This window comes from Diadema antillarum, unplaced genomic scaffold (assembly GCF_040938485.1).
Source record: "Diadema antillarum isolate AM-2024a unplaced genomic scaffold, OU_Dant_1.0 seq00000570_RagTag, whole genome shotgun sequence".
Classification (NCBI taxonomy): Eukaryota; Metazoa; Echinodermata; class Echinoidea; order Diadematoida; family Diadematidae; genus Diadema; species Diadema antillarum.
Window position 1 is genome coordinate 1,262,581 of NW_027271508.1, and position 60,971 is coordinate 1,323,551.

General features: G+C 38.9%; 2 protein-coding genes across 2 annotated transcripts; one reads left to right on the forward strand and one right to left on the reverse strand.

Annotated features, from left to right (window-relative positions):
• Positions 1-21,908: 21,908 nt before the first annotated feature.
• LOC139735359 (uncharacterized) lies at positions 21,909-30,447 on the reverse strand. The gene is made up of 6 exons (XM_071646104.1): positions 30,289-30,447; positions 28,673-28,937; positions 26,424-26,637; positions 25,377-25,586; positions 24,303-24,510; positions 21,909-22,214 (listed from the first exon to the last, which is right to left on the reverse strand). Exons 2-6 carry the CDS (start codon positions 28,903-28,905, stop codon positions 21,982-21,984), a joined length of 1,098 nt encoding a protein of 365 aa, XP_071502205.1. The 5' UTR covers positions 28,906-28,937; positions 30,289-30,447; the 3' UTR covers positions 21,909-21,981.
• Positions 30,448-38,042: 7,595 nt separating this feature from the next.
• Positions 38,043-55,465, forward strand: LOC139735345 (transmembrane protein 19-like). The gene is made up of 6 exons (XM_071646092.1): positions 38,043-38,185; positions 46,069-46,182; positions 48,318-48,455; positions 52,339-52,593; positions 52,960-53,175; positions 54,283-55,465. The coding sequence occupies exons 1-6, from the start codon at positions 38,089-38,091 to the stop codon at positions 54,447-54,449; spliced, it is 987 nt and encodes a 328-aa protein (XP_071502193.1). The 5' UTR covers positions 38,043-38,088; the 3' UTR covers positions 54,450-55,465.
• The last annotated feature ends 5,506 nt before the right edge of the window (positions 55,466-60,971 follow it).

Consider the following 60,971-nt stretch of genomic DNA (forward strand, 5'->3'; position numbering starts at 1 on the left):
CATTCAGGGAATCAGCTGAATCGATATGATCCAACGCATGGTTACATCGTGCTTGGTCTCCACTTGTGTCGCTGTATAGTCCTAACAAACGAGAACTCTCCTCTTCACAAGAACCACCAGATGTTGTTGTTTCTGTTGTTAGGTGATCCGAGTATCCTCTCGGATCACCTATTGTATCTGTACGGATTCTTTCTTCTTCTTCTTCTTCTTCTTCTTTATTTCTTTCTCCTCAAATCTTGTGCAGCGGTTAACTCAAAAAGTCCCCCACCTATCACTTTCAAACTTATACCATGTATGTATCATGTCCTAAGGACGACAGATCTAGTGTATCAATGTGATCAGTTGACCGTGACGTCATTATGACGTCATTATCTGAAATCACGTTTACATCAATATCTCATTAATGGAACGGAATTTTTGAATGAAATTAAGATATCATATAGTTCAAGTCAAGGTCTATTGATATATTTCATAAAATTTGGTCACGTTCATACTAAACGAGCGCGTACGCGCGCGTTGAAATTTAAACATGCTCTAATCAACCTCAAAATTGTTTTGCACACGTTTCAGGTCATTTACAGCATTTCAAAAAAAATCGACGGACGCGTACGCGCGCGCGCATATACGCACGCACAGCTCATATGCAATAGAAATTTCCCGTTTTATCGCACGGATCGAATGTCTGAAATGTCAAGGAATATTTCTACCAAGTTTCAAGTCGATCCGACTCAATATGACGTCATACGGGCCAATCAAAGTTTAAATTCCGCGCGCGCGTCAATGGCGATATACAGTGCAACTATGCCAAAAAACCGCCAATTTTAAATCCGATTTTACTCGTCAGGATGGACGGTGACCCCCCATTTTCTTTACATATTTTGAAAGCTGATGAGTTGTACATGTCATTTCATGGGGTGGTAATGCTGACAAAATGATCAAAAGATATCAAATTTCTTAATAAAGTAAAAAAAGTGAATTTTCAAAATGACGTCATCAAATTTCAAGTTCATTCGAGCATATCTCACTAGTCCTTTGTCAATTTTCACCCAGATTTCAGTATGTTGTAGCTTATTTAATGTTCTTTCAAACATAAATTTACAAAATTTTGATTGAATAATGGTATCACCTCGTAAAAATGGATTGAAAGTAACCTTGTCAAATTTGACCAGTTTACGTGTTATCTCTATGGGAGTGCAGTTTTTCTGGAAATGAAAATTGACATGACTATCTTTATCGAGCACTAGCTCACTTACTCTTCGGTAAATTTCTCCCAGATTTTGATATGTTGTAGCTGAGACTTTACGCTACCGTAAGTGTGCCCTTCGTTTTTTCATACGATGTCGGGATCACGTCAAAAATTTTGGTTGAAATTCAGGCTTATCTTCGATGTATTGAGATATTTCTTTCTTTCTGCAACTTTCTTTGCAATAGCTCAAGAAAAACACGCCCTATCATTTCTATATTTTGCACATGTTTAGTTCATGTCACGTACATTATTTCATAAAATAACAACTACTTGATCGGACACCTTCTTTGGTATGTAAATTAGGGTCAAAGGTCATAAGTGTTTCATCCTGTATCTTAGTGAATACATGTCTTATCTTTCCCATATTTTGCAAACGCAAAGACCATGTTACAAGGACCATTTCACAAAATAACCACTTTTTACTCAGATGCCATCTTGTCTGTGCAAATTGAGGTCAAAGGTCATATGTACTTCTTTTTGTTTCTTCGTTATGACGTGTTATCTCTATGGGAGGGAATTTTTTTAAATGTGAAAATTGACATGATTGTCTTTATCGAGCACTAGCTCACATACCCTTCGGTGAATTTCTCCCAGATTTTAATATGTTGTAGCTGAGACTTTGCGCTATCGTTAAATTTCATTTTGTTATTTCATACGATGTCGGGATCACGATAAAAAACTTGGTTGAAATTAAAGCTTATCTTCTATGTATTGAGATATTTCTTTCTTTCTGCAACTTTCTTTGCAATAACTCAAGAAAAACACGCCCTATCACCCCCATATTCTGCACATGTTTAGTTCATGTCACGTACATTGTTTCATAAAATAACAACTACTTGATCGGACAACATCTTGGGTATGTAAATTAGGGTCAAAGGTCATAAATGTTTCATCTTGTATCTTGGCGAATACCTGTCCTATCTTTCCCATATTTTGCACACGTATAGACGATGTCGCAAGAATCATTTCACAAAATAACCACTTTTTCCTCAGATGCCATCTTGGGAGTGTAAAGGTGGGTCAAAGGTCGTATGTATTTGTTGTTGTATCTTCGTTATCTAGTGTATACGGAATTTGGTACCAAAGATGGCAGATATGACTCCCTTTTCTAAACGAGAATTCAAACATCACACGGCCAACGTTTTTAACAACAGACGAAACCTGTATGGTCATGCCTATTGCGATCAGGACTCGAATCATTGATGAAAAAAAAATCGGATCACCTTAATTTGTCAGTAATGACAAATTACAATCTCTAGTTGTTATTGTTGTTGTTGTTGTTGTTGTTGTTGTAACACTGTATTTACGGCCTTTCTTAAAAACAGCTTTACGTGGCTTATCAAGGGCATTTTATCCCGTTATTAAATACTAGTATCATAAAACAAACAAAAACATGCTTGCTGACAGGTCAACAGCCATTGAGCTGGACTATTTGCTTGCTTGTCCCAAGGAGGTACTCCTTGCTTGTCCCTATTATACCTGCTGACCTGTGTGCTCGACACTTACCACTTACTTGGTTAATAGCAAGGAGGTATAGCTACCTCATCCTTGGTAGAATAATAATTGTAGAAGTATACATGGGGAGCGTATTGGTGGAAATAAATGACAGCCACGTGCAAGAGGAGGAGGAGGAGGAGGAGAAGGAGGAGGAGGAGGAGAAGAAGAAGAAGAAGAAGAAGAAGAAGAAGAAGAAGAAGATGACGAAACAGCATGGTTATAGCTCCATTTATGCGTAGAACATTCAAAGGCGCCTAGCTCCCACGATGTGTCTCACATCATTCACAAAGTTGCTATAATTAAAAAAAAAAGGTCTTCAGTTCAGATTTGAGGTTGTTTCAATTCCGAAGGAGGATTGGTAGAGAGTTTCACAGACGTGGCGCACGAGAAGAGACGGCTCTATCTCCATAATGTTTTAGGCGGGTGTTGGGCACAAAGAAGAGTTTCTTTCGTCTAACCATGTTATCCTCAGTTATCCAGATAATCACATCCCCGAAACTCGTAGGAGGTGCTCTACAAGTGTTCCCTATCTAGTCCCTTAATAAGTAGTCACGAAGATGGCTTCGTACATAGGGATAAGATGACGAATCACTCTGTCATGTTTATAACTTTATGAACATCAAAGTCAAAGGATTTTTGAACATCAATTTGTTGCGTTCATAACGTGATCGCCGTTAAAAACAGACTGTACCCCCGGAAACTGGGCTAGGTACCAATAAGAACAGCGCGCTTTAACCCATTAGCAACTGAACCGCCCGCTTATTACTCCCTATAAAAGCGCCCGAAACCGCCTGTCCGCTTTTTAATAGCTTTATGCTTTATCATTTTTACTGTTTTCATATAGCATGTACAATTGCGTAATTTGAAAGATGTCGAAGGTCGACAAAAGCATGTCAGAATCACTTCTGTGACACGCCAGTCTCTTGGCAAAGTCTTAATAGGCTTTCAGATAAACATAACTTATGTTAGACAAAAATTAACATGTATTATGGTGAGCTTTTTTACATAATTTAGAAAGTTGTCGATATGAGAGTAATACTGACGTACCTTCCGATGAACAATGGGCCATTGTGTACGAAATCTACAGGTGCTAAAGGGTTAAAAAGATGATTATGATGAAAATTTGATGCGTTCATAATTATTGTGGCAAGAGGGCGTTTGGCCACCGTATTTACGTTTCCCCCTCTTTTCATTCATGTCAGTGGGAAAATTAAGTTGACAAAAGGTATCTTTTACGGACGTATACATTCACTTGTAAAGCCGGTACTGCTGTGCCGTCCAAATATTTACTTACCACTTTTTCAAGAGTTTACTTCTGTGAAAAAACAACAGCAAATGTTACAAACCCGTACTCGCAAGATGAGAGCCGCCTTCTGTCAACTTCTGACGTCACCAGACAAAATAGATAAGCAACTATCATTCTTTTGCGGATAACTGAAGTGAAAAATGTATACCGGTAGTGTGATACTCTTTCACCAACAATCTCTTATTTGCTTAATTTGTTCGTTTATAGCATATAATTTTTCTCCCTACCGAAGGGAGGAACGTAGATATTCTCTGCTCGGGGGAAAAAAAAAACTCCATGAAAATCTATTTCATTTTTGTTTCCCTTTGCAATTACCTTTGGGAGAAAGCAAGTTTTCTCGTTGGCTTCTTAACGTTGCACAGACTTGACGTGAATAAAAATTGATCATAAAGACCTCAAAACACACTATACTAATTATCTTCGTTTCCATCTCTCCCTCTTTTCTCCCTTCTCTCCCTCTCTCTCCCTATTTATCTCCTCTCCTCTCCCTCCTTCTATCTACTTCTATCTACCTGTCTCTCCCCCTCTCCCTCCCTCCCTCTCTTTATCTCTCTCTATCTATCTCCATGTTTCTCTTTCTATCTATCTCCCTGTCTTTCTTTTTATATCTCTATCTCTCCCCCCCCCCTCTCTCTCTCTCTCTGCAACTATCTCTCTTGATAGCGGTCTTTGACTCGAGTGTTAAGATTCCTTCTCTCAAATGTAAGGCTCATTTTCCTTGCAAATGAGTAAACACATAGTGGTTTCTGTCACTTCGATTCTATGGTTTGCTTTATCTTGGTCTCTGCTTTGTCCCCCCTTTGTTTTTAATCTCCAAAGTCTTTGGGCCATGAAAGTAAACGAGCCTCTCTTTTTTCTAATTCATGAATTATATATTAGAAAAAGTTCAAACACCTTACAAGGTACGTGCAGACATCTGAACGGCTCCAACACGAGAGTTTGAATTTCCATAGCATTCATGTGAAGAAATAAAAGAACAACAACACGCATTTGAAAATATAGGCATGGTGTTTTCCGCAGTACAGGGAACTAAGTCAAACTGCAGTTTTCACATGACTCTAATGGTTGCTGTTCATTTATTACCCAATAACGCAGTTCTCAGAATGGAAACTTGCGCATCATGCGTCTTCTGTCCTAGCCATGGCTATCGTGTGACAAGAGATTTTGGGGGTATAATGAGATGAGTATTTACTTCTTGTGCCTGTATTTCAGGGTAACGTGGTTGGATTGGGACGTAGTTGCATGCTCTCAAGATAGCCCTCCTCAACTTCCTTCCACATCTGTCATGTGATGTTTCTGTGTGAATTGTTAAACGTCGTCGTGTCATTCTACTGAAAAACAAAAACCCGGAACAAAACTATAACATCAAATGATTGTATCAAGCATTGCGATACTTCGTGCTCTTGTGCTCTTGTGAGGTTCGAACCCGTACGTGTGCAACCTCACGTTTCTGAGACGACGCCTCTAACCACTCGGCCATACGTCTCGACTTCCATTAACGCCGACTTCCATTAACGCCGAGGAAGGTCTACACCTTAGCGGCAAAAATTAGGCAAACAATACTTTCATTTGAGATAGGAATGTGACACAAAATCACTCTCGCGAGGTTGCATGCAAGGGTGGTTGTGCTGAGTCGAGTATGTTAATCCGTGTGGCTGGCTTTACTTGGTTGACTTGCCAATGGTGTTCGATTTTTTTCCCCACTGAAATTCGTTTGTCACATGTCAACAACGAGTGTTTGTGAAGACCTTCTTTCAATGTTATCTTGTTATTGTTTGCAAGCATGAAGGAGGATTTCACAAAAGCATGTTACAGTAGCTTACGAGCCCTTGATGCTTTATCTTTTCACGTCCTCTTTTCACTTTCTATAAGAGAGCGATTAGAGGAAAATTGGCGAGGAGAACGCGATGGATAAGGACGGGTCTCGCGTGTACCACCTAATGGGCGTGGTCCTTCAGGAATCACTCCGATCTGAGACAACCCGCCAAACCACCAATCATTGTACACACTGCTGGGGACCAGCGTGCTAACACACGTGCATATACTGATGCTTATGGCAATCCCATGTGCCCTCGCCCATGTCTGAATAAGATGGATGTGAGGTAGAATCCTTTTTCTTTTGGCATGAATCCATGTTAGAATTTGTCGCCACTTTTTTTTTTTTAAAACAAAGCATAAAGAAAGCACCAAAGTGCTACGGAATGAAAACTCGAGAGGCATAATTGCGTGACATCAGCATCGAACATTTTCAATGTGATTTGAAAAGTGCAAGAATAATTGGTGTCCGATTTATATAAATCTATTGCAAGTTCTATTGGCAATAAAATTACTTTACTTCTTGCGTTGCTAAATCTAGTATACTGAACACAAACTAATAAGTGTACTGAAATTAATAGTTGTGACAGCAAACTACCCTATATAAACATTCATACGTAGACTTTTAGTGCTATAGGTTTTCCCATTCATTTTCAAACTTTTTTCATTCAATTTCACAAATTTTTACTTCAATTTCGTCGCAGAATGTCGGGAATAGGCCAATCTTACTTTCAAATTCGTCTTTCGTCGTTCATTTTGAAATAAAGTCCATTCAATTTAGTCATTTGGCATACATTTTCGTCATTTACAGTTCAAATTCGTCAGTCTCACTCGCAGCACTCAAAACAGCAGGATCGATTTCGTCTTTTGTCAATCATTTTCGTTAAATTTTCATTCATATTCGTCTCATATCTCTATCCGGTGTGATTTCCCAGTCATTCGTGCATTTTTTTTTTCTGTAAACGTCCACACTTTACATTCAGGAGTTAACATGTACACACAAGTGTCCCCCCCCCCCCCCCCCACACACACACAGAACCACAGATACAGACACACACACAAGCAATCCGAGTACATACTGATACAAACAGACGTACCGTCTCGCAAACGAAAACACTGACAAACGACTTCTAGGCAAACATGATTAAAGACAAAATTTAAGGGTAGAATATTGTAGCCTGATTAATGTCAAAGAATGGATAACATAAGTATATTTGCTGCCTTCCAGGGTACAAAATTTAAAGTTTGATTCATGCATTATGATGCGAAAACCTGAAAATTACGAATTAAAGTTCAAAATGTGACACTGACATACTGTCCTGGATTATGACTTTTGACTGTCGTTTATCCTCCAATCAATTTTGGTAGGCAGTCATGTTTTTCGTGTGTATTGTTTAAGCAAATGGTTAGGGAATAATGTGTAACGATACAATTTACGAGAGAAAGTAAAAATATGGCGGCTCAAAGTTGGTTCACCATCAAAATAAACAATCGACAACATCTGACTAATTTGAATGAAAAATTCATGAAATTGTGTGAACAAAAACGAATTTGATCTTCACATTCTGCGATCCGTCAGTTGGAGGGATGAATTTGAATGACAATTGACGATTCTGAATGCTATGTCTTCAAAACTGTTTGACGAAAAACGAATTACAATGACAATTAACGAAATTGAAGTTAGGATTTGCGTTCCACGTGCTTCTCGGGACGAAATTGAACAATAAATCTTTGAAATTGAATGACAAAAGTGCGAAAATGGATGGGAAAACCTATATATCAAACCCTCGAGTACACAGTGTCTTCATATGGCATCACTAGATCAGGGAGGTGAGTTTCGTCTCATCTCCCTGACTAGACCAAAGGCGTAATCAGAGTGTTCAAAACGGCGCCACAATCACGAAACCCAAGACACCTCCTCTGGGATGAACGTGGGGTGCTATGACGGGCAACAATATTCTCAGACGTGTACACAATAATCGCCAAATCACAATGCTTTATTCTCCTCACAACACAGTTTGAAGGTCTGATAACGATGGTAGCGACTGGGGGGGGGGGGGGGGAGACTAGCAATTGCGAAATTAGGATTATCACTACGTCTGTCAGTCGGTATTTCTCTACATCAAAATATTATATTACAATCATTACATAATACGTGTACAGTAGTATGTATATCTGTTGGTCGTTTCACATCGCCCAATGAAGTGCGCATAATAACACGCACATAATTATTATTAGTGAGCCTATTGGCATTTACAGCATTGTGGGTTTACGGCAACAATGTAGGAATCTGGTCATCATGATATCCACTGACATGATATAACTATCGCACCTTGTATTACCGTATCGTTTACATGTGACGCATACATTAGCATAAAAACAAAACAGCATCAATAACATAAGATAGAAACTTTATCAGATCATTGGTCTAGGCAATTTTCTTTTTATGATTAATTTGGCATTAATGATAATACGGAAGACCATCATTCGGAGTCCATTAATGACACAAAATACATAAAATGACGTAAAATAAGGGAGCACTTTATGCCGAGATAGACTAATCTCTAGGAGAAGGGGGAGAGAGGTAGAGGGGGAGAGAGGGACGAAGAAAGAGAAAAGAGTGATGGGAAGGGAGTGGATATGTGTTTCCGTATGTGTGTTTGTGTGTATGTTGATTAGAAAGATGTGATTATGAAGAGGAAAGGAGGGTCGGGGAGGCAAACTATGATGATGAAAGACTAACTTTGTCGCAACACCTTACTTATCATACAACATATTGTTGTTGCTCTGTCACAGTAGTTCCCTCAAGACCGTCACCATCACAGTCACCTCAAGATGTCAACGACATTGTGCGCAAACAGCTTACTATGTCAATGGCATGACAATGTCATAGCTATTTCTCAATAACCGACACCCAATAATGTGCAACTCGCATCCACTGTATTAATGTATCAGATTTTTTTTTTCATATTTTTTTCTTTCTCACAAGCATGCGGATCGGGGCATTATGTGGCAGTTGCATCAACATCGGTTCGTGAGAGTCAGTGACACAAGGGCCTGCTCCAAGGGGGCGGCTATTATTACCCATAAACGACCTGTTGACAGTGTCGACGGTCGCTTCAAACTTCAAGCCCCCTACCAAGGCAAGTGAGGTCGGGATGGGAGTATTTCGTTATTTATCAAGTCATCTATTTTGATTTGATATTTTTTGGGGGGCGAATGAAAGACGTAACTGACAATCTCCAGAAGGATGCAGAGAGGAGAAAGGAGAGAGCGAGATGGGACGAAAGGAGAATTGAAGACGCCCTGTTATGGGTGACAGATGAAAAACGTGTAGATGGAGTGGAAATTTGGAAACCGCAAGAACAAAAACATAATAAAGTACTTATCGGAAGGAAAGATAGGTGGACTGGACGCGAAAATATATTGATGTCTCTACCAAGGACCTCTTTTAGATATCAGGACTTTTATCTGTCCAATGTGTAGCGCCATGAAGACATAGTGTTATCACAAAGTTAGTTCAGAAATATCATGTTTGTGATATCTTTTTGTCATTATAAATTACATGTCATTACAACTGAAACTACATTGTACCAAAAGAGAAAATTTTGAGTAAAGTTAAGCTTTGAAAACTTACGTTGTAATCTAAAAAATCACAAAGAAAAGAAGATACCTATGGGTTTTCAATACATCTCTATGTCACATAGACATGACTCGAAGCCACTTGCTACAGAATGCAACCAAGAATGCAAGATTTATATACTTGCAAGCAATTATTCAATCCTCCTTTGAAAGGGGACTGGAATTTGATTAGCATTAAGTCTGTTCACCAAAAGAAAAAAAAATCGTGTACTATTCATCTTTACATTGGATTACGCGTTTACCCTGTCCAGATGAGAAACCACGTATGCCTTCTTTCCAGAGCTTTTAAACGGATTTATAGAAAGTTCGTGCAAAGTAATCGCTTAAGTCGTTATCCTCAGACTTTGTACTCTAAGGTGATTGCAAAGTTTTCAGTGTTGTACCACCTCAGGGAATAGACAGACAAGGGTGCCTACCTTGCTCATCAGGGTCAGGAATGCCAGAATACCGGTATACCAAGGAGGTGTGTCTCCATACCCCTTACAGGTCTGAAAACACTCTCAATCTCCGATATATCTAGCAAGTCGGCCTGTATTTTCTACAATTTTATGTTTCATATCATTGAACTATGTAAATACAGAACATGTTACAGCTCAAAAGCTTTCTTTCAAATTTGTCTCTGTTGTGCGTTGAGGTGAAATTAGGGGGTGGGGTAGTTGAGTAAAATAGACTTGTGCCTATAAAGTATTGAACATTAATGACCGAACCCAAACAACAGAGAAAACGTTAAAATCGCTGGTGACAGATGTCCAAACTTTTCGTGTTCACAGATTTCATACGTTAGTCACAGGTGGTGTTCAATCTTAAACGTACAATTAGCAAAACACAGAATGCCAAGAAGGTGTTTCTTGCATTGGATTGTATTCCCCACGAGCGAAATCTATATTTGTATGTACAAAGAGCGACTAATTGGTTTTCTAGTGTATATAGTGAGAGCAGCAAGGTGGCGCCAATAAAAAGTACTCCTTTGCTGATCTTTGTTGACGAAGACGTCTAAGTTGTAACTTCGAGAGTACAAGGATTGCCCATGATTTCTTTTTATTTGCTTATTTAAAGCGAACAAGCGAGCAAGCATACGTCATAATGCCTCTTTAGTGGGCGACGATCAATAATCTTCTTTGCGTTTACAATCAAACCACCCAACACCTGAGAGAGACTCAGTGTAAAGCTTCATTTCAAAGTGCAAATCCGCATCATGCCTGAGTTGACTTTAGTAGTAAAGTAAAGTAGCATCATCAAAATGGTACAAGTTTCATCAACAGTTTCGATAATTCAGCCATTGGAACCTCTTTCCTTAAAAAAGTCGTTGCTAGGTTACTATAAAACTACATTGATTTGATGTGAAAGATACACCCTGATATCTAATCAAGTTCATGTAGAAACGTGTGAAGATGCAAAATGTGAGAACTTCTTCTTCATCATACGGGTCTGTTACTGAGTTGCCGCTGCATCTTAGGACAAAAAAAGAATGCGCGATAAAAACAGTAACGAGTATATCGAGACAAGGAGAGAATAACACAGTGAAACGTTACCTCCTCTTACACACGGGAATAAAACCTGATATATACACACAGACTTGTACCAAAATACATATTTAAATGTGCATACATGTATCTATAAACTCTCGAACACACGCAGGCGCCAAATGTCTTCAATACAAAGAACCATCAATTACATATCACACGGCATATCATTTCTAAATTATTGGTTCTGTGGTGCATTTTAATCATGAAAACACAAAGAGAAAGAGAGAGAGAGAGAGAGAGAGAGAGAGAGAGAGAGAGAGAGAGAGAGAGAGAGAGAGAGGGGGGGAGGGGGTGGTAGGAAAGGGAGAAGAAAGGGGTGCCGAGCATTGATTTTGTTTGGTTTCGCTGTTTTTATTTTCTCGTTTGAGTCATTGAAGTCGTGGATGGATGTATCCTGGTATACAATTTTATTTTGCACTGGTTATTCCAAGACTTCGTTTATCAACCAGGTTTAGAATGGTTAATTTTTAGAAGTGGCCCCACACGGGAAATATCAACCTCGTGACGAGAAAAAACACAACATCAAAGTGAGCTCCGCAAAGTGCGGCGCGAAGGTTGCATAATACACTGTACCTAATTTACTTTGATCATAACTTTCAAACTTGTCATTTGTATTGAGGTTCACTTATGTCTTTTTGGCATTGTTTGTCACTGGCACGCATTAGACACCCTACGCCGTGATGGTTGCACGCGAAATAAAATCTCCATGGTTACCTGAAGCTCAACTTTTCTATAATCTTATTAATGGCTGCATGTTTACGATGATGTGTGACTTCCTTCTGCTGTTGGGAAATACTGATTAATCTGGCTCAAACACATGTGTATGATCTATTTACGCTGCATACCTTGATGATAAAAGCCAATGGCGGTGATCTTACTATATACCAATGACAGGTGAGGGACGTGATATTCAAGAACAATCTTTTACTCGATATCACCATGTATCATTATGATTCTCACTTAAAATCATTTGTACGTTTTATTTCTAGGTTTACTAAGGGTATACTAGTCTAATGGAACACATTGTATTTTCTTCACAAGTTTGTAGAACATATTCTTTGAATAGGTAAATGTATGGTCATACTTACCTTGAAAAAACGACTGGGTGGGGCCTTTAGCCCCTCCCTCCTCACACATTAACTGCGATCACGTTACAAAGCCAAAAAAAAAAAAACAACAACAAAACAAAACAAAACAAAACAAACGTTGCTGTTTCATGACTCTTTTCTCTCAATTTTGCGCATTTTTTAAATATATATATATATATCAAACTTATGTACTCCGGTAACACAGAGATACGTCACATTGGCACATGGCATGTCACAAAAAAAAAGTTTGCACTAATATGTGTGTAAAGTGTATGAGTAGAAGAAGGAATATTACAGATATTATTTTAAAACTTCTCTTACAGCCGATTCTTCTTGATGTCAGGTTATGTCAGTTGTGAGTAAAAGTAACAGTGCTACATCATTAACAAAGGAAATACATTGAATTGAACACAAAGAAATACATAACAAATTCAAAACAAGGAAAAAAGAAATTGAAATGAAGAAATACATAACAAGAAATGATGAAAATAATCAAACCATAAAGTTCTTTCTCCTCCTAGCAGCATGACACTTTAGATATACTAGTAATTTATATTATGATTTCACAAGCAATATCAAACAAAGTTACAACTTTACGATAAAACAATTTCTATCAAAATTTGCATGTTTGCATGATTAATTACAGATGTATAAGAGACTAAACTAATATCATTTACTTGGCGATGCAATCTTGTAGAGAAGTACTCATACTGACGAACACAGACGCCAAATTTAATTGTGATCGGAGGATCAACATCCGAGATCTTAGGAGGAGACCCTTTAGGCCTCCACCCAGTGTTTTAGCCTCCAAAATAGCCCAGTTTTTTTAAGAAGCAGGAGGGAAGGTTATGTCATGAGTTTCCTAAACATAATCACTGAAAGAGACGAAACGATACATACAACGACCTCTTACGAGAGATAAAACGAGGAAGGTCCCAGAATGCCTAGAACTCAAGTACAAGTACATGTATTGGAGAGCGAGTGAAAAACAGACAAACAACCCAAACAAACCAATGAAGCAGACCAGTAAATCTCACCAGTTTCACTCAACAAACCCTACGCACCACTGGTCGGTGAGTGGGGGCGAGTGGTTGTTAGACCTCTTGCAAGGATTCTGTCTCGAGTTTCATCTCATGGCACCTTGATTTGAAGAGGGTCTGTAAAGATACACCACCTATCACAGGCTTGTAGCCAATCACATCTCGAAAAACAGATTTGAATAGGATATGAACTGAGCACCAGGGGCGAAATCCAGGAATTCCGTCAAGGAAGGGGGGGGGGGGAGGGAGGGCACCTTCTTCACAAAATAAAGGGGGCGCACGCGCCTCCATTTTTGTTATTTCTTTTGTTTTAACAAAAAATAAAGGGGGGGCGGTGCGCCCCCGCCTGGATCCGCCACTGGAGCGCTGTCCGAGTTTAATACTGCCAGATCAAGCTGTAGTGTTTTTCCCATAGTTCATTTCCTCTCATATCTTCTCTCATGTTTCACAATCATCACAATATCTGCATATAGGTAGGCCCTATAAAGTATATGTGTATTGTTCTGAAATAATGCTCTCATAAGGCAAAATCATTAAAGGTTCTCATGCCATTCTGTTTCTTTAAAAGCGCAGTATTTCACGTAGAGATTGAGAAGTGCGCGTTGTTCCAATAAATGAGAATGTTTTCACCTCGCGCACTGCTTTTCTTTTCCGATATCCGGTGCATTGCACTTTTATGTGCCCCTGTTTTTTTACGGGCTTCTATCGTTTCACAAAAATGCGCTTGCTCTATACAGAGGGCAGATCGTTGTGCGGAAACGTCTTCTTAAGCTATTGTGAAGCATCGGTTGCGATGAATCGACAGAAACGGGTTTCTCAAGGTCTGTATGTTGGCTGTATGAGACGAGAGGTGTTTACCTCCAACATGTAAGTCTGGCCTCGTTGTGGAATTTACGTTTTTAAATTCATTCAAATGTGAACATTGGCGATATCGACAAGGCAACGTGGAAGCAATGTACAGTAGCAGAAAGAGAATGGGGGGGGGGGGCACGAAATATTTTTAGTTCTGATTGAGTTTTACTACTTTTTCATATTACCAGATTCACCACCATGTTACTCCGGATGGTTAAATAATGTCTTTTAATTGAATTCCTGGGATTTCTTTACACATATCGTGTCTGAGCCTTTCACTGAATCAGACGAATCTGCAGTTGAATTTAAGTAGCCTAACTACGTGTTCCCTGTTGCCAAGCCCAGCCTCAAAATAACAAAATGCAATGTAGAATAAAACAATGAAAGTAAATTAGATAAAAGAAATGACTCAAAAGAAACAAAAATAAACTAGATTAATAAATAAAAGCAGGTGGTAGTTAAAACGTGCTATTACGAGGGCACTGTTTTCACCGAAAACGCACGTACTTTTTTTTTTATTGGATGTCCTCCCGCTGATAAACCTTCACAAGGAGTGACAACAAGCCACTCAATTAAGAAGTGATCTTGATCTGACTGAGCTTATAGATTCAAGGAAAACAAAACATTGATGACATTTTACACATAACACGGGACTTACAGGATTAGGATTACCGTACGGTTGTCAAACTGGAAAGTTTCTGGTTATAGACACATTTCAGAAAAGTGAAAACTTATATAGAATATACCAAGTTGTTAATCAAATTTCAACGTCAGCTGGCACATTGAAAAATATAATTAGGGCCCAATATGGAAATTTATATACACGTGTATTCAAGTTATCAGATGATGCACGGAGTAATCTAATTGTACCTTTAAAATATTACATGTGTTTGGAGTTGACGTTTAGAAATCATATACAGCATTTGAGAATTAAAACTGCGAACGTATGCTTGGAAATCGTGCTTCATTGTTGCTTTCACGACAGTGAAGATGTACGAAAACGTGTCAAAAGATGACGCTGTTTACTTTTATTAAAAGGGAAGGAAGGAGAGAACATACTCTTTCTCTAAAAAATGAACAATAGAAACATGTTTCAGTTTCGACAAAAGAAAAGTACATGTATTTGAAATATAAATGGAAAGTACACAAGGCATATAATAAGTTAATTGTGATAAAGATACAGCATTGAACGAAATGATATCAAAAGTAACTGCAGGCCTGCAATTAGAATTGCTTGAGGGAACATAACTATGAAGTGGAACCTACACCAATATTATACATGTATGTATTTACATGTATACACTGTATATATACATATATCTATATATCCAGGGCTCGACACTAACGGTGGCCCGGTGGCCCGGGGCCACCAAAAATGAAAGTCGGGCCACCAAATTTCAAAAAAAGGCAAATTTGGTGGCCCGCCTCGGGCCACCAAAATTTTTTGAAAAGTATGTCAATAAATTTGTAACTTTTTGCGCCGGAAATTAGCAGTTAAATTTGTTTAAAGGATGGATGAAAAGGACTTAATGAGTGCCTGAGAGTGAGTGTTGCAAGTTTGTTGAAGTTTATTTATGAGTAGATATGTCAAACTTCTAATTCTTACTGTCATAAAACTTAAATATTTGACTCATTAAAAAAAAAAAGGACTTTTAATGTTTTTTATTGTTTTTTTGGGGCCACGAAATTTTTCTCTCGGGCCACCAAAAATTTGAAATTTAGGATTTTGGTGGCCCCATCGGGCCACCAAACAAAAAAGTTAGTGTCGAGCCATGATATATCTATCTATCTATCTATCTATCTATCTATATATATATATATATATATATATATATATATATATACATATATGTACATACATCATTAAGGTGTCTGAGATGTACCTAAGAATCTATTAGCAAAAATGATCAAGCAACACAAACTGGTTAAAGATACATTCCATGTCTCCACTTTTTAAATTTTATTTCACTATATTTTGTGTGATTTATCAAGATTCAGAAAGTAAAACCACAACAGCACAATGGGAGAGCAGACATACCGTAGGACGTTCCGACATGTAACAGCACAATCAATAACAAACACAATAACACACAACCTTATCACAGCCAGATCAGGTCACATGAGGTATGAAGCACATAGTCTTCAGTAACATTATGCCAATGTCCTCATCTGGGCACATCTTCAAGCAAGATAACCGTGTAAGTGTCACGGTGTCCTCTGGAAAAGACACACAATGTACATCATTCAATTCCCTCTCTACCGAAGGCACATTTGCTACATGATCATTGCACAATTCCAGACTGATATATGCATATGCTTATGTTAGGGCAAATAATTTCATTCACTTCACAAAAACAGATTACAATCAAATTCATAAAGCTATTTTTCACTGAGAAAAAAAAGCAAAAAAAAGGGGAATAAAAGGGATAATCTAAGAAAATATGCAATTTCTGCAATAGGTGGTTATCACTTGCTCTATCACCCCTGAAAATCAAGAATCATTTGGCAGAATGACCTGGGAAGGTGTAGGACTCTACACAAGGATTCCACAAATGTTGTTGACTTCACCTACAACACAAGAAAATATCAGTAAAAAAACCAACAACGAATAAAAGTCAAAACAAATATACAACTCCAGTCCTCTGTTGTTTCTGATTTTGTAGCAGTTCCATGTAAGAAAAATTCTATTCCTATCTTCTATGATAATAACTTAATGCAGAGTATACGTGGAGTATATGTATGCATAATCATAATTGGAATGTTATAATACAGAAAGCTTTTAAAGGCTTATCTGGTTAATGTCTCTGTCAGCCATTGTCCACATGGGTGAGATTAGATATTAAGGATAGTCTTTTTAAAAAAATCAAATGGTGAAATTATAAGAATTTGACCTTGACATTTGACCCCATGATCTAAAAAATCCCAGGAGAACCACTGTCAGGCAGTACATGCATACGTACAATGTGTACCAAGTTTCATGAGAATACCTCGAGCCATATCTGAGATATGGAGAAACTAGAAATGTCGCTATGGCGACTGATGCCTCCGCCATAATGCATGATTCTCCCAATAGGCGTATAGTACAATGTCTTCACAATGTGTGATCCATGACAGTTTCACATAACTGGCAAAATATTGAAATGACTGGTTTGTCAGAAATGTCTTGAACTGGGTTTGCTATAATTTTCTAAGAGTGCAGGTATTTCCAAGGTATGAAGAAAGAGTGTGATGACAGTACAAAATAGATTTTTTTTTTTTTTTTTTTTTTTTTTTGGGGGGGGGGGCATTGAAACCTGGCCTTTGACCCTTAACCTTTGACCTTTGACCTTCTGGCTGGAAATTTCCAGGAGAATCTCCATTAGGTAATGCATGTATTAAGTTTTGAAACTAATAATGCAAGCATTGCATATACAAGAATATGAGGGAAATAGTAAAATTTTGAGGAGTTGACTTTGACCTTTGACCCTGACTATTGACCCATGACCCCTAAATTCCCTAGATAATCCCTGCCAGACAGTACATGCGTATGTACCAAGTTCCACAAAGATACATTGAACTATTTGCCAGAAAAGTGATATTGCAACATTTTCACCTAACCTTTGACCTTTTACCTTATGACATGAAACTCTCTCTGGAGAATCTTTACGCAGTAGTACATGTCCACACCACGTTTCAAGAAAATTCCTTTGGGCATTGCATAGATATGGGGGAAATTGCAACATTTGTAGCATTTGACCTTGACCTTTTGACCTTTGACCTCTTGCCAATGTCACTAAAATCTACTCAACTAATTGTCCCATCATACATCATCCTTGGACCAAGTTTGGTGAAAGCTGCTTCATCCAGTTTTGAGTTATCACGTAAACAGATGAATTTTAGGATTTGACCTTGATCTTTGACCTTGACCTCTGTCCGATTTCACTGAAAAACTAATCAAGTAATTGTCCCATCATACGTCATCCTCCAACAAAGTTTAGTGAAATTTGCTCCATCCAGTCTTGAGTTATCGCGTAAACGGATACAATTTCATGATTTGACCTTGAACTTTGACCTTTGAACTTTAGCCGATTTCACCCAAAATCTGATCAAATAATTGCCCCATCATACTTCATACTTGGACCAAGTTTGGTAAAATTCCAGTAAATATTACTCAAGTTATTGCGTAAACGAAAGTGGACGGACGTACGTACGGACGTACGTACGGATGGACAGACGGACGTACGGACGGACGGACGGACAACCCAAAAACATAATGCCTCCGGCACCACTTTGTGGCGGAGGCATAAAAAAGTGAAATTTTAGCATTAACACTTCACCTCTGACCTCATGGCCCAAGACTTTCCCTAAAAATTCTTTATCTGGTAATACATGCATACACTTAATATTTGAGAAAATACCTTCAGGAATTGCATAGATATGTAGGAAATAGTGAAATTTTGATAATTTGACCTTGACCTTGATCTTGAGAAGGTGCACCCAGAAGTTGATAGGCACAACTTCATCCACTCATACATACATATGTCAAGTTCCATTAGGATACCTCATAGTTTATAATTTTAACTTGTTGAGGACAAGTCCCGAGTATACTTGGGCAAGTGCCTATGGGAAATGCATGTTGTAGCAAAATCAGCCTGTCCTCAGTTAATGGGTTTAAAGGGAATGCAAACCCAAAGAGCAATGTGGATTGAGTAAAAGCATTAACATTAGTAGAACACATCAGTGAAAGTTTGAGGAAATTCGGACGATCGATGCAAAAGTTAGGAATTTTTAAAATTTTGGTGTTGGAACCGCTGGATGAAATATAAAAATATAAAAGGAATTCCACAAAAATTTACTTTTCTAGCTAAATGAAAGAGTACTTGACAAACCGCTTCCAGAGAGCAGGGAAAATAATTGCTACCCCTAACATATGTCAGTATCAAGTTGATGGAATGTGTAATTTTCATGAAAAATGAATTTTTATTAAATTCCCTTTATATCTTCTTTATATTGTAGTCCACTCATACGTCATAACCTCTAGTAGTCTCCTTACCCAGCAGTTCCAACACCAAAACTTTACAAATTCATAACTTTTGCATTGATTGCGCGACTTTCCTCAAACTTTCACTGATGTGTTTTACTAGTGTTACTGCTTTCACTCAACCCACATTGCTCTTTGGGTTTACGTTCCCTTTAAAGTCATGTTGTCCACAAAATTGATTATGGACAGAAGGACAGAAGGACTGAAAGGCGGATAGACAACCTGAAAACATAATGCCTCTGGTGACACTTCCTGGCAGAAGCATAAAAACAAACACAACCCTTAAACAAAACAAGGAACTGTGCCTGTTGTATTCATGCCAATATACATACAGTTACGCCATATGACAAATGGCAAACTTGTGCACGTGTATTTGCATGAACTACAGCTATCAAATAGATCAATACCGGGTAAATGGTTTTGCAAGTCAATCAGACTTTGCTAGACAGTAATCAAGGTCTTTAAGTGGAAGGAATGTAGTAACACACAGAGATAAGAAGGCAAGAGGTGTTAATGGACATAACTTTAGCAGTGTAAAAGCATTAACTTTGGATGGTGCACTGGCCAAGAATGCTTGGAGGTAGTGTGATGGCAGGGCATCAACTTCTGGGTTACATTGCAATACACATGATAATTTCTGACCAACTATGGCACAATGGCATTTAATGCTTCAGGTAGCCCACAAATATTCAGCAGAAATTATGATTGAGTTCACTTGCACCAATCAAACAATATAATTTCTAAAAATCAGTCACAGTTTACCCTTTCATGCTGTCTGTAAACTTGCCTTTGATGAAATTGATAGTACTTTAGTACAACATGTACACTGTATAATCTTAGAAATTGAAGTGGATCTTAAACACTGACATAAATCATATTAAAGGTACAACATAGTTCTCATACGCCTGCAGTTACTGTCAATTTTTGCTTTATACTGTATATGTCGAATATTTCTCGAGGTTTTTATTTTCGCGAATTTCGCGAGTCAGGCGCTCTTCGTGAAATTAAAGACACACAAAATATTGACACTGATCACATATGAATGTGACGCACGCGTATACATTTCTCCGTTCGGTACAGGACCCCACGATCGCGAATTTAACCACTCACGAAATCGTCAGGAAGTTCTGATTCGCTAAAATTTAGACTTGCTAAATATATGGCGTATACAGTAATGGACACACACGCACAAGAATGTGTGAAAAAATGCTGTGACAATACAATTTCAGTTGGGTAATAACGAAAATGTAAAACATTAACCACAAAAGGTGACCATATTGTAATCTGAGAATGTATCTGACCACGGTTGCTATGTAATGTTTTAGAATTGATCATCAATAATCAAGGAATTGGGCCATAGCAGTATTCATTGATCTTTTGTGAGAGAGTGCACTGCATGCAGCTCGCTGGGAAATTTAAGATTCAAAGGGCACAATCGATCATCATGTAATGATCTACCTACCCACTAATGAACAGAGAGGGCTCTAAAGAAATAAAAGTCGGGTACACCGACTTTTATTGTTTCACACTTTTGATCTCAAAATGCTCCAAAACAACTCATTATCCTGGCAAATCGGGTAAGCCTTACAATTTTTTGGTAAATCATTTCAATATTTCGTAAGCAAATCAAAAGTGGTGGAAGATAGATTTTGAGCCTGTCTGAGAACTATGTTTTACCTTCAAGCTCCAGATTATATCAAGAAACACTATCATAGTTATACCCCTACAAAGTCTGAATGAATTGTCAGATATTCTTGTCCATTGATATTTGATCTTGACTGTAAACTTTGAATCAAAACTACTTATACAAGGAATGAGTGAATTTCCCTATCACAGCTAAGAACTGTTCCATTCTCAAACATCTTCAGCAGTATTGAAAACATTTTGAAATGTGAAATGTTTGACTTGGACCTTCACATTCTGATCTATTATAAGCACTGATCCCAGGATCTAATAAGTTCATCTTTGAATGGGTCACCCGTAAATAGACCTCAAAGTGCAATTGCACACCATGTTCAAGTTGACTCGAGCTACAAGAGTAAAACTGGGCAAACAGACTGATAGAAGGTTTATCAAACTCAGATATAAATTAAGGGTGTTATGGAATCTTAGTGTTTCACATTTTCACTGAATGCACTCAAATTGTAAGAAGTGATGATGTCATCATCTCGCAACTCCTCCGTTGAATTGTGCACTAAAATGTTATCAAAATCACATTTCTGGTTGATGATTTATGGACCTATCTGACTGGAGAAGACGTTGCTGTGACTCTTGCAGCTCAAATGACAAAAAAGTGCTTGCATTCTCACCAAGAAAGGGACTCCATGGCCACGTACGAGACGTCTCTAAACAAGATGACAACTTATTCACCCAGCAGTCGTGGGGACTTCTCCAAAATGTCCTTGCAACATCTTCAAATCGTTGAAGGTTGGTTCCCATGGGTCTCTGCAAGCTTGCAGAGATGTCTCGGAAATGTCACAGACAAAATCAGTTTCTGCAAAGTGATGCAACTGATGGAGACATCGCAAAAAAGTTGCAGAGGGTTCTCTTACACCAGCTGGAGACTGAAAAAAGTCTCTAAAAAATAAATAATAACTATGTACGATTCTCCTGTGATTCCCTGGAGACCTGACTAGTCTCCAGGAGACATCGTAAAGACATCTCCACAACCAGTTGAGACTTAAGTTGCCACCAGGTCACCTAGTCTCCAAGCCAATGAAATGCTCACTTTAGCGGCTGCAACTCCTTTCCCAAATAAAAGTCAGTGTTGCCAGGTTATAACAATACCATAAGAATTTGATGGAATGATGCCCATCATATTTACTGATTTTATGTCAAATAAAAAATAATAATTAATAATGTTCTTGAAGTTCCTGTTGAAATGGCTTTTACAACCTCTGTAGATGTGAACTATTTGTCACGCTTTGCTCATGTGAGAACACCTTCCTGTCATCTCGGCCACGCCCAAGCACTCTTCCCATCCCTGGCAGCCCTCTCTTTGAAGAGCAGAGGGGGCGAGGCTGGTTGCTGGATTTGCCTGACCAAAGATGAGCATGAGCTTTTCTTTTTCCTCCCTCTCTGGCTCCTTGGCTCAGGTTTGGAGTGCTCCTGTGGAGTGTGGATGGGCATCCAGGGGATGGGGTTGCAGTAGCCCGGCTGTGGGTAGCTGGCTCTGTCATAACCTAATGCAATGAAAGCAAGATAAGCATTACAGCATATGCTTCACAGAGAAGCTTGATGACCATTTCATAAAATTCTTTTCTTGGGAGGGGTGTGTGAGGGAGGAGGTTGACATGGTAGGAATTGGGGTTCAACAGGTAATCATGATCGCAACCTTGCACAAGGTGAAAGATATTGTAAAAAATTGTCTTTGAAGAACTGCAAACAGAAGGCAACAATAAGCCCTTAACAACTGCTATTGGGCCAAATTTCAAGACCATCGTTTTTCAACTCCTGCGCACTGATAAAGCTCAACCTAGGTCACTTGAATCCATGTTCTAGTAAGTATTTCTTGCCTACCCTGGTACAAAACGCTTGAGTTATTAAGCACAGATATCTAACATTGAGAGGTTTTAGAAATACAACTGAGCTGAAAATCCTATTTCTTACTCTGGAAAAAAAAAAAAGTAGGTAAGTCATGTTTGTCTGAATAAAAAGTTAGAGTTTTTCAAGACGATCCTGATGTCTAAACTTACACCTGTGGATAATGGCTGAAAGAGACATTAACCAGATAAGCCTTTAAAGGACAAGTCCACCTTCATATACATGTGGATTGAGTGAATGCAGCAATATTTGTAGAACACATCAGTGAAAGTTTGGGGAAAATCGGACAATCCGTTCAAAAATTATAAATTCTTAAAGTATCTGCACAGTCACTGCTGGATGAGAAGACTACTAGAGTGTGTGATGTCACATGCGTACAACATTATAAGGAAAATATAAAGAGAATTTCACAAAATGTTACTTTTTGAAAAAAGTGCACATTTTCTTGGCTCATCACTGACGTATGTTAAGGGTAATATCATTCCCCTTGCCTTCTGAAAGAGGGAAGTCAAGTGTTCTTTTATTATGCGAGAAAGGTGAAAATATCTTGAATTTTCCTTATACTTTCTTTATATAGTTGTACACATGTGACATCACAAGCTGTAGTAGTCTTCTCATCCAGCAGTGACTAAGCAGAAACTTCAAAAATTCATAACTTTTAAACGGATTGTCCAATTTTCCCCAAACTCTTGCCGATGTGTTCTATCATAAATATAGCTGCATTCACTTGATCCACATGTCTATGAAGGTGAACTTGTCCTTTAAAAGCTTTCTGTATCATAACATTCTGATTATATGTATACATTTATACTCTGCATTATCGTATGATTTCTTTTCATGCCTCTGCCACAAAGTGGTGCCAGAGGCATTATGCTTTCGGGTTGTCCATCCGTCTGTCCACATTCGTTTATGCGATAACTTGAATAATATTGACTGGAATTTTACCAAACTTGGTCCAAGTATAAAGTATGATGGGGCAATTACTTGATAAGATTTTGGGTGAAATCGGCTGAAGGCCAAAGGTCAAAGGTCAAGGTCAAATCATGAAATTGTATCCGTTTACGCGATAACTCAAGACTCGATCAAGCAAATTTCACCAAACTTTGTCCAAGGATGATGTATGATGGGACAATTACTTTATTAGTTTTTGAGTGAAATCAGACAGAGGTCTAAGATCAAAGATCAAGGTCAAATCCTAAAATTTATCATATTATATACATGTATTATCTAACGGAGCTCCTCTGGGAAATTTCCTGCCAGAAGGTCAAGGCCAAACATTAAGGGGCAAAGGCCAGGCTAAAATGTTTTTAAAAAAAATCTATTGTATACTGTAATTACACTTTTTCTTCATACCTTGAAAATTACTCAATGCATACACTTAATAAAGGGTCAGTCAAAAGTCAATTACAATCCTCAATTCTCCAAATACATACAAACCTGCACTCTTAGACAATCACAGCAAACCTAATTCAAGACATTTCTGACAAATCTGTCATTTCAGTATTTTGCCAGTTATGTGAAACTGTCATCACACCTTGTGAAGACGTTGTACTATACACCTACTGGGAGAATCATGCATAATGGCGGAGGCATACCAGTCGCCATAGTGACATTTCTAGTTTCTTCCTGTGATTTGAGAAAACTTCTACATTTTACAAAAAAGGTCTGTTTATGATATATTCTGGTCTGTGCATCTGGAAACAGAGGTTGGGAGGTGGTAGACTTACCTCTCTGTGCCCCTCCTGCCTGCCATGCACTGCCTGCCGAGGGCTGGGCTCGCTTACCGGCCTGGTCATACCACTTCTGGTAGGCTGCCTCTGCCTCCTGCCTCCTGGCCCTCCTCTCCTCCTCCTTCCTCTTCTCTTCCTCCATATGATTCTGCTTCTGCCTCTTGTCCTCAGCTCTCTTCTTCTCTGCCCACTCAGAGTAGCTGGCCTGCAAGAACATTTTTACAGACGAGAAACCTGAATGTGAGCTTTCATTGCAAACTGACAACCAGGGGGTGTCATCACACACTGATACTCATGTGATGTAAAGCCATGCTTCTCAGTCTTTTTCAACCCGAGGCCCACTTTGGCTCCTACAAATGTTTTTGAAGCCCAGTTAGATCAACTATTAATCTTTTTTTATTTCACTCTTGGCCAACAATGATAATTATCAGAGAACATGAAATGACCTCACTACAGGCAGCATAAACAATTCCTTGTTTGTTCTTTTGCATACAGTATTTGTTCAGGTTCATGTGAAGTCTGTTGCACAAGATTGTATTTAGTATGTTTAAAGCATAGAGCATGTTAATGAATGGATTTTTCCCCCAAACTGATTATTTGTCTTTTACATTTACCATGCCCTCATAATCACGACATACATTTATACATGCATGGAAGGTCAATGTGCACCAATCAAGCTGATGCTAGCTCTCTTTTTTGGCTTGAATTGACACATACATATATCATATTGCATAGATAAATATATAAATCATTTTGCTTTATTCAGAGTATTCAAGGACTCAAATCCAATATATTAGCACGATTGTGCAACATTAACACTTAGTGTAAAACCAGAAGCATTTTCAGCATGAAACTTTCATGAACTGGAACTGATGGTCTTTTTCACAGCACAAAACTTTTGCGAATTGTCACTGGCATTCAATTAATTATGTGGACAAAGCCTTTCGAGTGCATTTCATTTTTGCAAATCTTGGCTCCTTGTGAAATTGAAAAAAGTTTCATACACCTGAAAACTTATAGTTTTACAGTACATGTCATGTTAACACTGCTTTCTACAAATCAGTGACGTACCTTTGCTTTATCTGTTATCCTTCGTTTTTCCTCCTCCTCCACCTTTCTCTGCATTCTCTGCAATCTCATGTTGGCTTTCTGGGCTTCTATTTCCTTGGCAGTCTTTTCTTCAATCCATACATTGACTTTAGCAGCTATGATTTTCGCCTGGGCTTCTTTCATTTTCTTGTTTTCCTTTTCTTTCATCAGCTTCTCTCGTTCCTGTTTCAGCTGTTGTGGAGCACGATACAAACATAGAGAATATAGAACTAGGTTTAAGTTGCTGCATTAATGATCTACCAATATTCAGTAGTTTTTAAAGGCATTATGCCTGACTAGAGTTCATAAACCCCCCCCCCCCCAAAAAAAACAAAAAAAACAAAAAAAAACAAAAAAAAAAAAACAAAACACAAAACTTTATCCTGCTTAATCTCATCAAAATTGATATGTCTTTTCAATGTTGGTAGTAAGAGACACCTCACACTTACAACCCTTGCTACATAGAATACATTACTATCATCTTTACACTGCTGGAAAGTGACTCATCCTTATTTCAGATTGTTTTCTCATAAAATAACCTGTAGGATACCCACTGATTCATCCATAAGGAATCTGAATGTAAGCATCCAGGGATATCTGTGTCTGATGACCAGAGACATTTGTAAGAAGTGGCCGTCAAGACTGCCAGCTTTTTTTCTTTTTGTATAAAAAACATGTTGATGATTTGAGGATGGACAGAAATAAGCAAAACTAGTGTGCAGATGGCAAATCTAATGTTTTCACTTGAGTCTCTATGTATGAATGTGTTTACGATACAGAAGTCAGTACTCTTGGGAAACTTGTACAAACTTACATAAATGTTGTACTTATGCCCTAAGCATGACAAAACACAAAGAAATTATTTGAGCTTCTCTAAAAGGAAATCAAGGCAAATTAGATAGTCTCTAGTCGTTCCAACTAGTCTTTAATATGAATCAATAATCTCCAGTGATGATCCTTTTGATCACCCTTTGCCAATTATAGCAAAAGAGATTATTTTTTCCCTGTGCATCAGTAGCAGGTTCTCACCTTGACCTTGGCTTTCTTCCTCTCCTGCTTAGTCTTCTCCACCAGCCACTTCTCCCAGGGGGAGAGTGGAGGAGGCTTGCTGGATGATGTGTGTGAGGAAGATGATTGTGACTCTATCTTGACTCGGGAGTATGTCGATGATCCACTGCGGCTCTCGGTCTCAGATTTTGATCGAGATGAAGATAATGATCTTGATGCCGACTGGGATGAATTACTTTGTAAATCAAAGAAGCAAAGAACCAAATCGTGCTATTAACACAAACCACATCTGGAATGGGATATCCTGCATTACACAACAATAAGACGTTACAAAATGATTCTATGCTGTGCACAACCAGTTTTATACCGTTTTTTTCAAGCCCTTCATCCCTTTTCACCACATACGTCACGCTGGTTGATTTGAGTCTAATCCGGAATCGATATTCTCGTGGTGAATTCTCGATCTATAGCAATTTCAGAGTCAAAGTGCTACTATTTTCTTCATACAAAACATCACAGAACTGTAAGAACAAGGTCCAAGTATTTTCTTTTTTATCATGAAGTGTCCCTTACTAGAGGTACACTTCATGAAATGCATTCATTGGGCTTTGCGCGATAGGCACACTTCACAAAGTATCCTATTTGCAAAGTTAATGATGGCTACACTTTGTGAAAATGCCTATACAGTCTCTCATGCAGTCCTACAATTAGCTTTGACAAAGTATCTTACTCTGGTTCCTGTGCCACCCAGTGCTAATTTGGCATCCTTCGGCCTCTCTTTTTTGAGTTAGTTGACAACATGTGTTTGATTATGATTGGTTAGTAAGCCCATGCAGTGTTTCCTTCATTTTTTTTTTGCTCCTTTTTTTTTCAGAATTTTTAATGCAATTAGTGAAAAAAGATACTGAGAAGCTGAATTGGATTAACAGCAGTTATCATATTTCATGTCATGTTATTGTTAATTGTGACTTGAAAGTGCACGCACCAGATATAACTTTTAAACTTGCAATGTGACCCAATTTTCAAGTTTATAATGTTATTATTAAATGGAAACAGCATACTCATGTATTTGTTGATGATAGGTAAATTGGTGATATAAACAGATATTGAAGTGGGACTCAGTAATATTGTGTGTGCATGCATTTTTTTTTTTTCATTCAGAGAATGTAAGGATTTCATTAGGACACTGATAAAACTGATAAAAGTTTTGATTACTATCATTATTTATTCAGTGCATACTTAATAAAAAGAAGAAAAGGTGTGCAGCCAAAAGGTGTCTGTCTGTCAGATGCTAGTCAGGAGATTGACTATAAAACCAGATTCAGAGTGATCCACTTTAACAAGGATGAGCTGATGTCATCCGCTTCGGGTATTCACAACATCTGACTGAATATGACTTAATTCGCAAACTAACCAAGCGAAGAGGGAGATGACAAGGAATCTGATGCCGGACCACAGCTTTTGTACAGGTATGTATTCATGTCATTTAAATGTTGTTTATGTCATTGTATTGTATATATATATATATATATATATATATATATATATATATATATGTTTATATATACCTATATATATATATATATATATATTTGTTTGTTTGTTTGTTTTTGTTGTTGTTTTTTGGTAAAAAAGCATGTGGACAAAACAAATATCCATGATGTGGACAATAAATGATCGAAATGAAATGAAGATGAAATAGAATGAAACGAGGTCAGGGTATCCTTATAAGTTGTTGCTTGGGAAATATAATGATCTCATGTCCCTATGCACAAACAACACTCCAGTCATCCCCCATCCCACACATCAAATAATGTTGTACCAAATGCTGCCTTATTGAGAATTCAATTGCCATTCTGAATGGCAAGCTGTTCAATGGACAAGTTTTTTGTTTTTTGTTTTGTTTTGTTTGTGTCACACCCCCAAAGTGGAGCAAGACATTAAAAAAGGAATGACATTGATTTCGCATTATGGCTTTTTCCGTGACATTTCAGACTCCACTTTATTTTTTAGAATTAAAATAATGAACACAAAATGCTGTGTTGTCTGTGAGTCGGGGCTGCATAAGCGTATAGATTAAAATCTCTGCTTGATGGCCCATAAATGATCATCTATTTACAAGAGTGCTGATGTATAAAATATTTCTTTCAGCAAGAATTCATGTGGACATGCAAAGTATCTACAATCTGAAATGGTGATTTGATAAAACTAATACTTTACAAAAGCCCATTTAAGTTTTAAAGTGATACATAATTCATTATGCAACATACCAAGATTTAGATGAAGATGCTGAGGAGTCTGGAGATTTATCCTCAAGGATGTCCTCAGGAAGATCTTGAACACTACTATGGGAGAGAACAGAGAGCAGAGAGCGTGTGGATTCTCCTGTGTCATCCAGTGAGAGAGACAGAGATCCTTTCTCTTGGTCTCTAGGCTTCCTCAACTTCTGGCCTCTAGTCTCCTTTGGAGTCGATTGTGGTATCTGCTTTAGGTCTACCTCCATGGCTGTTGCTTGACCTCCAAGATTCTTCCCGACTGGTGAGAGAAAATAATGATATCAATCTCTTTTTAATCGACTTTTAATACAACTTGCATGTAATATGCAGATTGACAAGAAATCAAGTCAGAGGACTTAAAAGGGAACCCAAACCAAATGAGCAACGTGAATTAAGTGAAAACAGCAACAATTTAATAGTAGAACACATCAGTGAAAGTTTGCGGAAAATTTGACAATCAATGGCTGACAATGCAAATGTTATGAATTTTTAAAGTTTTCTTTTCACTGCTGAATGAGGAGACTACTGGTTATGACATATGTGTGGACAATAATACAAAGAAAATTCCACAAAAATTCATTTTTCATGAAAATCACACATTCCATCTACTTTGATACTGGCATGAGCTTTAATATCATGATGTTAAGTAATTTATAAATTATTAACCTGCTTTCTGAAAGCAGATAGTCAAGTGCTTTTTCATATAATGCTAGAAAAGTGATTTAATATAAAATATATATATATATATATATATATATTCTTTTTGATATTGTTGTTGTCCACTCATGTACGTCATAACCATGATTGAAGGAAATGGAAGGCGTGCATGGTGTGTATTTCTAACGTTATGACGAGTAGACTCTATGCCACATTATAACGTTACATGATTAAATTACCAAAATTACATTCTAAAATCAGAAATTTCAAAATGGACCATGATTTAATGAAACGTATGACTGCGGTTTCATGAAATTTCACAGCAATAATTATAACTGTTACAGACATAGCTAATTATCATGTATGCACGCCGTTTTCAGAGTATGTTGTCTAGTAATATGAGGAGTCTATATCAAGTCTTTATGGTAAAGGTAACCCCGTCGCGGGGCGCTGTAACACAGTTACATTGTACGGTACGTATTTGTCCGTATGGGGTCGCTGCTGCGGTTATGGTAAAGGTAACTATACACAGCCCAGTCGCTGTACGTAGGTACGTCGCGCACAGCGTACTTACAGCGTCTGGTCGGGCTATGGTAAAGGTAGCCCCGTTGGGGCTGGTCGCAGACGCAGTTATGGTAACGTCGAGGGTGCATTCCATGTAAAATAGGTAAGTTTTCATGCGCGAACTTATGTGTCCGGAAACCCAACCCCCCATGATACTACTGTAGAAATGCACACCATCCATGCACACCTACCATTTCCTTCTTTTATTTTACTAGATCTCTAGTTGTATCACAGGTAAAGCATTCAGCACAAACACAAATATTTAGATTAACAGCACTTGCAATGCAATTCACAACAAAAAACGTAATGAGTGGGACTGACTTCACCGGACGTTTTTTTATTCTGAAGACTTACTTTACAAAATGTTAATGATGATCGATGAACTTTACCTCTAACGTTAGCTCTCGGCAGAGCACTACACGTAGATCTATCGGATCTATCTAGGCTTTACAGCACCACCATAGCACAGATCATTCACAAAACACTGCGCATGCATAAAACATTCGAAATTCAGCTGCTTGATCCCTTGAATGCTATGCGTTATGCTTGATTTTGTGCGATACAATATGCAGTGATCGATCCTTATGATGAGTGTGTTCGATCGATCGTGCCTAATTTTGACATCCACAGTGTACTACTGTAAAAGTGGATATTTTCGCGTGACTAATTTTTCGCGCTAGGCCGGGTCAGAAGAGTTTTGCGTGTTTTTTAAGACATCATGCACAGGAACGTATGGCAGGCAAAAATATTCGCATGCTTTTATTTTCGCGCTAGTTTCTGGTTGAGCGAAATGCGCGAAAATTTCAACACGGCGAAAATTTCCACTTTTACAGTAAGTATGCATCGCACCACAGCTGGATGATGAAAATCCACTCAAATGTGAGCGCCATCTGTGATCTGACGATGCGTCAAACGACGATTTGGGGGGAGGGGCATGCAATACATTGGGCGAGATGTGCTGCTGCACAACCCCCTCCCCCCCCCCCCCAAAAAAAAAAAAAGAAAAAAAGAAGAGAAACCCACTCACACAAACAACGCACCAATAGGCCTAAACAAAACACAGCATCAATCATATTATTGTGCGCTTCTACTTGAACCCTTTCCAAACCTAGAAAGCCCAAGGGGAGCGCTGTATCCCTACCATTTTTCACTAACCAAATTCGATGACCTTTTTGATATTTTATTGCAAACATTTTGATTCTGTACAGGCCTAATTTAGCTATGTTCGATATTGCTGGTTGCCATGGCAATCATAAACTTGACAACCATGTCCGTCAGATTTTGAATGTTTTTTCTGTTCCAATTCTGATGATATAGTGAGGGTTTTCCTGGCTGTAATTTGCTGAGGGACCAAAATATGAAGTAATTATGGTTGTGAAATACCCTGTAATGGTGTTCTTATTATTCCCTTTATTTTTTCATGTGACATAGGTATCACACAATACATTGTAATTCAGTATTTTCAAAAGACTACTCAGAAAGAACTAATCTTCAAATATATCGTGTCATTTGAATGTTTCTCACAAGTTTTGCCTTTAGTACTTGTCATTTGCCTATCAATCAACCTGGAAACTCAAATTCCTATACTGTGAAATGTGACACCTATCATGCACCTATCCCAGACGATACATCATAGGTTTCATATATATGATTTCACCGAAAAGCGTTCCTTTGTGTTAACCTTGAGAAATTTCAACCATCACTAATTAAGACTGTCATTTAGTGGCAATATCAACCCCCTTCCCGGAAAATAAGTTTGTTTTTGCATTCAATCAATGATTGACGGACCAGTCACCTGCATGCAAGTTCTTTCTTGTTTATAACGGGGCCGGTACAGGGCGGAACGTTTTCCAAAGTACATGTGTGTGTGAACGGGCACTAGTTCCGGGTTTCATGAGCTAAGAAGGAAAAAAAGGGGGGAACCTTCAGCGCAACTTTGGTGTCACTTCCGGGTTTCTTCAGCTGACAAGCAAAAAAAAAAAAAAAAAAAAAAAAAAGGTCTTCAGCGCAAAAATATAACATTACCGCGGTCACACTTTAAGGTCTCTATCTATTTCTTTCCACTGCTACTTAGTTGAATGAATTCCAGAGAATCTTACCAAAATTGAGAATTGTACCAAAACCAGGAAAACCAAAGCGGGAGGATACTTTTGAATGATTTTGCAAAGTTTTTCTTTTGGCTGGTTTCCGTCTCATCAAAATTGCGTGCACGATTGCCCACGAACAAGAAATTCAGCAACGGTTTAAAATTTCATTGCGGCATTTTTATTGATAACGACTCAATCCGTAGGCCTTGCGGTCTCTGTCTGTCTGTTCATTTCCATCTGAGAAGATGCCTGGCTGGTGCACATTCAGCTATGTAAGCTGGTCTTCCATGGGGCCCAGATGGATGTGAGGTGGGACCCGTGACTTCACCGGGTTAAACACCTGCTCTTTGCGATGAATAATGAAGCGGGATCTTTTACAAGCATGAGCTGTGACTCTCTCATATAGATACGAGACCTCCATTTTATGTCCTATCCGAGGGACAAAGTAGTTTGCCTCTTGCTAGAGGGGACGGTATGTTTACGCACAACATTAATTGCTCAGTCCAGACTCGGGTTCGAACCCGGGTCCTTAGGATCGTGAGGCAGACGCGCCACCGACTGAGCCAACTCACCGCCCTTGGCTACCGGTATCTATTGGTATACTTGTGTGCAATAGAGCAGGAAAACACGAAGACGGTTTCAAACCCTAGACTATTTTATATGATGTACAGTACTGAGAATAGAATAAATACTAGTAGATCAGTGCATTATTATTATTAGTATTATTATCATTATTACTAATCGTCATCATCAATCTTTAGGAGGGGATCGCGGGGATGCTGTATAGGCATATTTTTGCTCCATTCTTTCGTTATTATTCTGGTGTATGCTGTGTATGCTATTCTCAAGTTTGTGTACATTTGCATTTCCCAAGTTGACAATGGTCGTCCCGCTGTAAATTTTTACAAATGACATTATCTATAGGGTTCATCCCAAAGAGTATGAAAGCCCTTCTACTCTTTGTTTCATCCTATTGATTATAGCCCAAGGAGGTTCAAGAGAATGGAGTCACAACCGTCTTATTTCCTTTACTAGATGTTCGATGCCGCCGCTCAAAAATATTTGAAGCATGTGCCAAACAGGACCTGTCACGCAGATCACTGGCGTAGCCAGGGGGGGGGGGGGGGGGGGGGGCGATGGGGGCGGTCGCCCCCCCCCCCCCCTAAGATTTGGACCGGGGATTTGGGAGGCGGAAAAAATGCGTGTATACTGTATGCATGCACATGAAGCGGGTCTCCTTTGCAACCTTTCATCAAATAAGATTTAAAAAAAAAAATTTCACTCAAAGTGTGCACCAGATCGTTGAATTTCAATTCGAAATATGCAAAATCTCTCGTGCTTGGGAGGGGGTATCCCCCTCCCAAACCCTCCCCCCTGTGCCCCTTTCCCTAGCTTAGTATACTTTTTAGATTTACAAAAAAAAATTATGAATAATTCCGAGTGCACAAGACTTATCACTTATATTCCGAAAACTCAAGGTTCCCTCATGTATAAGGGGAATTTCCCCTTTTAATCGACCCTTTCCTCCCTCAGTCTCCCCCATCAGTTTTTTGTGTGTGTGTGTGTGTGTGTGTGTGTGTGTGTGTGTGATTTCCCAAATGTTGATTCCATCAAATATGCGAATACGAGATATCTCAATTTCAACCTTAAAAAGGCAAAAGCTCCATCGGAAGGGAAGGGTGGAGATAACACTCGCCCACGCCTTCCCCCTGCTCGCCCGCCCCTCCCCCCCCCCCCCCCTTCCGCCATGCATAGAAGTAGACTGTGGCTATACCCAGATCGCTTTATTTCAATTCTAAAAACGCAGACCCCCTTCCCCTAAGCTCTACCTCACTAGACTTTATACATACACACAGATGGTGCACATTCGGAATAAGAGCTAAATTCCGTGATTTTAACACTTAGATGAAAAAGTATTGCACCAAAAGTTTGCACCAGATCGCTGAATTTCAGGTCTGAAACGCAAAATCACCTTCGTGTGGGAGGGGATATGCCCCTATCTACACCCTCGTGTGCATGCTTATTCTGTTTGATTGCTGAACAGACAGCGTTCATGATATTCAGTGTATAGAATTGATACAAGAAGATTACTTAAATGATACAATTTTATAGGCAAATTGTTCAATAATCTACACTAAAATGTACTGCAACCTTAAACAATGGGACTGTTTCAACTCGTTAAAACACGCAAAAACATGCATCAAATTGCACCATTTGCAACATCAAAATGCAAAAAGTTCTCACCGTGGGAGGGGGGACACCCCCTCCCACACCCTCCCCTCCCCCTTCGCTCGCTCCGCTCGCTCGGGTTCAGTCGCTTTCATGATATTCAGTGAAAAAAATTAATACAAGAAGATTATTTAAATGATACATTTTATAGGCAAATTGTTCAATAATATATAATCTACACTAAAATATACTGCAACCTTAAACAAGTGGGACTGTTTCAACTCGTTAAACACGCAAAAACATGCATCAAATTGCACCATTTGCAACATCAAAATGCAAAAAGTTCTCACCGTGGGAGGGGGGACACCCCCCTCCTACACCCTCCCCTCCCCCTTCGCTCGCTCCGCTCGCTCGCGTTTAGTCGCGTTCATGATATTCAGTGAAAAGAATTAATATAAGAAGATTATTTAAATGATACCATTTTATAGGCAAATTGTTCAATAATAATTTACATCAAAATATACTGCTACCTTAAACAAGTGTTACTGTTTCACGTCGATAAAACGCGCAAAAACATGCATCAAATTGCACCATTTGCAACATCAAAATGCAAAAAGTTCTTACCGTGGGAGGGGGGACACCCCCTCCCACACACTCCCCTCCCCCTCGCTCGCTCCGCTCGCTCGGGTTCAGTCGCGTTCATGATATTCAGTGAATTTATAGTGAATTTTATAGGCAAATTGTTCAATGATAATCTACATCAAAATATGACTGTTTCAACTCGTTAAAACACGAAAATGCAAAAAGTTCTCCCTCCCCTCCCCAGTGCTTCGCTCGCTCCGCTCGCTCGGGTTCAGTCGCGTTCATGATATTCAGTGAAAAGAATTAATGCAAGAAGTGTATTTAAATTATACCATTTTATAGGCAAATAAATTGTTCAATAATAATCTACATCAAGATAAACTGCTACCTTAAACAAGTGGGACTGTTTCACGTCGATTAAACGCGCAAAAACATGCATCAAATTGCACCATTTACAACATCAAAATGTAAAAAGTTCTTACCGTGGGAGGGGGGACACCCCCCTCCCACATCCTCCCCCCTCGCTCGCTCCGCTCGCTCGGGCTCGGTCGCTTCGCTCCCTCGCAGAGTAACCGCCCCCCCCCCCAAGATGAAATCCTGCTACGCCGTTGACGCAGATAGTAAGACAATTGACTTGTGTCTCATTGTATAATCACCAGCCACTTTCTAAGGCAGATATGTCTCTGTGATGGTAATTACTTTTCGCTATCCCTTCTTATAAAAGACGGTAGAAGAGAGAAAAGAGGTGGTACAGACACGAGGATGTGCGAATAGAAATTGCGCAAAAAATGCTGACATAAAGATGAAATTTTCTCGACTGGGCATACCCGAGCACTAATCTGATATATCTATCAATAAAGAATTATATATACTTGAAGATTATTCCACGCTCGTTTTATTTGTCGGAATTGAGTGGAAAAGTGATAAAACCGTCTTTCCAGGATGGTATTAAACATTTTCACATGATACAGCTCTGATTTACACTTTTGAACAAATTTCTGCACGGGATTGACTTTTGTTTTACATGCGTTAACTTATCATTAAGTGAATTTTCATTTATGTTAATGAATGAATAATCAAAATATGACCAATGTTATGTAAACGTTCAAAATGAATCTTTCAGATTGCTCAGCAAGACGGCGGTTTCGAACATCGATCATCAAAGGCACATAATGCACCTGTGAAATTCTTTTGTACATCAATTGAAATCTGACAACTGCTTGATTACAGCCAGTTGGAACTCCAGCCAGACAAGACGCCGTGCTCCACCACACTGGCTGCGTCTTTACAGCGACTGGGCTGTGTATAGTTACTAAAGTAGTCAAGGGGCTTCATACCAGGGGGTGCATGTTTCATCAAGTTACAGCGCTGACAAGTTGTCAGCGCTGACTAACTTGATGAAACACCCCCTGGAAGGTCAAACACACATAGGCCTAAGTGTTTCGTATTGATTTGATCTCCAGGGGGCGTTTCATCAACGAGTTCGTCGGACATATTGAAAACTTTCGCCCTAATTCACGCAGAAAATCCGACGTAGCAGACGCTGGAGAAAGTGAGTGCGTGTCGGGCGAGTGGCTAGTCGACATGTTAATGGGGGTGGCCTGCAGCACCGTGCGTGGAGGGACATCATGTTCACATAATTTCACGCGTAGTGTGTTGTGTGTAGGCGGCAGAAATCGGGTTAAATCTACAGTTGAGATACAATCTAGGACCTTATCATTCCTTTACAACATTATTTCAGTTGATTACCTGTGCACAACACGTGTTTATAAGCACCCAATTGCAGACAGCAGATGGCAAGCGACCGTTGCAACTACTTACATTATTACCACCTCCGAAGAAAATGCACCAGTCCGACTAGAGCCATCATCGAAAAATGAGAAGGAATGTGAAATATATTTGGTTGTTTTTGCTCCCAATCTTAGCAGTTATGTTGCTCATAAGGCTGCTACGTATCTAGATAATGTCTCACATACAACTGTATCTTGATATTGCATTGAAAATGATATTTGGCGAGAAACAAAAGCTTGAAATCACAGGAATTCACACTGCTGACGACGGCAGACAGTGAAGGTCAACGGCTCAAATTTTCGTTGGTAGTCTCGTCACGTGATAGCTCTGTGTGGATTGTACACGTTCCCTATGACAGCAATTGTGACTGGGTAGTCTAGCTTTACTGCTTATTTGCGTCAGGACTGCTCAACCAATGAACAAGATTCTTATATCACAAAAATGGACAGAATCTCTACTTTCTAAAACCGTGCGCCCCAAGTTCGTGCGACTTTCCGTTCTCGAGATATTCCGTGTGGAAGAATTGCAAGACGGCAAAATGTGCTCAAATTCGTCAAATTTGGACTGTTCGCCATAGACAAATCTACTCATAAGGTACTTTTCTGATCAAATTTGCGTCACGACTACAAATGTTACAATAATGATATATACACATAAATAATCCCTAAAGTGTCTACATTCAGAATCCGAGCGCCCCAAGTTTGCTTCTTAAATATTTTAAAAGTTATGGCAGATTTTGTGGAAAAATGCGTCGATTTTTGACCCGTTTTACGTGTTGTAGCGTTCGCGCGGAAGCGCGGCTTCGCAGATGACCGAAAGTTTTCAATATGGGTTTTCACCGACAAATTTGCTATCAGCCAATCAGACGCAAGGATTTCAGTAGCTTTTAACAGTTGTCAGTGTAAATCACCGACAAAAAGTTTCATGAAACGGTCCCCTGATGACAGCGTAATACACAACGTGGAATGCATCTCCTACAGTAGTTCTTGTCTTCCCTTCGCTGATCATGAGATGCCGCCGTGGGTAAAGCGAGTGTGTAGGCGAGCTATCCAACCGCAAAAATTTGACACACGTCGGAAATGAAACACATACAATAAAGAAACCAGTATTGTAGTAAGGCATCGCATTTCCCGCCAATGAAATCAATCGTTATGGAAAATGCTGCCGATGTAATGATGAAAGATCTTAAAATCAGGGACCATTCATTGCCATGAGCCACTAAAGCTGTGAGAATAAGGAGTGCGAGCTCCAGTAGCTCATCGCAGGCCAGAGCATACCTACCTCCTCCGCGAAAGCCATACCCGTACCCCCAAGTGCAAGGGGCTGGGGCTGGGCCCGGGCCCCCGGGCGCAAGACAACAACTGTGACATACAGTGAGTGACCGCATGCGGCCAAATGCCTCGTGCTCGAGCCTATCCCTCCCACTTTCGTGGGGCATCGCGACCACCACATACAACCACTGTCGCATTGCATTCGGCTTCCGCGCTTGGGACTTTCCGTTGCCTCAATGACTGTCGACCGCTCACTGGAGTAGAGAACGAGCTGCCATTTTCCTTCAAAATGGTGCTTGTAACTGCGACGTTGTTGGTAATCATACCAATATTTCTGTGTCTGTGGTGGATTTCGCTCCTGTCTTTCACCTACCTGGGTGCCGATGGTAAGGTTTATTCAGTATGTGACCGATGAAAAAGGGAGTGTTTCTCACAGGGCAAATCCTACTTCCTAGCCTAGTCCCACCTGTGTATTGTTTTGCAGAAGAAAAATAAGTACGGTTTCATGACTGTACCGTGTACGTTTTGAGCTTCGCACGGGTGTGTAAATAAAACTTTGTACTAGTGAATTTATTGATAATTGTAAATTGGGTATGACGGGTACTGTTCTCATTCTTATCAAATGGAGTAGTAAGTTTACAATGTAATTGAAGTTTAGTGGAACTAATGCACACTAATGCAATTAGGCCTAACAATAACATGGAAACTTTACTCAGTTTGGTCTTTCGACTTTGCAATTTGATTCCTTGAAACTCATTGTTTTGTTGCTAAAGCATCAGTAAATGACTAAACAGGTATCTAGACTAGAAGTATAATTTATATGGTATGGTGCCATTACTACTGGCTACTACTACTGCCATACTCAACTGCAGTACTGGTAACTGGTATTGCAATCGACAAAATTTTGTTTATTAATGTTATTTTCATTTATGTAAACATGTTTTGACTAGGGTCTACAAAGATTAATAGCAAGTGAATGCTTTTGGACATCAAGGTCCTGTATGATGTAATAAAAATATTTGTTATTGTTGATACAAATGATAGAGTAGCAGTTACGCTTTTTGCCTTTTGCTAATCAGTCTGGCTTTAACGAAGGCATCCATTAAACATTTGAACAAGCAGCTGTTTGGACTAAGAAGTTGAATTGATGTTGCAGTAAAAATTTGTTAGAACACATTTAATGTATTGATAACTGCAAAAAAAAAAATCATTAATCATTAATTTTTCATTAGGTGGGCCATTTCATCATTGGAGGACATGACAATTGACATGATAATCTTAGAAATGTGCAAATTTATGTTAATCTTTGATTTAGTTTCACCTAAATGTCATTGATGTTTAGGAATCATAAAGGTCTTTTCAGTTCAACAGAATTAATTTTTGATTTTCTTTGATTTTTGTGAGATCTCAAACTGTCAGAATGTACATGTGGGACTGGAGACAATTAAAGTTACTTTTGTGCAAATTACACTGGGTTCCTTTTTATGTTTTTTCCTCCAAATTTTGCCAAAGGACAGAGATAAGTTAATTCAAATATTCCACTAGTCATCTTACACTGTATATTTAATCAGTTACAAATGGGTGAAATGACCTGTGGAGTTACTCTGGACAAATAAAAAAATGCAGTGTAACTAACCATGCTGTTAGGGTCTACAGTAGCTAAAGTCTAAGAATTATAGGGTCAAACTGACAAAAAGTTGTTGGTACATTTGTCATGAGGCTATGATGAATAGAAATTAATGTGACACTTTGAAGTACATTTTGTTTTTTAAATAAGACATTCATTTTTTTTTCTCATGTCCTTTTTTGCAACCTTTTACAATTCATTAGTTACCATGGCAACCCTAATATTTGTTTAATTTCATTATTTTTTTTTAAATTAAATATTAAGATCATAAACCTGGGAAAGATGGACATGTGACATGATTGTGACTTGAAATGGATAGATTATATTTATAGTGTTTTAGTATTAAAAGCAAATATGTAAATTTCCTTAGATGTAACATTACTTTTTCAACCACAGAATTGCCCAATGTTATATTAAATGGTCCATACATTTGTCATATACAATACTCTGTTATCACTGTCTATTGTACTTCAGTAGCATGGCTGGGTGTATCATATTTCTGACCCTTTGTAGTTACTTGTCTTCTTTGTACTTTCATGTGTGATTGATATTATGTAGGGATTAGTCCATTCAGAAATAAAGACAGCTTGTTTAAAATGAAACTATTTTATCAAACTTATTCTGTTCCAAGTAAAGTCTCACCACTACTTTCCAATGCAAATGTGCATGAGGTTCCCTTTGCATTCAATGTGCCCTTAAAACATACAATGTATGAGTATCTTTGCTGCACAGGGTGCAAAATGAGTTCTGGTAATGAGAAAGGGCCCTATGGATCAAAATATCCAATCTGACTGTGATGAACATAATCAGGCATCCTCCTGTTGTTTTTTTCTTTATGTGGGATACCGATAGTCATTGTATTATCAATGTTATTTATAAAGACATCTATTTTCTTTTGCAGGGGTGCGGAGCTTTTCATTGAAGATAAAAAGTACATGATCACAGATAATCAGTCTGTTTGTGTGATCTTGATGCTGAGGAGGAATGCACTTTTGTGTACCTAGATGTGTATTGGAGAGAGTAGATTTCAAGCCCAGTGTTCAGGCTGCCAGCAACCATTGGATTCTCAAACAAGTTACTATTAAAGACACTCAGTCGTGGCGAGTGGTTTGTGCGGTACGGAGACGAACGCAACACGCTGCCTCCCCCATTCTGTATCAAATGTAGTGACCCCCGAATGAGAATAGCGCTGGCTCAATGGGTCAGCGAAAATACGGTAGGCTACAAGAGAGCTCCCTGTGCTTATCTCCTAACCCAAAATGGCTGTCCCAGCGAGCCACGAGAGCTTCCGAATGGACGCACACTCTCAGTGCGCATGCGCATGAAGAGAGGCCAAAAGAGCCACGTGCCTTCTGGCCTCTCTCCTCCAATCACCGCAGCTCGCGGTGACAATATTTGTGTATGATGCGTACACACACACGCACACACACACACACACACACACGCCGCAGCGTCTTCTGGCCTCTCTCCTCCAATCACCGCAGCTCGCGGTGACAATGTTTGTGTATGATGCGTACACACACACGCACACACACACACTTGTCTCAGTGGTAGCATTGTCCCACACGTTTATGGATATAGCGCCGAGTCTGACATTGCGCAATTGCATGCACAAACTTCGGTCGTTCGGAGTTTACGTACCATTAGGGATGGCGATCGGCTGCCTTTAAAAGGTTGATGCAGTCATCTCATTCTTACTCTAATTGCAGTATGGTCTCTCCAATACAATATGTTAAAGTAGACACCAAAACAGATCGTGCCCCCGTAAACAGGAGTAGTTATTTTGTTTCAGACTGTAAGATTGCCAAATCCCTGTAGACTGTACATTAGGATCCATCAGGCTTTTGTAGGCCATTTGTAAAGTTGACGTGAATTACATATCTTCTAGGGGTAATGCTGAAGTACAGAAGGCAGTGTACCTAGGCATATATCCCCTTTGTGGGTATGAAGCAACTGATAGATATAATCATGCTGAATAGCAGCTGGGGAAGTGAGAGTACAAAGAGCTTAAAGCTTAAACTTAGTTCTCAAGCAGGGCTCAAAATTCATCTTCCACCGTAGAATTTGCTTGCAATATGTCAAAAAGGTCCACCAAGAAACTTACATGGCTGATGCAATTTGCCAGGATGTAGAGTTGTTTTTTTTTTAATAGTATTTTGAGATCATAAGTGTAGAATAATGTTGATTACGCTTATCATTCCAGAAGAACCCTCCCCGTTCAGCATTGTGGGAGTGTAGAACATTACACAATGGTTGACTATGACATGATGTGCTTGCAATGGTATTTTCTTACAAGCTGTTGTACATGCGATTCACTGTCACGCAGAAGATTGCTGTGCATGATTTGTCAGTTATTGATAATCAATTGAAAATTACATAGCAACCACTATTTTGAAGGCTCCAAGATTGTGGATGTCCGGCAATCCTTTTTGGTTGGTCAATATTTCACATTTTCGTTGCCACCCAACTGAAATTGTGAGCACTACAATGTATTACAGCATTATTCCACACATTCTTTATGCAATTGCATTTGTGTATTTTGGAGCAAAAAAAAGACAGTTCTGCAGGCATATAAAGAACTAAACATATGGGCAATTCCACGGTAACTAGGACACAGGTGCCAAAAATTCAAAATGATATTTGTTTCAAACACCATACATTTTCAGACAGTACTTGAGTTGAAGTTTTAAGAATCATTATGTTTTTCAATAAAAGTGGCCATTTTGATTTTCAAAATGGCTGCCAAAATATGCCTATAACTCAATGGTGAAAAGAGTGGATTGTGGCATAACTTACTCTATGTATATCCACTTTATTAGTACTCTAAACAACAATCTTTTATATGTATGCAGTTACCAGAGAAGTCTTTTACCACACGATAGAAAAAAAAGCCGGTTGCTTTAAAGAATTTGCTAAAAACTTTTAATTACTTTGACAATGATGGATGTAACGTCAGTTACCAAAAACAAGGAGTTTTTAGCTTTATTCATCAAAGAAAGTGAGCTTTATGATGTAACTTGGGATTTCTAATGTATGCCCATATGCCTTCATTTCAATACCAGAAATAAGGATACTTGGCATACTGGAGAGTCAAACTAATCACTACAAAATGTGTAACGTCAGTTACCGAAACGTCATACACGAGTATGTAACGTCAGTTACCATGACAATAATTATAACTGAGGCAAAATTTTTGACTCTTGGCCATTTTAATACATCTGGGAAGTCAACTTACAACAAAGAGCAGCAATCCCTTTCATAGGGAATGATGTAATTACCATGGCATGTCCATGGATATATTTTTTTCATTTTATTTTATTTCTAAATTTATTTATTCACTCATTTACCATGATTATCTTTTTTTTTTGTGGGGGGGGGGGGGGGGGCTTGAGCTTTCAATTTTTGATTCAGCACAAGTGTAAGGCTAAATCATCTGGAAGTTTAGTTTGCCACATGCAGTATATGCACTCAAATTAGTACATTCCCAGTCCTACGGGATGATAAAGCTACCAAAGTTTGTAGGCCTAATCAGTGACATGATTGTTTGTTTTTTATAGAAAAGGTGGTTAACATGCAAACTTGTGCACAGCTTTATACCAACAGTTACAATCTTCACCAATGTTTGCTTTTGCCAGCATTTTTCTTTTTTTTTTTCTGGAAACTTAATAGTCAAGTTTCCACCTCAAGGCAAATGCACAAACAGATATTTCTTCTCTTGCACTTAAATGTGTGGTGTAGTTAACATGGCGCATCTGTATTATGGTACGTAAGGCATGTACTCATTACTGTTTGAAACTTAACACTGATGTTGCTCAAAGTGAGAGGGGATTCTAGGGTTAAAAAAAATTGTTCATACAGTGTGTATTTGTTGATTACTTTATTCTATTCATGCAGGGACATTATACAATACATGATAATTATGAACAGGAAGATTTTTTTTTTTAATCTTAGAATTCTTTCGTTGCAAAGTCCAGTTTCTTGGTATCTGGAATGTATTTGCAAGCCGTGATATATCAGTGTAAAGGAAAAGAAAAACAGTTGAATTACTTCAAGCAAGGAATAAACCAATAATGCTCTTTTGACCAAAAAAGCATTTATTTTTCTTCTTCACAGAGAAATATTAAAAGTGCTACACTTTTCATTTAAATCAATTGATGATGGAGACCTTTTTTTTTATTTATGGCCCTAACAACGCCTTGAAGGAGGAGTAAAATAAAGAAAAGAAGAAGAAATATATCACAATACATTTCATACATATTTATGCATATTTATGAGTTGATAAGTGTGTTTTCCCCATGACCTGAAATATATTTTGATATTTTTTCAAGCACAAAAATATCCATGTTTTGTGTAGTTTGGTACTGCAAGGTATTATGGGTGGAGCACTCTAGATATAAAAAAACTTTCCTGTTCAATAAATAAAACAAACAAACAAACAAAAAACCTTTTTAGTCATGTCAATATACATGTATTTATACTTGGAACTGCTTAATCTATTAATGGCTCTGTGTAATCATAAATGTTGAATTAGAATTCAATCTTCAGACAAATATCGAGAAATATCCTCTTGTGCATTTACTTTTGATATTTTTGACCAACTGTGCTATGCCATGGGGGGGGGGGGGGGGGGGGGGGTTGCCCCCAAAGGGCCCAACCCATTTGTGTCTTTAGATTTTGTTTTAATTTGTTGCTAAGTAGTTGCCTGGGATTGTTACTGGTATATTGCAGCAGTATAATAACCTGTTAAATAAATTAGTTGTCTGTAAACCCCATGGCAAAGTATGTGTAACGTCAGTTACGTAACGTCAGTTACTGACATGTTTACCTTTAAGTTTTCATAGAACACAAAGAAAATGGACTAATGTTTCATTTCATTTGTGTATTTATGACTGATGAACCAAGGTATGACTCTATATCAAACAAATCATTCTGAATGGTCAGAATTATGAAAAATCACAAAGCTATTCCCAATCATGATTTTTCATGTGTAAACCCTATGGCAAATGTAAGCGTAACGTCAGTTACGTAACGTCAGTTACCGTCATGCCTTCACTGAAACTGGCATGGTGCTAAAAGGAGACAACTAAAGTGCACATTATTTTGCACACCTGTTCCTAAGAACCTAAGTGTATAGCCATATTAAACACATAAAGGTTAAAAGTCAGGGACATGAGATATTTCCATTTAAATCTACACCATAATTTCCCATGTCCTTTTTCCGTAACGTCAGTTACCGACACATTTTCACTTGCTATGTGATAAGAAATGCAGTGTGAGAGAAAAACTTTCCACCTATTTCTTCATTCTCATGAACTTATTCATCAATGCCAATTGCAAGCCCCAGGTGCTTTCATTCACAAAACTACAAGGTAAACAATTTCATGAAAATCCTTACGCGTAACGTCAGTTACCGTGGAATTGCCCACATGGAGATCACAAATTGTACTACGATCAACAATTGATTTAGTGAGTAGATCTACATTGTATGGTCAATCTTTCTGCACTTGGAACAGATACAAAGTGTATATTACAGATGCACTCTACCCACATTCATTGACATTTACTCTAACATATATTTTGCTTGAGAGGAGTAAATTTATATCATATTGCTATGATTTTTTTTTTTTTTTTTTTTTTTTTTTGGCGGGGGGAGGGTGGAGGAGGGGATGGGCAAATTCAAGTTTGAAATGGTCACAGCAATCACACAGCTAGTTAGTATTATTTTTCTTCATCATCCCTCTACACTACCTATTGTACTTTTGTAAAAAGAGTCATCACCATTTGCCACATGCATATATCAAATATTATTAAAAACGTTTTTATAATGCTATTATTCAACAGAATACTCTATAGGGTATACAGTATGAGAAAATAGCATTTAAAACATTGCTTGTGACATTCTTTTTAGTACAGTATGGTTTTATTTAGGAACTACCTATCAAATAGGACACACAAATATTATAGTACCAAAATGGTGAAGTATCTGTGTAAATGTCAGATTACAAATGTACCAAAAGTGTAGCGCATTGTTTATCACAGTGACCAGAACGTGAATACTGTATGCCATAAATATGTAGCGAGTCTAATTTTTTTTCGCGAATCATGGAATACAGCACTGAACTGAGAAATGTATGCTTCCACATCACATTCATGTTGGGATCAAGGTTTATATTTTCACGTCCTTCAGATAAGAAAATACAATCAGTGATAAGAGCAAGGGGTGGCCAAGCCATAATGCATTAATGCAGTACCAGTAATTAAAGACCAATACCACTCAGAGAGTAATTGTAAATTAAAGAAAAAAACCAAAACCAGTGCCTTATAGAGGATTGTCAATTTCTACAATGGGTGGAAGCAAAGTTCTCCTTGTAATTACCCTGTAATGGATGAAAGATCTTATTTATGACATCAGTATTGTTTTGGTGTGCTATCATCTTTATTGATACACATACCGGTATGTACCAGTTCTTTTTACATGAGTCACTTTAATGTAAAGTTGTCTGAACCTTAGTTTATGGTCTACCCACAATGATTTGTTGGTTCCATGGAGATTCATCCTACATTAAACATTGCTTTCATTATTGACAGTATTACACAACACATAAACTTGTTCAATGTCTCTTCTTATTTGTCATGATATAGGACCTTTATACCCAATCAGCCCAGTGCGATGGCTTCTCTCCATCATTGTACCTCTGTACATTGGCATCGATAGCATCCGAAAGAAGAAGCTGGACAGTTTAGGAGCAATGATGGGTAAGTGAATGTAATGTCATGAGATAGTGTGGGGTACAATCAATTTTTAATTTTAACATGTTGCTGTATATGTGTAGGTCTGTTGTATCACAAAACATCCTACCATATAAAATATCCGTAATAAAGCATAAATTATACAGTACAGAGATACAGTTGAACCTCTCTTATCCGGCCTCCCTTTATCCGGATCTCTCTATTATACGGACGCAATCTCGCCGTGATTTTTTTAAAATAATTACGGGAGGAAAGGGGGATTCCCAATTCCTTGAGATCTCCTACACAAACATAATGAATTACATATACTTGATACATTTCTTAATAATTATCTAGGTAAATCATCCCAAGAATTTATAAAGGAAAATGATTTCATTCTTGCAAACACGAACCTCTATTTTGGGGTCTGTTACTGAGTGTAACAATGAAAAGGTTGCAGTATACACATTACTACATGTGGTACTACAATGGGCTACATCAGTACATGTGTATGTATATGTACATGTATAGAGTCTCCCGTATCCGGCCAAATCCCTTATCCGGATGAGCCCCGGTCCCGACTTGTCCGGATACGAGAGGTTCAACTGTATCAGTATTTTCCTCAATATACCATAATTGTGGGCGGTTTAGTCTGGAAACATTTTTGTTATAACTATTGTTCACATTTTGTGTATTAAACAACTTTTAACATCGATTATACAGATTCAGATTTTTACAGTGGTTGTTTCTATCCGTAACTCACATTTTAGAAGTATTTTAAAGCACTAATGCTGGGTTTTTAGCTCACCTGAGCCGAAGGCTCAAGTGAGCTATTGCGATCGCTCTTCGTCCGGCGTGCGTCGTGCGTCATGCGTAGCATCCCTAGGGGGATAGGATCTCAATTTGTTCAAGTGGGCACCATACCCCACCTGGGGGGCCCCAAGAGGGGCCCAAGCCCCCCAAAATTAAGGAATCTTAAAAAATCTTCTTCTCTAGAACCAGAAGTGATAGAGCTAAGTTAGTACTATGAATTAGTACATTGATGACTGTAGTTTCAAGTTTGTTCATGGCGGAATTAGGGGTGCCCCCCTTGGGACCCAGGGGAGGGGGGTGGGGAGGGGTCCTAATGGGGCCCAAATTGTACATTTTCATCTTTTTCTTGAAAATGCCATTATGAATTTTCCCCAAAGTTGGCAGGTAGCATCCCTAGGGGGAAAGAATCTCATTCCCATCAAATGGTCACCATGCCCTACCTGGGGGGCCCCAGGGGGCCTAAATTTGGACCGAATTGTAAATTTTCATCTTTTTCTTGAAACCTGGAGATCACTAATTTTCACCAAACTTGGCAGGTAGCATCCCTAAGGGGATAGAATCTCAATTCCATCAAATGGGCACCATGCCCCACCTGGGGGCCCCAGGGGTCCCACCCCCCCCCCCCCTGTAAGGAATCTTTACAGATTTTCTCTAGAATTGGAAGTGATTGAGCTAAGTTAATACAATGAGTCAGTATATTGATGACTGTTGTTTCAAGTTTGTTCATGGGAGAATCAGGGGTGCCCCCCCCCCACCCCCTTGGGACCCAAGGAAGCAGGATGGGATGGGGGGAGGGGGGTCCAAATGCAGGCCTAAATTTTATCTTCTTGCTGAAAACAACATAATGGATTTTCACCAAACTTGTCAAGTAGCATTCCCATGGGGATAAGATCTCAAAGTGTTTGAATGGGCACCATGCTTTCCTTGGGGCCCCAGGGGGACCAAACCTTCTAAATTAATGAATATTAGATATTTTTCTCTAGTTCTAATCAAAAGTGATAGGGCTTGAAGTCTTTTTCTCAAGCTGCATAATCCAACATTCTATAAAGTACAGTGTACTTGGCAGGTATTTTTACCAGTGTGATGGAATATGTAAATGGACATCATGCCCCCATTCTCAAAGCTACCCCCACCATAAGTTTCCAATGTTCTCAGGTAAGAGTCTGCAAGAATGCATGGAAGGTGAACTTGCGATACTCAGGTGAGCGCGTGACCCCCGGGTCTCTTGTTACATTCAGATCTGCAAATGATAAATTGTGCCTTTAATTGTAGCAAATATTGGCAGAGTTTTTTTCTCTCCGAAGGTGGCTTTATTTCAATTTTTAGATTGTTTTGATTGTGTGTTCCAGCTTTCGTGATGGGCATTATCATGATGTTGAGCAGTTACTCCTTCTTTCTGGCCCTGATGGCATTCTTCTACAGCGGCTCCAAACTCACTCGCTTCCGAGCCAGCAGGAAATCACGGCTGGAGGAGGATTACAAGGAAGGTACGTATTCCAGGGCCCCGTTCTATCAAAAGATAAAATCGATTTTGAATTTCCTTACCACACAGGCTGCCATAGACTTACAGTTGAAGTCAACTATATAATCAATTTTAACTCTTCATAAAACAGGGCCCTGAGTTTAGAAGTTCAAAGCGTACATCTACAACTTCTTTTGCCTTTTGCTGGAATTGTGTAGAATATCACAACAATAACCTGTCATCCTTCGTCATTCACTTTACAAGCTACTTGTTACTTTTAAGGATCTGGCAGAGTGTAGATTTTAGGGTGTCCCATTTCATTCGCTGCCCATTATTGGGTTACATTAAAAAACCACATATAGCACCAGTCAGCAAATAGGTACATCAAGGTGTATGCTCATTAATCGGTAATAGTCAACTCTAGTTGAAATTCTTTGGATGTGTGTGTACTTACACAGAGATCAGTTATAAAGCTACAGTGCACTCCCGTCATAACGAACATGGATATAACGAAATTCCGGTTACAACGAAGTAAAAATTCAGGCTGCAACATTATCTGCCCTATGTGTTTTTATTGTTTATCTGTTTGGTTATAACAAAATTTTTATACAACCATTTGAAGAAAACTGCAGGTCCAGAGGACTTCGTTATAACAGGAGTCCACTGTAATTCGTGGCGAGATCCTCGAATTTCCCAGTCTATGGTATCCCCATGTCACCGAGTCTTAAGCATCTGAGATGTGCATGCAAGCTTGTTTAAAAACAATTGCCTCATTATGGTGATGATTTTCAATTTTCATAGCTATGCTGAGTTTTGGCATTTTTTTTTTCAATATGGTTAGATACAACACTAATATCCCATATCCTCTTGTAATTTTCATACCCTTTTTAGCTCACCTGAGCCAAAGGCTCAAGTGAGCTATTGCGATCGCCCTTCGTCCGGCGTCCGTCGTGCGTCGTGCGTCGTGCGTCGTGCGTCGTGCGTCGTGCGTCGTCCGTCGTCCGTCGTGCGTCGTCCGTCGTCCGTCGTGCGTCGTGCGTAAACTTTTTACATTTTCATCTTCTTCTTGAAAACCCCAAGACCGATTTTCATCAAACTTGGCAGGTAGCATCCCTAGGGGGTTAGGAACTCAATTTGTTAAAATGGGCACCATGCCCCACCCAGGGGGCCCCCAGGGGGGCCCAAACCCCCCAAAATTAAGGAATCTGTAAAAATCTTCTTCTCTAGAACCAGAAGTGATAGAGCTAAGTTAATACTATGAGTTAGTACATTGATGACTGTAGTTTCAAGTTTGTTCATGGCAGAATCAGGGGTGCCCCCCTTGGGACCCAGGGGAGGGGGGTGGGGAAGGGTTCTAATGGGGCCTAAATTGTACATTTTCATCTTCTTCTTGAGAACCCCATGACCCATTTTCACCAAACTTGGCAGGTAGCATCCCTAGGGGGTTAGGAACTCAATTTGTTAAAATGGGCACCATGCCCCACCCAGGGGGCCCTCAGGGGGCCCAAGCCCCCCAAAATTAAGGATTCTGCAAAAATCTTCTTCTCTAGAACCAGAAGTGATAGTGCTTAGTTAATACTATGAGTTAGTACATTGATGACTGTAGTTTCAAGTTTGTTAATGGCAGAATCAGGGGTGCCCCCCTTGGGACCCAGGGGAGGGGGTGAGGAGGGGTCCTAATGGGGCCTAAATTGTACATTTTTATCATCTTCTTGAGAACCCCATGACCCATTTTCACCAAACTTGGCAGGTAGCATCCCTAGGGGGTTAGGATCTCAATTTGTTAAAATGGGCACCATGCCCCACCCAGGGGGCCCCCAGGGTCCCAAACCCCCCAAATGAAGGAATCTTTATTAATCTTCTCTAGAATCAGAAGTTATAGAGCTGAGATAATACTATGAGTGAGTACATTAATGACTGTAGTTTCAAGTTTGTTCATAGGAGATCCAGGGGTGCCCCTCTTGGGTAGGGGGGGGGGGGTGGTTGGAAGGGTCCAAATGGGGGCCTGAATTGTACATTTTCATCTTCTTCCTGAAAACCTCATGATGGATTTTTGTCAAACTTGGCAGGTAGCATCCCTAGGGGGTCAGGATCTCAATTTATCAAAATGGGCACCATGCCCCACCCAGAGGGCCCCAGGGGGCCCCAATCCCCCCAAATTAAGGAATCTTAAAAAAAAATTGGGCCTTTATTGTACATTTTCATCTTCTACTTGAGAATGCCTGGTCAAATTTTGGTAGAGCTGTGAATAATTTAGGTTAGTGACTGCGTGAAAGGTGAACTTGCGATACTCAGGTGAGCGCTAGACCCGCGGGTCTCTTGTTTTTTTTCATGGGGAAGATTCAAGCAGGTAAACTAGGTAGACTTATGAAGGCCGTATTACATTCTGCTTGCTATAATGTTGAGTGGAATTGTAGCCTTTGTAGAGATTGAGGTGTGCCTATCTACTCATGGATGCTTTGTCAAGCATATTTCTGGAAATCTGTATAGTTTCTGAAGATGAAATGTGACCATGCATCACAAAACCAACAAAAAATGGCACGACCCAATTTTACTGAGGGATCAATAAAGGTGAAATAGGTCGGCCTAGTCAAGGTTTAGTTTGCTTTTTTTCTGACAGAGCAATTCTTTTTGTATATAATTCCAAAGTTTGGGATCATAAAACGAATGGAAAATTGTCTATTTTTTAAACAGTTTTTCTAGAACACATTCTTTTCAGCCTGTGTGATCTGGTATGTCGAAGAGGTCCCTTTTCATTTCTTGAAAACCCTTTACATTCTCTTCACTTTCAACTCTAGCACCTTTTGAAAGGATTATGCTTCTGCTTTGAATGTTAGTATTAGTCATCAGTAGAACGTGCTAATGGAGGGGGCAAAATTTCAATTTTATCTGGTAATCCCTTTATTGTGGTTGCCGTGGTGTTTTACAGCCTGCATTTTGTACCATTCATTTTACAGAGCATGACTTGATGAGATCTTCTCATCCAGCGGGTACTGCACAAAAACTTCAAAAATTCATAACTTTTGAACGGATTGTCTGATTTTCCTCAAACTTTCAATGATGTGTTCTACTAATATTGCTACATTCTCTCAATCCTTATGTTTATGAAGGTGAACTTGTCCTTTAAGTACTGGTACATGAAGAGACCCTAAGCTTCAAAGCCTTTTTTTTTTCAGTAAATAGTGTTCTATAGTGTGTAGTTTCTGTCCATCACTCAAATGGGTCAAGAAAGTCTATTTGTTTTGATTTATATGTCATATAAGAGCTTAGAGGTTGCTCTTTTAAAATCTGCCCTTAACTGAAAATTTACAATGTATGTCTGGCCACTTTATGGTGGTTTTGTGGTGCATGGTGTCTCAGATGGACTCTAGGCCGTAAAAGCTTTACATAACTGCTACTGTATACACTATATATTTTAAAAGTGAGTCAATTTTTTTCGTGAATCAGGACTGCCCAATAATTTCGCGAGTGATTAAATTTGAGATCGTGGAGTACAGTAGACCACATAGGCCTGCATAATTTCTGCATAATTGCCACACTATATCACATATTGGACTCAACTTTCATAAGCCATTCAGTTAACAAAATTACTCTTTGTGTGTAGAGTAATTCTGACTACTCCTAATCATTAAGTTTCATCATGCAAGGCATATTAGTATTTACAAATTAAGGTCTTTTCCATTCTCAAACCACGGAACAGTCAAAAGGTATATGTCTTGATATGTGTATGACATGTGTTAGATTCATTGTGGGTGATATCTACTAGTATGTTAACCTGTTGAGGATGAGTCCCGAGTATACTCGGGCAGGTGTCTATGGGAAATGCGTGTTGTAGCAAAATCAGTCCGTCCTAAACGGGTTAAAACTGCTGTTGTGACGACCTTTAAAAAAAAAACGTCTCTATGAAGGTGGTCAAAGGACCTGGATCCAAGTCTTCACCAATGGCGGTATCCCTTCACTCTATGCTGCCCACTACATCCTGGAGTCGGGATTTCACGAGCAGCCGCTGGACTTTGCAAACCACTTTGCCCTGACGAACATCGCCCTCAGTGTTCTGTGTGGGATAGCCTGTGTGTGTGGGGATACCTGGGCATCGGAAGTTGGCAGTGTGGTTGGATCTGGGGATCCTTTTCTTATCACCACACTACAGAGAGTACCAAGGGGTGAGAAGATCATGGCTTTTATTCCACTTTGCCTCTCTCCTCTTTTAGACTTTGATATACTTGTCTGGAGGGTTTATTGCTCCTAATTCCTATATCTTCTGGACTATTGCTGTTTTAAAGAGTGTAAATATGCTCCTATCTTGTGTTTGTAACCAATGAATATTTGAGCTCCTCATTTTCTTTTGTAATTTTGTTGATTGCCCTTCTCTTCCACACAAGAAAACTATGATATTTGATGGAACTGCAGTTCAAAGCCTTAGGATCCTAGTTATCAACATGTTGTTCATATTGAACTTTATTACCATTGCTATTCATATTCCTCATAGCCGTAACATTTTCTGCTCTTGTCTTATCTTTTTTCTTTAGGGACAAATGGGGGTGTGTCATTTGTTGGCACGGTGATGAGTGCTGTAGGGGGCATGGTGGTGGGCCTGGGTTACTTGGCTGGCTCCTTCCTGACGTTTTCTAGGGAGGCGCTGGAGAATTCTCCTCCCCAGTGGCCAGTCATCCTGTTTTCAGGACTAGCTGGGCTGATGGGCTCTCTCATCGATTCACTCCTGGGTGCTTGTTTGCAGTACTCAGGTATGCAGGCATCAGCACATTTCTGTGCAGACTAGTTCATATGAATACTGTAAAATGAGGAATGTTCGCTTGCATTCTAATTTCGCGAATTTCGCGAGCGCCAAGATTCACAAAATTATAATGCATGCGAAAGTTCTCCTCTACACTATAATACATGCATTGATTGCCAATGGCAATTCGCGAAAATTTCAGGCTGCAAAAAACGCCGTCGGCTCCAATTTGTGAAAATTTCATGCCGCAAATATATTATGTTTTACAGTAATGCTTAGAATTTTAATTTCCCTGCATCTCGGTGTATTCTTTGTGACACTTTTGAGAAAAGTGCTGACAATGTGCCGTAAAGTTTTAGTGATGATGGTATTATTTTACAGTAGTATTTACTTAGCAGTTTATCCCATTTGATGTCACTCTGATTTTCCTATCCTCTGTCACAACTGAGATATGTCACCAAATTTAGTTTTTTAGTTTTAAGACCAGAATTTTACTCTGCTTGTTGGACTTCACTAAATTCTTTCCATGAAAAGATGGATGATTCGTAATTCTCATGCCCTTGCCAGCATTTACCCAAATTTACTAGATATCTGACAACTCTCATTGGCATGGCTTAGGACAGAGATTTCTTAAGGAGTGTATGTGCTGTTTTGTCAAGAATTGTTGGCGCTTTGGGTCAGTGTTTGCAGGATGTGTATTATATGGTTTCCTAGCAATCGGTTAACTTCATGGTTCTTATCAAGATTAAAGTCTGTTGTGTTTACATTAATGTCTGCAAAATCTGTCATCAACTTCTACGTTGTCACATACTTCTTTGTAATTTGGTCACAGTCTGAGTCAAATCCATCAGGAATGGAAAAATCTTTACGACTTATATGAACTCTGGCTTATACAATAGAATTAACACAGGTTTATCTCAGTCGGAAGTATAATTTGTTGTTGACTTTACAGCAAATTTTTTTACTTGTGCGAGGTCGACTTTGGTAAAGTTAACTGTATGGAGTTTAGTTATTGTAATTTGACCATTATAGTTACTGTTGTCCTTAATCCTAATCATTTTCATCATTATTATTATTGTAGGTATTGCTATCATACTTCATCTCTTGTGATTTGCAGGTTACTGTAAGAGGCAAGACAAGGTGGTCCATCAGCCATCATCGACCACCACGCACATTTCAGGGGTGGCAATACTGGACAATGAGGGTGTGAACCTGGTCTCCTGCTGGTTGACGGCTCTCATTATGCCCCATGTCTGTATCCGTTATTGGCACTGGCTCAGCTGAGCAGATCTGGCATTATGCTTCATATAAATCTGTGTGTAGGTGTGTAGGTGTGTGTCTGTGTGTGTTTGTGTATGTGTATGTATGAGAGAGGCTTCAAGCTAGGATTCAAGCTAGGCTTCAAGCTGGGCTTTTACAAGGTCTGTTGGCTTAGTCATCTGAGGACAGCCATGTACTGTGCAGACCAGACTGAAATAGATAATTCTGTTGAAAGAGACTGTTTTCAATCAACAACCAATGTCTGTACCATCTGGTTACTGCATCAAACGTGTACCACTTGGCACAGAGGCAAGCAGAAATGCTGTAAGATACTTGTTGCCATTCCTGATATACTGCTGCATTAGTGGTGTATTCTTGCTATTGATATAATGAGATGCAGTGGTTAAAAAAAAATCATTTTCAGTGAAAAGTGTAGTTGTGCCATCTAGTTTGTTACATTCTCCTGGAGGTAACATGAAAAAGAACTCCATAATGTCTTCAAGCTATCTGGTACAAATAATTATGCTGGTGCATAAATTTTATTTTGGTTATCATTTATTTTTTTTTTTCTTATTACTGAGTACAGTCATGACAATATCTCACAAAACCCACAAAAAGTTACACAGTTCAATCATCCAGTACAGGTGAAAATGTGTGTTTTGGTCAACAAGGGTTTAGAGTGTTGACTGAGCAACACTTTTTCCAGTCAAATTTTGAAGCATTGAATGAAGTAAAAGGAGTGTTTTTAGCACTTTCTCGTGACCTGTGTTGTTTTCTGTGGCTCAAGTTTGTTTTCTCCATTTTCCACACATGGGGTGTATGGAAAGTGCATGGAATCCCTACAGAAACTTGAAAATAATAGCCAGCAGTGGCTTGATACCTTGATATTGTTATGAATAGAATGTTGTTACTGAGTGCCAAGTTTCAGGTTAGTCTGATTATTTCTTCATAGTGGTTGCCGTGGAGTTTTCAATTGAAGTTTCTTCCATGTGCAGTAAGAAATGAGTGAATGTGCATGCTTAAATAGACCCTGTAAAGTCCTTTTTTCTCCTGCTTTCCTACTCGGATTTTCCATCACTGAGTTAAATGAGTGAGGAATAGCCAATTTGGGCAAGGTGTGTATCATTTTGAGGCTGAGACTCTCCTCTTTCAGAATATTCATGATGGAAGGTCCACTATATTTCCACGCTAGCTACGAGTGCTTGTCTTTCTTCCAAAATGATTTTGGCATGTGTAGCTTCTCAAATATCTCTCATGTTGTAACAATGTGACATTTCTTTCCAAGGAAAGGCCAGCACTGGTTCCCCGTGATTGTGGATCTAGTTTTTAGTTTTCACTCTCATTTTGATGATACTGTCTCTTTCTCTCTGTAGTCTGTTTTCCCTCTCTTTCACTCTCTTTATCTCTCTGTGACAATTACAAATACAAAATGATTTAACAGTATTCCAATATACAACACTCAATCTTTTCTTCTTCTTTTTGATTGTGTGTGTGTGTATGTGTGTGTGAGGCATTTGTGTCATTTGATTTGTGATATATATTTCTAAGTGTTATATATTTCTGTACTTTGAAGGGATGGCCTTATCAACTCAGTGAGAATGTTGACAAACTAAAAGTTTTTGTTAAACTATTTCCTGTAAAGTGAGCATTGCAGCTTTCTCTGTTGCTTCCTGTATCACAATGCCTGAAGTTTGGACCAAAGTCTTCCTTCATTTTAATTCTCTTTTGCTACATAGAGTGTGCTATGTGAAGGAGAGCAAATGTTGTTGAAATTACTTATGTGCCCCCATTAGGAAACAAAACCAAATCAAAACTCTTGAAAGAGTTGCTTTTCAGGAGTTGAATAATACTCTGCTACAGTAAACTACTTTAAGTTCATGTCAATGCCTGTTATTTTTTATTTATTCATTTATTTATTTATTTATTTATTTATTTTTATTTATTTATTTATTTTTTTTTTTTGCCACACGTATACTAGTTCATGGCAACATTTGCCTGTATGTGCAGGGCATACATTCTAATGTTGATTGTCTTCTGTCAAGTTGTCATGTTCATTGCTCTTCTCAGCACTGAAAAGAGTGCAGGCTGGAGGAGCATTCGTGGGTGGTTCCATGTTTTCTTTCAACGAGTAGCTTGGTGGGCCTTGCTGTCTGGCCTGGCCAAGATTTGTGAGATGCTTGTGTCTGTTGTGAGTATGATTCCCATGCTTGAAGTCGATTTCTCTGCCTGAATGGTACTTTCTCACTCCATGAGAGAGGTAGGCTGCAACCAGGAGCATAGAGAGACAGCCACAGAAAGTTTTTCCATGCTGGGTGGATGCTGTCCTACCATAGTCTTTTGTTTTAGAGTCCTTTGATTTAGAGTCCACTCTTTCAAAACTAAGCACTCAAAACAAAGCATTTGGGGCCATATCTGTGTACACTACTTGCTGTCTTATGAAAGTTAGAAGGTTGTGAATTTTGCCAGGGTACTGTGAGAGTACTATAGGCCATTTTTTTTTTTTTTTTTCAGATGCCATGTATGTACATAGGAATGATGACCAAGATGGTACGTGTTGATTTGCTGATATCGATCTAAGATGGGAGTTGATTTCAGATGGTGTGATAGTAATGGTGTGTACAGTTTACGTGTATATTTTGTTATAAGGATTTACAGTTTTTTGGATGCTGGGTCCTGTGAGACCTACACACAGAAGTCGAAACTCTGTACATAGTTATGTGATCGGTCGATTCCTTGAAGTGTATTGGCGCAGGTTATTTCTACATGATGCTGACATGACCCTGAAGCTTTTGAAGGAACCCTTTGAGAAAAGGGAGAATGGTGAAGAGAAAAGAAAAGAAAGTAAAAGTGCTTCAAGCTAAAGAGATGGACTATGCAGAAGTTTTATGTTTTTAGCTGGATGTAGCTATTTCTTGTCTGTTTTTCTACATAAGTGTAGTAAGTATGCAGGTTAAATTCTGTGACATATGAACATCGTAAACGCTTTAAAAAATTGTTGATTTAGATTTATTCATTTTTTCCGTACGTGATTTAAGAGGTGAAATCTTGACTGAATTCTGATTGTTTGAGAAAGGATTGTTTTCCTTTTTTTGTTTATTCCAATGTTCCAATGTTGCAAGAATCTGCTCATGGCTATACCTGTGTGATGCCAGGATCAGAAAAACTGTTGTCATCATCCAGAGCTGCACAGTTCATGATTTGAACACTATTCCATCTCTAGGCTTCAAAAATCATCCTTTTGAGGAAGTTGAATTGTTTACTCTTTAATCATTTATGGCAGAGTCTGGGCCCTGAGTCTCTCTAGTGTCTCAGCAATTACTATTTAGCTCTGACCTGCTCATATCTTAAGTCTTTCTTTCTTTTGTGAACATCACATATTTTTAGGTATGAGTTTTCTTCGATTTGTCTCCCTCTGTGTGAATGAAATTTGTAAGATCATGTGTCACTGCCGACAACCGAGGGATAGCCTGGTGGTAGTGTCACTGCCCGGAAAGGAGTAGATGACAGGTTCGATTCCCACAGGTTCCTTTTTTCTTACATGTGTGTTGACATATGTAGATCAGCAATTGCAGTCTTATGAATGTCATTTCTACAGAGATTGTACAGACAAATTGAAGAAAACTCATACCTTTACCCCTCTGCGTAATAATTTCTTGCATGCATCACATAATCTTGACATGTATTCAGATGTGGAAGGCAAGTCTCCTTTATTCTCCAGGAGGCTTGCATGTATCTTCATGAGCTGACCAGAAAGTTTAAAAGCCTCCTTTTATGGAAATTGTTTTGTGCTTATTAAGATGCACATAGTATGTGAGTACCTAGTTGATTGCTCATAGTGAAACCACTCTTATTTTGTTGTGAGAGTGTTGGCAGCCCTGTGTATGTCTTGTGAACTGCTATTTACCTCAAGCATGCATGGGAAGCAGATCAACAAAAGCTCAAGTTACATTGGGCAAATATGAAAAATATTGTGACTGCACGAATGTGGGTAAATTAATCTGTTGATGTACCTGATAGTCACCTTTGCAGCATTGTAATAGTCTTGAAGGTAACGCCATAATGTTGCTCACGTAAGTGCTCTTCGTATTCTGTGTATTAACCTGCTGCAGTTGAATTAATCAGTCTAAAACTATTGAAATTTCTTCTGAAATGAGCTTTAGTACTAAATCTTGTGTCTACTTTAGACTTGAGTCAGCATAGGCTTGGTATTTGCGAGCAAAATGAAAAAAAAAGGAAGAAGAAGAAAAGTTTCACTGAAGTGATAGTTTCTCTGATTAGTTGTATGCTTAAAATGATGATGAAGATCTTGACAAGTTAGGAAAGTTATATTCCAGAATTTCAATCTTGTAGGAATTTGATGTGACAGTGTCGTAGCATTATGACATGTGACAATGGGTGCGTTCGAACGCTCTAAAGCGAACCAAAGCGAACTGAACTAAAGCGTACCATACCGAACTGTGCCAGTTTTGGAGCGTTCGAGCGCTCTGTGGAGAAAGCGTACCTCATGAGTTATTTTTAGAAAAGGTCACGCTTGTTTGTAGCTAGAATGTCATCCACCTGGCGCTTGAACTACTTACAGCTGTTCCGAACAAAGAGAATGATGTCTTTGCATTGTGACGTATGTGCATGATACGCGCATGCTTTACAGCGAACTTTTGGTACTCTTTTGGTACGCTTTTGGAGCACATCGGGAGGTGGTCCACTTTTGGCTCGGTACAGTACGGTACGGTACACTTTACGAGCGTTCAAACGCTCCTGACGCGGGTACGGTACGGTACAGTTCGCTTTAGGAGAGCATTCGAACGCACCCAATGTGTTAGCATTATGGCACACTAATAAACAGTAAATAGTTCACTGTTTACTAGTATTTTTCACAAAGCAGCTGTTGGGCATAATGGACTTTGCTGTTGTTGTTTGTCAATGATGTAATGAAAGTTTCTGTTGTGGAAACTAGAAATAAAGAAAAAAAAATTGTTGTGCACAAGGTTCTTGTGGTCTGCTGCCATCTGTTGTTTGAATGCAGACAGTGTAAGCTAGAATGATACGGAGAGGGGAAATGATTTCTGTGGTGTACCATTTGTTGCTTTGCCAACAAGGTAGTATGCGTAGCCATGCCATATGTGCGTGCCAATGGTAAACTTCCATTAGGTGATGTTTTTGTGTTTGTTTTTGTTTTTGTTTTTGTTGTTGTTTTTTGTTTTAAGTGGAAGATTGACTTATTGCTGAGGGCACGGAGGTATGGCATTACAGTTCCACAATTGCTAGATGTTATGATTGGGAATTACTGTCACTGGTGCTGTATGTACATAAAGAGAAAGATGCTCTACACTTGCAGAGGAGGAATGATGTTGTACTCCTAACTATAAGGGCCACTCTGATACCTGATCATTCCTCTAGCTGTTCGTCTTCTTTGATCCATTGAATTTTGTGTCACATGGTGACTCTGAAGCAGTGATTGTGCAATTCCTTTTCAAGGCCTAGTGTAAAAAGATTCCTTCAAATTTCAAATGGGTTGCAGATTTGTGTAAGAGACTACCTGTGTACCAGGGGATGGGTATGATGATTTGATGCACAATGAATTGACATTACAGGCCTCTGAATTTGTGATGTATACAGTACATGGGAGCAGAGAAAATCTGATGACTTTTCCTAATGTCATAGAAAGCATCAGTTAACAAAATGTTGACAGACAAATATTTATATGGGGTTAGTGGTATTTCAAGTCACCTTCAGTTGTTGACCACAGGTACATTGGTAGAATGATATGAAATTGACTGCTGATGGTATGAATCTTGTTACTTTCTAACCTTTACTCTACAACAGATACCTTTCAATTGTAATTAAAGACAATTTCAGTCACAAATTTTATACAGTGGTAAATTAATTTATGAATGAGCTTATTTGTGCATGAATGATCTGCTACATTACCTCATTGTACCAGCATCTGAACATGCTTGGTGTTATTACCACTCTCAGTGGTATTGTAAGAGACAAAGAATAAGATCACTTTGGGGATTTTCCCCACATTCCAGTCAACTACAGGTTTCACAACAGTCAATAGAGTGGACTCCAGTTATAACAGACATAGTTATAGCGAAACTCTCTTTACAAGGAATTAAATATTCAGGTCCTAAAATTACAGTCTATACATCTTTATATATTTCATTAATCAGTTATAATGAAATTTTGACATAACAAAAGGATACTGCTGGTCTCAAGGACTTCTTCATAACTGGAGTCACCTGTATACAGTGTAGTAGCAGCTGGTCAAGCAATGCATGTCAAGAAGTGTCACACACATGCACACACACACACACACACACACACAAATGCATTAACACAACCACACACATACTTACTGATACCATGTACCCTATATACATGTTGCATTGTGGGTGCAGGTTAATGCCACAGAGAAATAAACCATATTGCTACTAGCATTCATCTTGTGTGTATTGTTTGCCAACTTATGCAAGGTAATTAACATGAAGTTTCCTCACTCAGGACCAAGAGATAGCGAGGCCAAAGGCAATATGTGTATTGTAA

Excerpts from the sequence above, each read along its gene's own strand:
- LOC139735359 (XM_071646104.1), bottom strand. The coding sequence starts at position 28,905 with ATGGAGGTAGACCTAAAGCAGATACCACAATCGACTCCAAAGGAGACT. Across the intron at positions 26,638-28,672 it reads GCATCTTCATCTAAATCTTG|TAATTCATCCCAGTCGGCAT; the intron begins GTATGTTGCATA and ends TGATTTACAAAG. Across the intron at positions 24,511-25,376 it reads GGATAACAGATAAAGCAAAG|GCCAGCTACTCTGAGTGGGC; the intron begins GTACGTCACTGA and ends ATGTTCTTGCAG.
- LOC139735345 (XM_071646092.1), top strand. The coding sequence starts at position 38,089 with ATGGTGCTTGTAACTGCGACGTTGTTGGTAATCATACCAATATTTCTG. Across the intron at positions 46,183-48,317 it reads CAGTTTAGGAGCAATGATGG|CTTTCGTGATGGGCATTATC; the intron begins GTAAGTGAATGT and ends TGTGTGTTCCAG. Across the intron at positions 53,176-54,282 it reads TGCTTGTTTGCAGTACTCAG|GTTACTGTAAGAGGCAAGAC; the intron begins GTATGCAGGCAT and ends TGTGATTTGCAG.